We start from the raw sequence: 51,136 nt of genomic DNA, 5'->3' as shown, positions 1-51,136 counted from the left end.
GCAATGGTTTTAAGGAGTTGAAAAATAACCTGGCAAGAGGGCAGACTTTGGGGGGGCGGAAATCACAGTAATTCCAGGAAACTACTGCTCATTCAGAATGAGGCTGAGCAACTGCATAGTCTGATCAACCAAGAGGCACAGCATTTGCCAGAAGCCATGTGTCCCAGGAGTGGGTCAGGTCACCACGGCCACCTCTGGGCTGTGAGAACCCAATCCACGGGGCTGAGAAATCCCATTGGACAAAGATGGGAAACAACAAGAAGTTTCCAGCTTATGCTATGATAAGAATAGATGAAATAGCTGTTGCCCGACACATGCCACATGACCATTCAAAGGAGCGAGAATTCACAAATCCAACAACATCAGCCACTACTCCGTGATAGTCCCCAAAGCATTTTAGGTTTATTATCTATCATTATGCACATCCGTTAGCTCTCCGCAGTGGTTACAAGCCTGGATTCAGGGTGAATGGGCACTTGATCTAGTTCAGTTGGCACCTTTCGCCAGCCTTCATGGCAAGAACGCCACAAGAATTCTGCAGATGTGCCTGCCTTCAGCTAACCACAGAGGTCAGGTCTCAAATGCCCTCAGGGAACAAAAATCTCTTACCTTTCTTAACTATTCTGCTTTGTAATTTAAGAACCCTGATCCATTTTACAAACCAATCGTATTGCAAGTCGATGGAGATCTAAGTTTTTAACAAGGAAGTACCTTGAATAGTCACTCAGAAGAGCGACACCCCACCTCCTTTCAGAAAGGGTAGGGAGGTGTCTTATGATGAAGGACACAAATACTTCAGGAGCATTAAAGCAAGGATTAGGGAACAAGTGTGGGGGTAATGGAGTGCTCCAAGGGCAGGTAATTGTGTCTAAAACCCAGAGGAAGGAGTGCGGCTGCAATTGAGCAAGAAAGCAAATTGGTATCAATTTCCAGGCAATTACGTTGCATCGGTTCTGAGCGATCAATGCACGGTATTGATTTGCACAGCCGCGTGGCTCCCTTCTGATCCATGGCCGAGTCCCGTTGTTGACAGGGGAATCTAGCCAGCTCACGTCTTGCCCCAGAAGCCTATCCACACACACCTGAGAACCTCACCCACCTCCGACAGACACCTGGACATGTCTGTCTGCCTGCCACTTATCCCAGACGACCTCAAAATGGCACCAACCATCAAAAGCATGTTTCAGGGCCCCTAACAAGGGACCTAAATGTACTCACCAGTCCATGGGCAAAGAGAATGGCGGTGGGCCTCTTTGAGTTGGTGTCTCTGAGTTGGTGAGAAGGTCAACTTTCCTGGTCCCATGCAGCCCAGCCCCCAGGGCCATCCCCCTCTCACCTGAGATGTGGCGGAAAGATCTCCCTCTGCTCTGTGGCGCTGCTGCAGTTCCACGGACCTTAGGCTCAGCGTTTGTTCCGGTGGCTGTGTGGCGCTCCCATCATTTATACCTTCATTTTCCTAAGCGTTGTCAGCGTCAGAGAATCAATTACTCACAAGTCAACCAAAGGACCATTTTTAGCATCACACTGACAAGCCCTAATAGGGGAAAGAGGTTTGCCCCGTATAAATTAAGACTTATACTGGACTCTCCCTTTATCTTTGAAGGAGCAGACAGAGTACAAAGTTATAATATGATTCTGAGAGGAACAGAGAGTATGTAATACTGCTACTCTTGTAATTGGAGCACTCATAACAGTGAAACACCAAAGGTTCATTTACTCTCTGAGATAAATGTGCCTTTTAAAAAGTTCATATGATTTCATTTTGTCTATGTACAACTTCATTTCAGTCGAGGGGAGTCAACATTACAGATAAGTGTTTTTCTCTCCTTAGCGAGGAAAGTTGTTCCCCATCTCCCTTGTTGTCCAATTATCAAGAATTTCCTCTATTTGATTTACACCTGCTGCAATCACAGGCTGGTGTAGACAGCGAGCCCGGGGAGCATCCGTCGTCATGTGTCAAGACAGCCAAATTGGTAGTTGCCTCAGAGATGTGTGAAGTGAGAGGAAAGAGATGGAAAACCCCGGGAGAGTTGTCGTGCTTCCAGATTTCTCTAGCTTATAGCTAAAGAATCCTCAAGAAGGACATAAATGTGTGTGAGGCAGAAACACTGCTTTCCCTTTTGGCTGTTACGGAGGTGGTGGAAAGAGCTCAAAGCTTGGAGTCCCGAGGCCTGCCCCGCCTGTGACCTCTGTGACCCTCAGCAAGTTATGTCTCCCCGCAAGCCCTCAGTTTCTATACCTGGAAAGTTGAGAGTTGGCAGAGAACAGCAGCTTTCAAACTTTTTAAAAAAAGTGTCACAGCCTTATCTTCAGAAATATTCTATGGAAGCACAGTATCTAAAACAGATTTAAAATATGGGGCTGCTCTGGTTGAAGAGGGGGGAGTGGAGACTTCCTTTGCCTGCCCTTGAGACACCTCTCTGGGTCACAGTTAGAACCAGTGTCATCGGAAGGAACCTCCTAACAATGATATTTTATAATCTTGCTTCTTAGTCTGCACGGAGCCATGTTCTTAGCATAGAACAAACATGGGATGTTCCCTATAAAAGCAGTGGCATGGCTGAGTGGCGCTGCTGGCCTGGGATGAAGCGGTCAAGGCCAAACCCCAGGGACTAAGAGTGGGCTTATGGGTCACAGCCCTAGGAGACAGATGGAACAATTGGGAGCTCCCAGGCCAATGGGCTCTCATACACTTGGGAGGTGTGGGGTTATCTCAGCAAATGTAAGGTGGGGACCACATAGAGCTGGGTAGCCAGGATAGACATCAGGCCAGAGTGCAGATGTGGGACACACAGAGTGGACTAGAGAAGCCATGGGGGTCAGAATTCAACCCCAGCTGAAGGCCTTACCTTAGTTTCCTCACCTGTAAAATGGGCTGTTGGGTGAGGATTAAATGTGACAGTGCATACGATACAGGCCTAGCATAGAGTCAGTCTCGTACACTAGCTCTTACCATTGCTATTATTGTTGTAACCGAGGAAACAGGCACAGAGAGGTTACCCACTTATCCACAGTCACACAGATAGGCAATGGTAGAACTAGGACTCAAACAAAAGTTTCTCACTTCTAAATTCAGCCTCACACCAAGCTGATAATCTCCTAAGGCCCATCCTTGGGCTGCCAGTTCTTCTCCTACTTTTTTTTTTTGGGGGGGAACAGGACTTTATTGGGGAACAGTGTGTACTTCCAGGACTTTTTTCCAAGTCAAGTTGTTGTCCTTTCAATCTTAATTGTGGAGGGTGCCATTCAGCTTCAAGTTGTTGTCCTTTCAGTCTTAGTTGTGGAGGGCGCAGCTCAGCTCCAGGTTCAGTTGCCGTTGCTAGTTGCAGGGGGCACTGCCCACCATCCCTTGCGGGAGTCGAACCGGCAACCTTGTGGTTGAGAGCCCATTGGTCCATGTGGGAATCGAACCAGCAGCCTTCGGAGTTAGGAGCATGGAGCTCCAACCGCCTGAGCCACCGGGCCGGCCCCTTCTCCTACATTTTTTAAAAAGAACTTCAACAGTTTTATTGAAGTAAAATTCACATACCATAAAAGTCTCCCGTTTGAAGTGTATGGTCCAGTGATTTTTTTTGTAACTATACACAGTTGTGCCACCATCACCACAAGAATACCTATCACCTCCAAAAGTTTCCTTCAGCCCATTTGTCATCAATTACCACTCCTGCCCCCAGCCCCAGGCAACAGCTGATCTGCTTTTTGTCTCTATAGTTTTTCCTTTGCTAGAGAATTCAGAGAAACGCAATCATATAACATGTCATCTTTAGTGTTAGGCTTCTGTCACTCAGCCTAATGTTTTTGAGATTCATCCATGTTGACCTGTGTGTCAGTAGTCAGTTCCTTTTCATCGCCGAGTAATATTCCATTGAGTGGATGTACCACAGATTTTTTGCCCATTCACCTTGCTGGACATTTAGGTTGATCCAGTTTGGGGCTATTATGAATAATGCTGCTATGTGTACTTTGTGTGAGCATATGCTTTCTTTGCTCGTGGGTGGCTATGTAGGAGTAGAATTGCTGGGTCATATGGTAAGTGAAGGTTTAACTTTTTAAGAAACTGCCAAACTACTTTCCAAAGTGGCTGTAGCATTTCCCTTCCTACCAGCAGTAATGGAGGGGTCCCCTACCAGTCCTTAAATAAACACCTATTAAGCACCTAATTAGGCCCACATAAAGCTAGCTGAATTAGCTGTCCATATCTGAAAGGCTGGGTCCCATTTCTGCCCTTATGGGAGTGGGGTGGGCCTTTCCCCCTGCACCATGTTTTCTTGGATGTTAAAAGGAAGGTGGCATGTACTTGTCTTCAGAGAACTGCAGGAGGTGGGCACATGAGGAGCTGAGTAATTACCTCGGGCAGACAGACCCAAAGAGAGACATAAGAATGGAGAAGAGAGAAAAGTCACAGTAAAGCTGGGAGAGCATCAGATGGGAGCAGAGAGAAGCCTAAAATAAGAGCATGAGTTTGGGTGGCAAGTGGATTTGTATTTGCCACCAGCTCTGCCACTTGCAAGGTGTGTAATTCTGGGCAAGGTGTTTAATCTCTCTGAGCCTCGGTTACCACATCTGTACAATGGGCATGACAATACCTGTCTCCCCAGGTTGTTGTGACGATCAAAAACACGCTTGTAAAGTATTTGATAACACTTGGCAAGTGGTAACTGTTACTCTAGTTCTTATGATCAGAGCTGAGCTCTGAAAGCCAAGTGGGGTGGTGACGAGGTCAGCTGGGAGCCCTCTTGGGTGACAAGCTTTATTTGCAGTAAATTCTCAAACCCATTGAGGAAGACGATAGAGGTTGGAAGCCAGAATGAGCCTTGAGAGGGGAGCCCAGCCCCCTCCAATTCCTGCCACCTCGTCCTTATCCTCTGAGAGGTGGTGGGAGCACCTGCTCTAGCTTGCCACACAGCTCTCTTCCCAAGATGGCTTTTAACCCAGCGTTAATTAGTGATAGTGCCTCCATCTAGGGGCTGGGGGTTCGAGCTGTGGAAAGAAAGTGCCCCAGAGAAAGGCAGGCTTTAAAAAGCCCCAAAAGGCTGGGGCTGTGGGGCTCCACCAAGAGACAGACAAGCCAAGCATTTGTGTTGCAAATTTCCAGTGTGTTGGAGCCAGCCATTCAAAAAAAAACGGGGATGCTAAAGGCCGTGGGCATGGGAGTGGGGGTGGGGCAGAAAAAGTCGACAAAGGGGGCCTGTCTGAGGGCTCAGACCCAGCTTTATAAAAGCTGCTTTCTTCGCCCTCCCTGGGTGATGGCAGCAGTCCCAGCCCAAAGCTACTGTGCAGGGAAGGGGAGGCCTGGACCCCAGACTCCCAGATTCCCTGGACCCCTACCCCCCACTCCTGCCTTCTAGGCCTGTTTTTTGTGGCAGCAGCAGCAGCAGATGTCACATGAATGCTCATGAGTACTATGTCACAGTGAGGGACCAGGGTTTGAGTGGTTGGCCTTGTTGGGGAGCCTTAGCCAAAGTCACTTAACTTCCCTGAACTTCACTTTCCTCTTCTGTAAAATGGATCTGATGGGGTCCTTTCTCGTACGTCACGTCCTATCCAAGCACTGTGATTGGATGGTGATTCAGAAGTTTGTCTCTTTCTGGAAAAGTCTGCATTGGGGAAGGTCGTTAGAGAAGCTCTTTTTAAGGGGTGAAGTGGATTGTACTTAGCAAATCAATTAAGTGACTCTGGGTTGCTCAGAAATGTTACTCCTGTGAGTATTTTAAAGTCACCTTGCTTGGAATCATTGGGGCTGCCCCAAGTCAGTCATTATGAATGTTAACCAAGTTGTTTTTCTGGGTTGGTGGCTGCAGTGTAGGTGCCAGGCACGCTGGCACAGGAAGGCTGTCCCCAGCTGATCGTTCAGGCAAGCTCTCCCTTTGGGGTCCCACCGCTCCGAGAAGCATCCCTATACCCTGCTGCTACCTCCTGGCTTTGCCTGTGGTTGACCGGTTTTATATGTGGAAACGTGTCTCCTTTCCTGGACCTGTGGGATATCTGGGGCCAGATCTGATTTATCTCAGAGCCCTCTAAAGCTTTCTCCTTTTTCCCTCCTGCTTTATTGAGACATAATTGACGTGTATAACGCTTTCTAATCAAGGTATGATCCCTAGACTAGCAGTATCAGTATCACCTGGAAGCCTATTAAAAATGCAGAATCTGGGGCTCCACCCAGACCCACTGAATCAGAAGCTAAACCCTCTTTGTTCCAGGCTTCTAAAGGCCTCAGGCACCTAAGAAAATAGTCTCTTGATTGCCCTGTGATTCTCTGACCAGGGAGGAGGGCCATGGCGGCAAGCAGCCAGGAGATGTCGCTGTTCCCCAGACATTGGCGAAATCAGGCTTTGCTACAAATGCGAGGCCCCACCTGCCAGGCTTTGTTCCTTGTGAAATCCCAGGAGCACTGAGGGGTCCAGGTAGTTAGGTGTGTCAAGCCATCCCCTCCTCAGCCCCCAGCGCCCCCATCTTTCTCTGCCCAGTTCCTTCTTTGGGTTCTCAGCTATGTTTCCAGTTAGGGGAGGCTGTGACCCCAAACTCAGCCCCTGCCCAGGATTCCCAGGAGAAAACCCAGAGTATGGAGCCTCTCTCACGCCTGACTCATTAGTCAAGAACATGGCCTGGTGAGGAGGGGGAATCCCTGCTTGGAGGATCTCAGTGACAACAGGACCTGCAGAGAGAGGAACAGGGAGAGGAAGTCGCCATTATATGAATGTCTTACAGGAAAAACCCAAGGCCCACCTCAGACTCCAGTTTCCAACTTCCCATCAGAAATGGGAGCCCATTTTCAAGGGCTGGGTTACGGCTTTCCTTCCCCTCTGTGATTACCATGCAGTTAAGGCTGCTCCATTACACATGGATGCAGTAAACCTGGGCTCCACAGTTAGGCCCAAAGAGCCCTCACTCCGGACTGGAAGCGGTCGCTGCAAGGCTCAGGCTCCTGGTCTAGCCACATCCTCCTGGCTGCATCATTTGGTCCTGGAACACCCAGGCCACAGAACAGAATAAAGATCAGCTTCCACGCTCAGCCCCACCCTGGGAGCTGGAACTCTCCCCTAAACCCCAGAATCTGTCCCTAATCCATGGCTGAGACGTGGCTTCCTGCCTAACTCCTGTCTCCAGCCCCCGGGTCAGCGTCACTCAGCACCAGCCCATCGCTTCCAGGATTCCAGTTGTCCAAGCACAGCAATAAAGCAGTACCATCTCTGGATGATTACCACGGTATGTGCTGGTCACATAACATACACGATCTCCTTCAATAGCCACAAGGCTGAGGGGCACAAAGTGATCTTGTTCTCTGGGGGAAGAAGCTGAGTCTTGGAGCCATTGGGTTAACTTGTCTAATCTCACACGGACAGTAAATGGGAAAGCCAGGGCTGGAACGGGCACATGTCTGCCTCCCGACAAGCCCTCCTGCTCTGGAGCTGGGCCTGCCCCAGCCTCAGCGTCTACGGCTGATTTCTGCCAGCTCCTCGCAACAAATACCAGATTTCTCTTTGAGCCCTATCAGGAGGGTCTTTGTGGATCCTGTGGGGTGGAATCTTAGATGTAATGAGTGAGGGATTCCTCTGGTTGATGACAGGGAAGCTGTGAGGGAAAAAGGGACACTCATTATGGTAACAGTGACATTTCTAATTACCATCAGAACTTTGGTGGTTTCACCAGGGAATCTGGAACCAAAAGTCCCAGGCTCACCTTTGATCCAATTCACACATCCTTCAGGTTAGAGATGGTCCCAGGCACACACAAGCATTCCAGAATATTAACCAATGATAAAAATGCATTATCACTTTATCTGCATATTTCATCCTTCGTTCAGGCTTTCACCCATCTTATGATGGGTGAAATTCGTCCGTCAGACATCAATGTAATAACACCCGTGGAGTATTAAGCAATATGTTTAGTATCCAGGAGCCAAGAAATCGTAAGCTACAGTTCAAATTAATTGATATTTATCAAGTGCCTGCTGTGTGCCATTCAGTGTGCTGGGGGCTCCAGGCATTCTGTGGACTTGCTTTGGTGGCGATGTCACTTTAGCTAGGAAGGCAGGCAGGCAGGCAAACAGATAATTATATGCAGTGTGATACACACAGTCTATAATGGAGGTGTGTGCCAGGTGCTGCAGGAGCAGAGTGGGTGGGGAATTCGCTCCGCTGGGGAACAGGAAAGGCTTTGCAGATGAGATGACATTTAAGCTGGGTATTGAAGAAAAGGGAAAGATTAATACAACATGAGTGGGGGCCTGGAGGCGTAGTCAGCGAATGGCAAAGTGTTTGGGGTGGCTAGACTGAGGGTCCTGGGCCTTTGTGTCCATTGGGCCTGGACCCCCCCAGATGCAGATGTCTGGGAGTAGAGCCCAGGGTTCTGCATGTTTAACCAAGACCCCAGGGAGTTCTGATGCAGGTGAGAGACCACAGTCTAAGAAACCCAGGCCTGAGGCTTCATTGGCAGAAAATGCAGAAAATAATTCTGGAACAATGCGTGAAGGCCAAGCCAGGCAGGGTGTCAAATGCTGTGCTGAGGAATTTGGGCCTTTTCTCTTCTCCATGGAGAGAACGCATGGGAGACCTTCGAGCCCCAGAGTGACAGGTGTGAGAGGAGACTTTTGCCAGCAGCCTGGAGGGGAACTGGAAAGTGGAGTGGCCTGTTAGGAGGCTTTTACAGCTGTCCAGGCTTTTGGTCCTGAGGGCCTGAGCCAAGGTCAACCAAGGAAGTGGCAGTCAACCTGGTGGTGCTTTGAGAGAGCTCTGGAAGATGGCTCCACGGGCCTGGGATAGACAGGATAAGGTGGGTGGAGACTGAGCGGACATTTCCCCACTGGGGGCGTTGAGGGGTGATCAATGCTTTGGTGGGGGACAGGTTGGCAAGAGGAACAGTAAGTTCTGATTTACATGCGGTGGGTTTTTAGGACTCATGGGACCTCCCGGAGGAGGTGGGGTAGCAGGCAGTTGGGTCCAGTCTGGGGCTGCACAGAGAAGGTGGTTGAAGCTGTGGGAAGAGACTTTGAAGAGCAAAGGGGCACGGGTGGGAGCTTGGAGAGTGTACACATTTTCAGGGCAGGTGGAGGCAGGTTGAGAAAAAAAGTGGGCAAGAAGAACAAATTAGGAATGCAATTTACTGTTGTCCATTTGTGATCCCTACTTTGCAGATGGGAAAAATAGGACTAAGCCACGTAAATGGCTTGTCCTGGGTCACTGTGCTCCTCAGGGTGGAACTGGAATTTTGGACCTAAGCCCCTTTGGCTCTAGCACCCATACTGTCATTTCTGCGGAGACCTCAGGAGGCAAATCCCAGCCCCAGACACAAAATCAACAGATTCCTAGATTGGAGGTGGGAGGGTGGGGCTGGGGAGGACGCAGCAAAAATAACTTGCGGGAGAAAAGCAGTGGAGAACGTGTGTTAAGGGAGCACGTTTTCTTTATCTCTCCCCAGTGGAATATTTTGAAGCAAATCCCAAACTCATATCATTTCATCCACAAATATTTCAGTTTGTATCTCCAAAAGATAAGGACTCTTTAACATAGTCACAATACCATTATAACACTTTTAAAAAAAGTCCAACAATCATTCCTATTGAGTCAACCTATTGAGGGCAATTTGACAAGACCTAAGAATGGAAGGCTGGCTTACTTATCTTGAGCTGGTATTGTCACAAGGCCATGATAAGGAATTTAAATTTCCCCAAGATAATTACAGTGAAGGTGAACAGGGGATTGAAAATGCAGGAGATTTGAGAAACTTGTCAGGGGCCCTGGAAAGGAAATGTTATGAAGAAAAGAAAAAGTCAGGAAAGGTTTGCAGAGTACAAAAGAAAAGAATCTTCCCCACTTCCCTTTTCCTCACCCAAGGGCCTTTAGTCATAAATGTAAAATAGGAACCAGGTCTAAAGAGAAACTGAAGGGATAAAAATAACACAATGAGTAGTTGCTAAATGCGACAAGACAGATTCATGGGAATGGTCTCCCACCAAGGTTCTCTAGAGTGCTTGCTTCACAGGTAAGGGCTGGTAGGCTGCTGCTGTTCAGAATATTAGTTTTCTGGGGGGTCCTGCATATTGTTACCGTGTTTCCCCAAAAATAAGACCAAAATAAGAGCAAAAATTAACATAAGACCCGGTATTATATTATATTATATTATATTATATTATATTATATTATATTATATTATATTATATAAGACCGGGTCTTATAGTAAAATAAGACCAAGTCTTATATTAATTTTTGCTCCAAAAGATGCATTAGAGATGATGGTCCGGCTAGGTCTTATTTTCAGGGAAACATGGTATTAACGGGACTCTGCCCTTCCTCTGGGCATCAGGAAACCTGGTTCCTCGGTTCGGTTCCTCTATGCACTTATTCTGTGACCTTGGACAAGTTACTTCCCCACACTGAGCTAATCTGCCACGTGAGGGTATTAGACCACGAGATCTCAAAGTTCCCTTTAAGTTCTGAATTCTCTGATTCAATGAACACCTAATGAAATGGTACTCACCCTCTGGGGTTTTGAAAGTGTTACCAGGATTTGGTTCGATGTTACCCTGTATCTATACCGTGCTTGGATAACATAGATGAAGGATGTCATGGAGAATCCACAAGTCTATTATGCAGGTTTGTGCTTCTAAATCACCCAAGGTTGCCCTTGGCTGAACCCCAGGAGGAAATCCAAAGGCCGCTTCATGTGAGCTCATGGGAAATCAGTGTTGAATGGAGAGCAGATGGAAACTGCACAGAACCATCCACAGACGGAGCCGGTTACCCGAGGCCCAGGAAGCAAATTGTAGAAATAAGTTTAAATGACAGCCCCCCCCTTTTTTTTTTAAAGATTTTATTGAGGAAGGGGAACAGGACTTTATTGGGGAACAGTGTGTTCTTCCAGGACTTTTTTCCAAGTCAAGTTGTCCTTTCAATCTTAGTTGTGGAGGGCACAGCTCAGCTCCAGGTCCAGTTGCTGTTGCTAGTTGCAGGGGGCACAGCCCACCATCCCTTGCGGTAGTCGAACTGGCAACCTTGTGGTTGAGAGGATGCACTCCAACCAACTGAGCCATCCAGGAGCTCAGCAGCAACTCAGCTCAAGGTGCCGTGTTCAATCTTAGTTGCAGGGGGCAAAGCCCACCATCCCTTGTGGGACTAGAGGAGTTGAACCGGTAACCTTGTGGTTGAGAGCCCACTGACCCATGTGGGAATCGAACCGGCAGCCTTCGGAGTTAGGAGCATGGAGCTCCAACCTCCTGAGCCACCGGGCCGACCCTTTTATTTTTTTATTATTATTATTTTTTTTTAATGGCAGGTAAAGGGGTTGATGGATGGCAACCAAGGCTTTGGGGCTGAAATGGAGCTAAAGGGAAGGGGGCTGTGAAAAGCTGTCAGATCACGTTGCCTTATGTTGCTGGGATTCTGGGCCTTGGCCTGGGGAGCTGCATTTGAGTAGAGTCTTAATAATGGAGGTTGGAGGGGAGCCAGAGGAAGACATACAAGAACATGAACCAGGAAGGGTAAGGGAGAAACAAAACAGACTCCAGCCTGGGCGAGAAGAGCAGCCCTTCCCAGAAACCCTGTGCCCTGACCCAGCTCCTCATTGTCAGGCCTGGAAGGAAAGGATGTGATGGCTCTCAGCTCTAGCTGCCCTGATTTCTTTTTTTCGGTTCCTCCAATGTGATCTACTCTTTCCCACAACAGCTTTTGCTGGAGCTTTGTCCTTTTCTTCTTCTGGCCAACTTCCGCTCAGTCCTTAGCTCAAACTTGCCACATCTAGAAGACCTCTTTGGCCTCCCTCTCTAAGACAAACCACTCCATTTTTAGGTCATTACATATGAGGTCTGACAATTAAGTTCGCGAACTCATCCTAGAAAAAGTGCTGCATACCTCATTGCTGAATATCACTATGGTCACCTTCGAAGTACTCCCCTTGGGAAGCTATGCACTGATGCCAGCACCTAGTTCACCCTTCAAAGCAATTTTGGAACTCTTTTTCTGGAACGGCCATCAGAGCTGTCATCGTATTACCCTTGATGTCCTGAATGTCATCAAAATGTCTTCCTTTCAATATTTCCTTTATCTTCAGGCAAAGAAATAAGTCATTGGGGGCCAGCTCAGGTGAGTAGGGAGGGTGTTCCAACACAGTTATTTGTTTACTGGCTAAAAACTCTCTCACAGACAGTGCTGTGTGAACTGGTGCATTGTCGTGATGCAAGAGTCATGAATTGGCGTAAAGTTCAGATCTTCTAACTTTTCCCCACAGCCTTTGCAGCACTTCCAAATAGTAAACTTGGTTAACTGTTTGTCCAATTGGTACAAATTCATAATGAATAATCCCTCTGATATCAAAAAAGTTTAGCAACATTGTTGCAACAAATTCACGAACTTAATTGTCAGACCTCATGCATATTTTTGAAATAGCAACCCTCACTGTTATAATTTTTAATGTATTTATGTGATTCTTTTCTAATTTGTAATTTTGAAACAACTTTTAAGCTTTCAGAAAAATTGCAAGACTAATATAAAGAACTCCCATATACTCTTTGCCCAGATTCAACAGTTGTTAACATGTTGTCACATTCTCTTTCTCTATATATGTATATATAATAAGGTTATATATAATCCTACATATCTAGGTAATATATATGATTATTTTTTAACTAGTTGAAAATAAGTTGCAGACATCTTGCCCTTTCACCCCTAAATACTTAAGCATTATTTCCTAAGAACATCATTCACTTACGTAACTGCAGCACAATTAAATTGTATGATGCTTTGAGTAACATCTGTCTCCTTTTACTTAAACATAGGCTTCATGAGGTCAGGCAGGGGCCACTCTTTCTCACCACCCATGTGTGCATCACCTGGTATAGTGTCTGTCACAGCTTAGGGTCTCTATCATATTTGTTGAATGTACACGAAATCCTGAATTCAGAGGGACTTGTCACTAACGTTGCCTTCCACCCCAGCTATGAGCTTTCTCACTCAGCCTGCAGTGTGTGTTGCATGGCGTTGGGTGTTCGGATGTGCCTGCCTGTTTCCATTTCAGTGGGGAATCAGGATCCCATTGCAGGAAATCATAGCGCCCAAAGACTTGGCTTCTGTTATTCTCAAGTCCTCGTTAGCCAGCTCGGCCAGTTTTGATTGGCAGCTGCCTTTCCTCTGGCCCAGTGGCACCTGTTGGCCATCACACCCAGTTAATCGGCCCCATGAGAGAGTTCTGGCAAAGACAGCTGGAATGCTGGCATCTTCCCATGCAATTGCTTATAGGAGGCTCTGGTCTTTGCCCTGGAAATTGCCCTCTAAGCTCTTGGCCCACTAGGTGCTTTGGGCTACTTGTGGTGGGCCTTCTGTCAGGACACTGTAGCTGCTCAGTTAACAGAGGGGTTGATGGAGGGGATGGATGTGCTCAGGGCAAGTCGGAGCTAGAGCCCACAGCTCACAGAATCCTGACTTGGAGAGGCCTTTAGAAATCATTTGATGATTTCTAAACCATGATGATGGTTTCCCAACATGGTCCCCAAGCCACAGTATCCGCACATCCTGGGAACTGTTACGAAATGCCCCACCCCAGACCTACTGAATCAGCACCTCTGGGGATGGGCACAGTCACCTATGTTTTAACTAGCCCTCCAGGTGATTCAGATACATGCTTGGGTTTTTGACCCTCTGCTCTAGGCTGATCCCACCAGTTTTCAAGGGGGCACCTCAAGCCCCGAGAAGGTCACCCTGCTGCCTGCTCTCACACCAGCACTTCCTCTGCTCATCGCTGCCTATCAGCAGCTTGGTTTTTTAAATTTATTTTTTATTAATGTTTTCAGGATCATAAATAAGCTTATCACGGACAATTTCATTACCATGGCAACCTGGCAGCTGGCTAGAAAGAAGCAGGTAGCACAACTGCCTTGGGGTCTCAGAGGCACTAAAGTAACTGTGGATTTTCTTTCTGCCGTTCATTCTATTTATGCACAGCCTCTTTGTTTCTCTCCTCTTTTCCTCCTCCTTTCTCCTCTTTTCTTCTCTGTTTGGCCCTTATTCCTCCCTCGTCTCATTAGGAGCAACACGTGTTCTAATTGTTTTAGATTTTCCAAGGGCTGCCAAATCTGACCTCTCCTTTGAATCTAACAATAACACCACAAGGTGAGAGGATGTGAGCAGGGTTATTTGACTCCATTTTTATCCCCATCAAAATGTCGTATAAAAATTTTCTTGAATTGATTACTTTCTCTTTCAAGAAGGTACATGCACAGAGTACAAAATTCAAAAGGTAAAAAATGGCCCACATTAAGTGTAAGTCTCCCTATGACCCTTGGTGTTCAGGCCCCCTCCCTGGGGGGGGTCTCATTACCTGTTTCTTGTGCCTCTTTGCTGAGATGGCCCGTGCATATATAAGCACATTCCCTTTATCTGCTTTCTGCTGTTTTATTTTCACAGTTGGTAGCATTCCACACCTACTGCTCTGTACCTCGTTCTTTCACTCAATACGTCTTAGCAACTCTTCTACAGCATTTCAAGTTGCCTAATGTTTTTTCATAGCTGCATATTCCATGGTGTTGATGTGCCATTATTTATTTAAGCGGTTCCCTGTTGATGGATATTTGGGTTGCTTCCAGTCTTTTGCTATTTTCATTCCCATTTCACAGCTGGAAAAACTATGATTGAGGGTCCGCCAGTTAGCTCAGTTTGTTAGAGCACGGTGCTCTTCACAACAAGGTTGCCAGTTCGATCCCCACAGGGGTCACTGTGAGCTGCGCCCTCCACAACTACATTGAGACAAGTTTTTGACTTGGAGTTGATGGGCTGTGGAAAAACACACTTAAAATAAATAAAAAGTTAAAAAATAAAAAGCATTTTAAAAAAACAAAAAAACAAAAATCTATGATTGAGAAAGGAAAAGGATGTGTAGGAATTCCCAAAGCAATGTTGGCGTCTATTGGCATTGCTCAGCTACAGAATCTAAGGAAAAAGGAAGAGTTGACTGGACCCTAAATTACAGAAAAGAAAGGGCCAACTGGAGACCTCATTTCATTTCTTGCCCTACTAGTGTCTTATTTAGTTCAGTTAAAACCTGCTAACATGCCTGGTGCTTGATAATGTAATTAAATAATTGTGGGAATATTTTAAATCTGTCTTCCCTGCTAGATGATAACCTTTGTTAGGTCAGGGGTCACGTTTTCATCCCTAGCTAATATTATACTTCTAGCAAGTACTGGGTATACAGTAGGTGCTCAATAAATACTTGTTGAATGAATGAGCCAGGATTGTGTGTGGTTAAGGCAATGGGCTTGGAGGCCTGGACTCTAATACTTATTAGTTGTGTAATGTAAGACCCATCATTCAACTTCTCTATGCCTCAGTTTCCTCAGCTGTGAAATGGTTTTATTCTTTTATTTTTTATTTTTTTGATGACATAGCTTACAGTGACCCATGCGGGGATCGAACTGGCAACCCTGGTGCTACCAGCACACACTCCAACCAAGTGAGCTAACTGGCCACCCCCATCCTCAGCTGTGAAACGGAAACACTCCCTCAAGGTTGCTGGGAGGATGAAGTGAGTGATTGCAGGTCAAGTATCCATCACAGGGCCCTGTGCATAGTGAGGGCTCAGTCACGTCTCTGAGCTTCTTTCATTGTCATGTAGTGCCAGGAAATTCTGATGAGGAAACTGAAAAATCTTCAAAGAGGAGGTAATTTGATCTGGGCCCTGAAACAGGAGTGAAATTCTGGTTAATGTGGTTAGAGCCACATTTCTTTACTGAGTTCATCCAACTACAAAACGGAGATGATGACACCCAGTTTCTGTCTCCCTCTGGGGAGATGGTCTAGCTTAAAGTCCCTCAACAGGAACATACTACACGATTAAAAGACACCATTATTATCAGCTGGAAAAGTGCCTTCCCAGGATAGGTGAACTAATCCATGCCAAATATGATTACTGGGTGTAATTGAATATTTAGTGTGGATTTAACCCAGGGAGCCAACCAACTGTGCTGTCGCTTAGAGTCAAATTTAATGGGGCACTTAATAAAATTGGAGGTAATTAACACCATCCAGATGCTAGATGTGTGTAAAGTTTGTGTTGCTTCCATGACTGAGGCATTTCAGAGATGTGATGTTCTGGACTCTCTGCTCAGAAGGAACTGGAAGTGTGAGCCCTGGGCCTGGGCCTTTGCTTCTGCTGTAATCTCTTCCTGAAGGTTTAATGTCACCTACTCGGGGAAGCCTTCCATGATTGCCAAAGGCAGAGTCTGATGCTTCTCCTGGGTTCTTATGTCGTTCTGCACACATTTCTTCAGTAGAACTCAAAATATCGTGTTATTTTAGTTTGTTTTTATGTCTCCCTCTCCCACCAGAGGCTAAGCTCTGGTCCCCAGTGTTTACATGACATACAGTTGACACTCAGTGAACGTCTGCTGAATAAAGCTTTTTTTTCAGAACTGTGGGAAATCTTGGGTCTCAGGAACAAGTTATTAAGATATTTGAATTCTCCTGGGAAGGGCAGACCTTCTGACCTTCTCTGGTGTTGACATGTAATCTTTTTTTTTTTTTAATTTTATTGGGGAATATTGGGGAACAGGGCCCATCAGCTCCAAGTCATTGTCCTTCAATCTAGTTGTGGAGGGTGCAGCTCAGCTCCAAGTTCAGGCACCGTTTTCAACCTTTAGTTGCAGGTGGCGCAGTCCACCATCCCATGCGGGAATTGAACCGGCCACCCTGTTGTTCAGAGCTCGCGCTCTAACCAACGAGCCATCTGGCCGCCCTATTTTCTGATGGAAATTCTGTTTGATGACATCTCTAATGAGTCCAGCGTTGAAATGTGAACCTCTCCCCCTTCACAGCAGACCTGCTCCTGAAAGATCAAGATCCTAGAGCAAAGGAATGGACCTGGGCACCGTGTGTTTATAGATACCTGAGCATGGAATCCAGCCCCGAGTCCACATCGTGTAGAAAGCAAGAGAAGAACAGGCCTTGAACAAAGTTGGTTATTTGCTATGAGGCCCCTGGAGGCCCAAAGAGTCCAGAATGTGATGGTACTCACTGCTGTTTGAGCCCTGCTGCCTCCAGGAGAAAGATGTCCCTAGCCTTTCTGGCACATAGAAGGTGTCCCTATTGCCCTATTGTCCCTAAAACAGCCCCTTACTTCTGTCCTGTATCCCGGATTCATCAGGATATGCCACAGCCAGCATTCTTGGTTTCACACTGCAGCTGAACCTAAGGCAGAGAAGGAGGTGGTGAAACACTGCAGAACTGGGCTCAGGCAGGAACCTCCTAAGGCCAGGTGTGGCCAAGATCCTGTCCCAAGAACCACCTGCTCTGAACAAGGCCCCTTCTCCTCATGTACCTCATAGTTAGGCTCAGCATCCACGCTGTAGCAGGGATCGAGGGGAGGGTGTGTCCACCCCATCCATCTGCCATAGTGGGAGAGGGGGCCGCTTCTTCCTGCTCCTTAGGAGTCCCACGAATGGGGGCTCAGATGTTGGGCAGCCCAAGTGACAAAAAACCAGCTTTCCCCCCGCTCTATGAACTCCATATTCTCTTCCTTTACTCTTCAGAAGGGTTCCATCTCCTGGTCCCAGTCTGTCAACAATCAGTCACTTGTACCGACATGTACCAGGCAGTGGGCTAGGTGCTGGGAGACGGGCATTCACAAAGTAAATGGAGATTATGTTCTAGCGGGGAAGAGACTGCTGCTAAGTAAGCAAACAAGGTAATTATGAATATGGAAATGCTGTAAAAGAAATGGGCAGGGAGTTGTGATAGAAAGGAAAGGAGGTCTACTTAGAGAGTTTCTGTGGCTAAAATATAGCGGCTTACAATACTCATTTATTGAGCTCATGATTTTGTGGGTCAAGGATTTGGGAAAGGCTGGGCTGGGCGGCTCCATGTGGTGTCAGCTGAGATGTCTGGGGCTGGAGACTCCACTTTCAAGATGGTTTCTTTTTGCCCAAAGTTGCCCAAAGGGAAAAATTTCAAAAAAAAAAAAAAAAGTAGATAGACTTGCACAGCAAACACCAAACCTACCGCCTAGATTTTACACTTAACATTCTATCATCTTTGCTTATCACATATCTGTGCATCGCTCTACCTCTCCAAGGTGGCTTCTTCACTCTTGGTTATGCTATCTGATGCTTCTTCAATTCTCTTCCTCCCATATGACTTGGGCTTCTCCTAGCATGTGGTCCCAAGCTAGTTGCACTTCTTACGTGGTGGCTTACTTCTAGGCCAGTTAATTGCCATGCCTGAAGGTGACACAGTGTCTCTTCCACAGTATGCTATTGGTCAAAGCAGGCATGGGGCCATCTTTAGGAAAAATAATCAGCTAGACACGGCGATCAGGGAAACCCTTTCTGAAGCGGTAGTATCTGGGCTGAGTCCTGAGGGATGAGGATGAACCTGTCTTGTGACGATCCAGGAGAGAAGAGCATTCCAGGCAAAGAAACAAACGAAGCAAAAGGCTCAGAGGTGGAAAAGCGAGTCTTAATCCTCTACTTTACTTTTCCCATATCCAAATCGAATCCGTCATCTGGGACTCACAATGAGCCACTGCCCTCATGAAGCCTTCCTAGATACTTCAGTCCTTGCTGATCTTCCCCTCTTCCTGGAGAGCGCTCCTACCTGGAATGCTTATCTGGCTAGCACAGGTTACGCATGCAGACTTTGGGAGGCCTTCGGGAAGTTGCTTAACTTTTCCAGCCCTAGGATTCTTCACCTGTAGATGGGAGTAATACCTACCATATAGGATGGCTGGGGAGAGACTACTGACATATGTAAAGTGCTTGACACCTAGTGAATATTCAATAAATGGCAGCTATCATTAATAATTACAAACCAGTTCACCCTGTCATATGTTAATCTAGTTTAGAATTTTCTTTTTTCAGAGCAGAGACTATGCCTTTTCAACTTCTTCTCTATCATAGGGCAAGCAGTATGCCTCGCATACATATGATGGATGGGAACAAGCATGCCACGGAGCTCTCCACCATGCGGCGGTGCGAATGGAGCCATGCGGGGCACAGAGATGAGCAAGACTCAGCGGGTGCCCGTCAGAAGCTTCCAGAGAATGAGAAAGTAGTTGTGCCTGCAGCAGCCACACTGAGGATCTTTTACGTTTGGATACAGAGAGTAACAGATTTCAAAGCACATCTGTATTAGTTTGCTAGGGCTGGGGTAACAAAGTACCACAAACTAGTGGCTTACACAACAGATATTTCTTTTCTCACAGTTGTGGAAGCTAGGGAGTCTGAAAGCAAGGTGTCTGTCAGCACCTTCTGAGGCAGTGAGGAAGAATCTGTTCCAGGGTTCTCCCAGAGCTTCTGGCAGCTCACTGGCAATCTTTGGTGTTCCTTGGTTTGTAGAACTATCACCCTGATCTCTGTCTTCATCTTCATATGACATTTTCCCTACGTGCCCATCTGTCCAAATTTCCTTCTTTAATAAGGACACCAGTCATATTGGATTAGGATCCACCTTACTGACCTCATTTTAACTTCATGACTTCTGTCAAGACCCTCTCTCCATATATGATCCCATTCTAAGGTACTGGGGGTTGGGACTCCAACATATCCTTTGTGGGGGACACAATTTAACAATAAAATATCTCTGTCTCCTATGACCCCCTTTATCTACACCCCACAGTGAGCCCCTTCAGGGCAAGTACCAAATCTTGTCCTAAAAACCTGTACCCTTTAGGCCTCAGTTTCTCCCTTCTTCTTGTGCTCCAAGCCTTTCCCACAGCCTTTCCACTTCCCGCCATGCTCTTTCTTGTTCTCTTTGCCTGGCAAATTCCTACTCTTTCTTCATTTCTTAGCTTAAATGTTACCTCCCCAGAGAGCCCTTCCCTGACTACCCTCTCTTGATTGTATCTCCCGTGTTATTTATTCTCTCATGGTTTCTCTTTTCTTCCCAACACATCTCATGGTTCCTTAGGATACATTTCACTATGTGATTGATTAATGGAGCTGTCAGACCTTAACCCCTAGTCTGTAAGTACAGTGAAGGGAGGGACCCACTTACCACTGTCTTTCCAGTTCCATAGCAGATGATACAGAGTAGAAACTCCATAAATATTTGTTGAATGAATGATACATCTTTGGATCCTCCAAACAACCTCACATAATTTGGGATTAGTGGATGCTAAGTGAATGAGAATTATTTTTGTCTCTGTCCTCCAAGAGAGAGTGAGCTCTTTGAGGGTAAGATTAGGTCTCAATCTTTTTTGACTATCCAGCATCCAACCCCTCCTCCTTGATCTTCTATGTATTATTAGTTATCTATGCTTAACAACAAATTACCTTGAAATTTAGGAGCCTAAAATAGTAGCATTAATGATTTCACAATTTCTGTGGGTCAGGAATTCAAGAGTGACTTTGCTAAGAGTTTCTGGCTCAAGGTCTCTCATGAGCATATATAGTCATGATTTTGGCCAGAGCTGCAGTCATCTGAGGGCTGGACTGCGGCTGGAGGACCCTCTCCGAGGACCCACACAGATGTCAAGTTGGAGTGGGTTGTTGGCAGGAGGCTTCAGTTATTACCCACACCAGCCTCTCCCTAGAGCTGCTTGACTGTGCTCATGTGGATTCCCCAGGAGTGATCAAGAGAGAGCAAAAAGGAAGTGCAATGTCTTTTATGTTTAATCTCAGAACTCATGCTCCACTATTTCCACAGTATCCTGTTGGTTATACTGGTCAGCTCTATTCAGTGTGGAAGGGGATGCACAGGAAAGAATCATGACTGGGAGCCATGAATCATCCCAGTCGATGGTGGAAGCTGGTTACCACACTCCTTCTAAAGTAGATTTCCTTTCCCTCTACTTACCCGCCCAAACTCAGTCATGGGACCCTGTTCTTTGCCTTCCAAATACTTATCACATTATATGTTTGCATGTTCACTTAATTATTTTAGTCTGTCTCCCTCCACCAAACTGTCAGCTCCATGCGGGCAGAGACCGCACCTGTCTGGTTCAGCCGTGCAGTCCCAGTAACCACCACGAGGCACAAAGTAGGTGCTCGGTGAACGATTTTTAATGAATTCTAATCATGGCCTTTGTCTGAATTGTAAGAATGTGCTCATCTCCCTTCTGCATTGCAGGTTCCTAGCTCAGGGCCTGGCATAGCATTAAGGCTTCTTCTACAAACGTTTGCTGAAAGGGGCTGAGTGCTAGACTCGGACAAGCGAGGGGGCCAGGATCTCGCTTCCCCAGGCCTGTCCCTCGGGCTCAAACCCACCAAGTAGGGACAAAAGTCGACCAAACCACCAACCCTAGCAACGCAGGCGGAGCTGAGCCCGCTGGTTGCTCAGGCACGTCACTTCCGGGATCCGGGTTCACGGGGAACCACTTCCGGGGGAGCGGCGCGCGGCGGTGCGGGAGGTGAGTGCGGCGGCTCTGGCGGCCGGGCCGGGATTCCCAGGCGGGGCGGAGCCGCGGTGGCGGCGGGAACGGAGAGGGGGCTGGGCTCGGGCGCCGCGGCCCGGCTGTCCCCGGCGGCCTAGTTCCGCCGACGCCGTCTCTGTCTGGGCGCGGCCTGAATAACTTCCCAGCGGCTCGTTTGGAAGTTATTTGAAGAGGGGCGTTTGAGTCCCCGGGAGCCGGAGGGCCTCGTCCTGCCCAGCGTTTTCCCAGCGCTTTAGTTCAGAGACCGGGCCAGAACCCAGCGCTCCTCACGGCCAGGTCGTGGCCTTGACTCCAACAGGTGGAGCTTTAGGAGGAGTCAGAGCTCCGTAGTCCGTGTGGCCGGGGTTCGACGTGGCTCGTCTCTGGTTGCCTTTCTGGTTCTCAGTTTCCTCCTGTAGCTTGAGCACCTCGGCTTGACCTGAGGATTCAATGAGATGGTGAACGCAAAGCACTTTGGTGCAAAGTGCATGTGTATTGGGGCAAATTAATTCTTATCAAGAGAAGTGGGAAATGACTATGTGAAACCTCACGCTTTTTAAGTGGTGGCAACAAATTCGGATTTAATAGTTACGTTTTGCAAGGCATGTGCGCACCAGTTTCTGCTCGGGGAAATTGCTTAGCGTTCATGCACAAAATTTTAACCCCGTTTTGAGCGGTCCTTGGGAATGTGTTGTAATGGGACGGGTTTGGGCAAACATAGCCCAGTCCTAATAGACAGTGAGAAACCCCTAACACTGATTTTCTGTCCCCTAATCTGTTTCAGTTGAATTCTCGACAGTATTTTAAAATCGCTTCATTGGAAACCAGGAATCCTCTACCAACATTCTTGGAATCTGAGATTTTTGGTCTTAGAGAAGATTTTGTTTCTGTTTGCTAAGTCTGGAGAGCTAGCTATACATGTCTCGGATTATTAATTTAGAAATGTTGACGTTTTAATCAATAGCATTTTAATTTTAGAACAATTTTAGATTTACAGAATTATTGCCAAGATACTGCAGTGAGTTCCTATATGCCTGACCTCCAATTTCCACTATTAACGTCTTAATATAGTACATTTGTCACAATTCACGAACCAATATTGTTAAGTTATTACTAACTAAAGTCTGTGCTTTATTAAGGTTTGCTCAGTTTTCCCCTAATGTCCTTTTTTCTGTTGCAGGATCCCATCCAGGATACCACATTACATTTAGTAGAAATGTCTCCTTAGATTACGCTTAACTAATAGTTTCCCAGACTTTCCTTGTTTTAGATAAACTTGACAGTTTTGAGTACTACTGGTGGGATATTTTGTAAAATGACCCCCAATTAGGATTTGTCTGGTTATTTTTTCGTGATTAGATTGCAGTTATGAGTTCTGGGGAGGAAGACCACAGAGGAAAAGTGCCATTCTCACCATATCACATCGAGGGCACTTACTACCAATATAAGTTATCACTGTTGACGTTTACCTGGATTACTAGCTTGAGGTAGTCAGGTTTTTCCACTGTCAAGTTAGTTACTCCCTTTCGGTTTGCTCCTGTATCTCCAACACAATGAATGTATCTTTGTTTTTGTTTTTGTAAATACTTCCTTTCTGCTCCAGGCTCATCTTGTATATTTCCTGCCTCAGTCCTAGTATTAACTATTTCTCAGAAGAGTCCTGGTTCCTTTTATTGGAGAGAGCAAGAGATGTGTGTGTCTACTCACCTGTATATATACATTTACCTAATGTTTTTATATGTAGCAACCTGTGTCTATATTAAGCTAGATATGAACTCAGACTGATGTCTGCAACTCTCATCCATTTCACGTGGATTATTCTAGCCTCCTTTTCTTTCTGGCTTATCTGTAACCTCCCACTCCAACTGTGACAGACGTAGCTCCCACCATTGTCCATTCATTTACTGAATTCACTTCCAGTATACATATATAGTGGTTTCAGAATTATTAACCTATATCCCCTGGGGAAGTAACTTTATCACCTAGAGTTCAGTGCACACACATAGTTCCTTTGCCTTTAGTCTTACAAACTCTACTCATTTGCCAAGTTACTGAGGTCAGCACCTGATTCTCCCGTGTCACATTCTGCATACCATCCGGGATACCCTGACCTCCTAAGTGATTTTTAAAAAACATTTGTGTATGTTAAAGTTTACCCTTTGTGCTATAAAGTTCTGGGCTTTGACAAATGCTTAATGTCTTGTATTCACCATTACAGTGTCAGACAGAATAGTTTCACCTTCAAGGATTATTTTTAACTTCTGTCTTTCAGATTTCACCTCAGCAATCTTATTGACTCTCTCTTCAAAATACCAGGGGTGTCCCCAAAAATGTATACACATGACTTGTATTCATCTTTTGTTATCGGTATATATTGAGTAATACAATTTTAATACAGTTTTTTCCTTTCTTAAAATGTGTATACATTTTTTTGGCACCTGCTGTATATTCACAACCTGAGAATTTACCACCTCCACTGCTACCGTGACTTTTGGACTATTAAAGTAGCCTCCTAACTGGTCTCCCTGTCCCCTACACCCCTACAGTCTCCTATTCTCAACACAACAGCCAGAGTGACCATTTTAAAATGAGTCACACCATGTCTTTTTTTTTTTTTTTTTTTTGCTAAGAACCTTCCAGTGGCGCCCCTTTCGTTCAGAAGAAAAGCCAAAGTCCTTATGATGGCCTGTTGGCCCTACACAGTTGGCTGACTCTATTCCTGATCATAAAGTTCATTCCTGCCTCAGGACCTTGTCCCTTGCTGTTCCTTCATCCTGGGGTACTCTAACATATTTTAATGACGTGTTCCTTCACTTTTCTTCTTGCCTCTGCTGAAGTGTCACCTTCTCAGAGAGTCCCTTCCCTGACCGTCCCATAGACGTATAAATAGCACCCCTTTCCTTCCTCTTTATGTTTTCTCATAATACCCCTGCCGTTGTATTATATGTGTGTATGTATGTTTGGGAGCCAAAATTGGATGAAAACTCTATGGTAGGAACTAGAATAATGCCCAGCACAGAGTAGGTACAAAATAAATTTGTGGAAGGAATGAATATCTCTGACCACTGTTGTCTGCCCTTCATGGATGATCCTCAAGGGGTCTGGTAACCTTATGAAATTATTTGCCATGTTTGGTAATAAACGGGTGTATACTTTTTATTAAATTCTGGTAGGGATATGAGATTTCCCCAATGTATAAAAACCTTTATTTTTAAGCATGTCTGGGCTAGAGACATCGCAGGATATTTAGCTCTGCCCTGAGCGTAAGCAAGCTCCATGCCTCTCAGCTACTCCTCCTTGTTAAATGAGGCAGTTGGTTGAGGCATCTGCTCTTGCTTTAAAGGTGGGAAACAGGAGTGGGCTCCATCATTTACCAAATATTTGTCAGGCCCTGGAACAAACGCAAGCTGGATCCAGAGTCCCTATTATCCAGGAGCTTAAAGTGAAACGAGTGAAAAACAGACTCAGTTTAGTATTTCTCAAACAACAAGGAATACATTTTGAATTTTGACCCAGAACATCCGGATTTGGATGTACATGAATATAAGTGAAATAAAGCTTCAGGATACAATACTCAGCCTTGCTAATGTGATGTTTTCTATTGTCATTTATGTAATTAAAGTGCTGGCTAATAAAAAACAAGTGCTGGTTAAAGCCTCAGAAACGGTTTCCATGGCTCACTAATGGGCCACAGCTTGCTATTGAAAACCATGGACCAAGTAGGTAGAGCTCTGGCTCTGGAGGAGCCAGCCAGTTTGAATCTTGACTTTGCCACTTCTCAGCCAAGTAATCCCTGGGTGAGCCATCTCCAAGCCTGGGATTCTTCATCCTCATTAGTAATACCTGCCTCCCAGGGTGGTTGTGAAGTGAATGAGATGCTGACAGTAAAGTGTGTGCACATCTGGCAAATGATTTGTTCACTGCTACTGTGACAATGGCGGCGTGGGGGTGGGGAGAAGGGTAGTGGGGAGACAGCCTTCGCAGGACGCCTGAGGGGTAAGCACCTCCTAGTTAGTTGAGAGCTGAAGTTGTGACTTCAGCAGGCCAGCTGGGAAGTAAAGCACAAAGGTGCACAGAAAATTAGGAGTTGTAAAGCATACACAGTGTGTGTAGAGCATTTTATGTTTTTCAGAACTTTTTACAACCACTCTCCTGTTATCCCTGCGCTGGCCAATATGGGCATCCTCTAGCCACATGTGACTATATTTAAATTAAAATTAAAATTAAAATTCAGTTCCTTAGTAGCCAAATTTAAGTGCTCAAAAGCCACGTGTTGCTGATGGTTGCCATATTGGAGAGCACAAATACAGAACATCATCATTGCAGAAAGTTCTATTGGACATGGCTTCATCAAACCCTATAAAAGTCTTGTGAAGGAAGTAGATAGAGCATGGGTTTTTCTTTTAAATTGTATTCATTGTTTCAATACTATTCCAAAATTTTAAAATTCATGACCCCTTCACTTGAATAGCAACTATTTTAACATTTTCCTATGGTCTCTTTTGATCTTTAGGCAATGAAAGCAGTTTTATACATGGTTGCAATCATAGTGATTATGTAATTATTTTCTTTTTTTCTGTTAGTGTCTTGCAAAGCTTTCCCAGCTGACCTGATATGCAACATTTATATTTGCCATTTTAGTGAAGGGAATATGCCATGATGTACGGTAATTGGGTTAACTGCTTCTTTGTTATTGGACACTTTAGTTGCTTCCTGTTTTTCGGTATTATGAGTAGCACTGCCATGAACTTTTTTATACCTGAAGCCTTTTCGCCTTTTGAATTGCTTCCTCACTATAAATTCTAGGAAGTGAGTTATTCAGTCAAAGGATATGATCACTTTTATGGCTCTTATTATATATTGCTTAATTGCCATTAAAAAAAAAAGGCCTAAATACGTTATAGCTTTGAATAGATATTATTGTTGTTTGGCTCATGAGAACATCCAGTCTCCAGGAGGTCAAGAGATTGGCCCAAAGTGTAGCGAATTGCATGATTCCTGACTCCTGGCCCCATGTTTTTTTCGGACTACAAATATTCGTAACAGTGTTGCTGTTTGTAACGCTAGTAAATCCAAGTATTGATAAGACCAGTAGGCTTGTTACAGCCTTAAGCATACAACTTGGGGCCAAAGGCATTTTTTTAAATGTGTATTTGTGAGGGGCAACTGAAGAAATGAGAGCTTTCTTGCACCTTGGTATTCACATGTCATAGGATACAGAGCCCTGTCGGGGCTGTTCTCCAGTGAAGCTGTTCTCACAGGCGCCTTGGAATTCACTTCAGAGCCAGTTTATGAGCTACCCCAAACAAATCTGCCTGGTGTCTGAGCCGCATACCTTGTATTTGACCAAAAATGGTATTCCTGAACTTGCAGTCCCACCTGATTCACCACACTTGGAACCAGATGATGTTGGGTGCTTTCCAGAAGTTAAATCTTTCCTGGGAGGATGAAGATCTGCCAGCTCGGAGGATTTGGGGGAAAAAAAAAATGGGCCTGCAGCTTTGAAGGCCATACCCAAAGAAAACAGACATGGTGCAAAAAAGTGGCCAGCCTGTTGGCACAGGCACATGACCTACCTAAGTGACCAGATTGAAAGTGAGACAATACACATTGGCATAAATCCCAGTCTATTTACCGAGAACAGGGGTGTCCAAACTTTTTTCAACGGTTTTTACCCAGGGCCATCTGCGGTAAAACACACAAACAGCCGGGCCACTCACTCGAGGTGAAGTACGTATTGCCTCACCTGGTTTATTTAAGTAAACTAAATATATTTTTGGAATTTGCTGCGGGCCAATTAACAATGGATCGTGGGCCGCAGTTGGCCCGCGGGCCGCAGTTTGGACACCCCTGACCTAGGAGGTCATTTTTCTTATCCTTTTATCCCTCTTCCTTCATGTTGGGGAAATGATGCTAAGCAGTGAAACGGCAGAACCAAAGTTGAGGAAGGTCTTAGGACAGTCTCTCTAGCCCAGGGCTATGCCATAGGAATACGTCGCAGGCCACAGGTGTAATTTTCTTTTTCCTTTTTTAAAAAAATTTATTTTAATTATATTAGTTTCAAGTGTAAAAAACAGCAATGATGAGATATTCACACCCCTCACAAAGTGTAACCCCCTCCAAGTCTGCTACCCCTCTGATATATAGAACTGTTACAATACACAGGTATAATTTTAAATTTTCTAGTAGCCACATTTAAAAAGTAACAAGCAGGTAAAATTTTTTATTGTGGTAAAATATACATAACATAAAATTTACCATTTTAACCATTTTAGGTGTTTAGTTCAATGGCATTCACAGTGTTACTTGGTTGGTGCAAAAGTAAGTGCGGTTTTTTTCCAAATTATTTTTAACCTTTGAAACCGCAATTACTTTTGCACCACCCTGATATATAACCATCACCATCATCTATTTCCAGAACTTCTTCATCATGCCAAAACTGAAACTGTACCCTTCTAACAATAACTGCTGATTCCTCCCTCCTCCAGGCCACTGGAAGGCTATATTCTAGTTTCTGTCTCTTTGAATTTGACTGTTCTGTGTACTTCATATAAGTGGAATCAGATAATATTGTCCTTTTATGACTGGCTTACTGCATGTAACATGTTTTCAGGGTTCATCCATGTTGTAGCATGTGTCAGAATTTCGTTCCTTTTAATAGCTGAATAATATTCCTTTGTATATATAGACCACGTTTTGTTTATCCATTCGTATGTTCGTAGACTCTGGGTTGTTTCCATCTTTTGGATATTGTGAGTATGCAGCAGTGACCATGGGTGTACAAGTATCTGTTTGAGTCCCTGCTTTCTATTCTTTGGGTTATAGAGGAGTGCAATTGCTGGATCATATGGTAATTCTGTGTTTAGCTTTTTGTGACACCGCCAAACTTTTCCAGTTCGTCTTTTCATTCTTGATAGTGTCCTTCAAAGCACAAAAGTTTTATTTCTTAAGTCCATTTTATTTTTCTTTAGTTACCTGTACTTTTGGTGTCACATCCAAGAAATCATCGTAAATCTAATGTCATGAAGAGTTTCTCCTATGTTCTATAAGGTTTTATAATTTTAGCTCTTAAGTTTTGATCTTTGATCCATCTTGAGTTAAAGTTTGTATATGGTGTAAGGAAAGGATCCGGTTTCATTCCTTGTATGTGGATATCCAGTTTTCCCAGCACTATTTGTTGAAAAAACTGTCCTTCCCCATTGAATGGTCTTGTAACCCTTGTTTGGAAATCAATTGACTATATATGTGAGGATTTATTTCTGGGCTTTCTATTCTGTTCCATTGGCCTAGATCCTATGCCAGTGTCACACTATTTTGATTATTGTAGCTTTGTAGTTTAGTTTTAACATCAGAAAGAGAATGCTCCGGCTTTGTACTTTTTCTTTTCAAAGATCAGGTGAAATTAATAATGTGATTTATTTAACTCAGTACATTATTTCAACATGTGATCAATATAAAACATTATTAATGAGATATTTTACATTCTTATGTTCATACTATCTTCTGAATTGTATATTTAACTTGGCAGCCATTCTCAGTTTGGACTAGCTGTGTTTCAACTCTCAGCAGCCAACTGGGGCTCATGGCCACCATATTGGACAGCTCAGATTTAGCAGAAAATTGCCCTGGGGCACGGCTCTCTGAAAGCACAAAGGTCTTTGGAACCAGGGGGGCCTGGTTCCACCCTAAGTCTGCCCCTTTGTTGCTGAGGTGGACAGAAGAAGGCGCCTTGGGGGGGCTGTGGGAAATAAAGGGGAGCAGTTCAGTCATCCCAGGGTAAGAGGAAGCAATAAGAAAGGCATACTGGGGAGGCGACACGAGCGCAGGCGTGGAGCAGAGGGGAGGGCTTCGCTGAGCAGTCCACGTCGGAAAGGGCATCCTTGGCAGAGCGTACAGCTTGGGTAGAGGCCAGGATTGTGAAAGAGCCCAGTGCTCTGAAGAATTACAGGCAGTTCTTTCAGCTCAACTAGGGTATTAGGAGTGGCGGGCCCTGGGGAAAGCAGAGGCTGCAGAGGTGAGCTGGACCTCCCACCGCTGGACGCCACTGCCCCTGTCGTCTGTGTCCCCAGCATCTCTTATTTCAGGTGCTGGCAGTAGCCTCCTCACCCATCTCCCTGTGTCCACCCTGTACCCCACATCCCCTCGTTTAATGTAAGTCAGATCATGTCACTTCCCTGCTCAGAACCCTTCTGTGGCTTTACATTTTACTCAGTTAAATTGGAAGTGTCAGCATCCTACACGGGCAGCCCCCGCTCCTCTCTGATCTTACCTTCTTCCACTTTCCCTCCTGAGCCCCCCTTTCTGGCCATTTTGGACTCATATCCCTACCTCAGAGCCTCTACACTTGCTTTTTTCTCTGCCTGGAATATGCTTCCCTGAAGCGTTCAGTAGCTCACTCTCACACTTCACATCTCTGCCACTTGATGCCTGTTTCTTGTTCTGAGAGCACTTCCTGTCACCCTATACAAAATAAAATGATGCCCTCCATAAGTTTGTTTTCAAAACAGTTGTAATTAGTTGGCATATCACATCTGGACGTGTTCTTTGTCTTCCTCTGCCCTGAGATATAGGCCACAAGAGAACAGGGATATGTCTGTTTTGCTCTCTCTTCATTGCTTGGTGTTCAATAAGTATTTGAATGAATGGCTGGATGAATAAATGAACGAATAAGCAAAACGTGAAACAGCAGGCCTTCAGTAAATGTATGTTGATTTGAGATTTTTGTTGAAGTATTTGCATTTACATATTTATTTTCCCTAACTTTATATTTGGAAAAATTTCAAACATACAAAAAAGTTGAAAAGAATCGTCTATGACTATCCATATAAGTATATCCTCCCCTTAGATTCAGGAATTGCTAACATTTCACCACAATCGCTTTATGTATTCGTGTGTGTGTGTGTGTGTATGTGTGTGTCCATTTAAAAGTCAGTTGAAGAAACATGACATTTACCCTTTGCATTTAGAAGTTGACTCTGGAGAGTGGTGAGTCAGAGGAGACCTCAGACAGCAGGCAGCTGAGGCCATGGCCTCCGACCTGGACTTCTCACCTCCCGAGGTGCCCGAGCCCACCTTCCTGGAGAACCTGCTACGGTACGGACTCTTCCTGGGGGCCATCTTCCAGCTCATCTGTGTGCTAGCCATCATCGTGCCCATTCCCAAGTCCCACGAGGCGGTGAGTCCTTCCCTAAAAGCCTCAGCTCCTCAGGCTGGGTGCTGGGTACCAGAAATGGACCACAGAAATGGAGATCAGGGCCTGCTGGGCTTTACTGATGTAGTGTGTCCCCAGATTCCCACTGGGGTGGTTAATACTCTGTTTGGTCTCACATGCATTAAGCAGGTTTTTATTAGGTGCCTTCTACATGTCAGACCCTGCTGAAAGATGTGCTGTCTGCCCTCCAGGAGCTTCTAGTCCTTGGGGGAAGGACAGAGACGAATCAAATTCTCACACAGGCTTCCTGAGAGTACAGGGTACTGTGAGGGTATATGATGGGGAGGACCTGACCTTACCCTGGGGCAGGGGCCTGGCTATTACCCCTCCCCCAGGGGGCGGAAACAGTTGCAAGGACCTGAGGAATAAAGAAAAGGGCTAGTTCAAGGAACTGAAAGATGGTGACTGTGGCCAGAGCACAGAGGGGACGTGATGAGAGGGGCAGCCAGAGGAGTGGGCAGGGCCCAGAGGGTTTTAAGTAGGAGAGTGACATGATCAGAGGGGCTTTTTTGTTGTTTTGACTCTTACTCTATAGCTATGCACCCTTGTCCCGCCATCACCACCCCATTGTCCGACGACATTGATTGGTTGTAGAAGGCAGGTCATTATCATGTACGATGCCCACATGCAGCATTTGGCTGATTGCTTCTCTGTGGTGTCGTTTACCATGTTTCTCTGTTCCCCATATTTCCCATCAACAGGAAATTCGATCTAGAGGCTCGATTCAACTCAGATCAAGTGATTTGGTGCTGTGTATTTCCTGTTGTATGTCATCAACAGGCACGTGGTGTCTGGTTGTCACCCATTTAGAGATTGTAGGATTGACCCGTGGGTTTCGGTGGTGTCAGCTGATCCCTCTGTTGTAAAATCCCCAACAGTCTTTTTTACCTAAATGATTTTACCATCCATTGATGACCATTGTTTAGGCCCATGATTTCCTTCTGCATTTATTAGCTGGACTTCTTCAATAAAGAAGACCTTTCCTCATCACCTGTCTGGTTACTCTGAAATGCTGTTCACACTAAAAGGCAGGATAAACGCTTGGTTCTTGCCCTTTATTTATTAATTTTCAGAGTAGTGAGTTTGGGCTCTAGCTACCTGTAAACTTAACCCATGAAGCTTTGATTTTCATATCATTTTGAATATGTGTTTTTGTTTATTTGCTATGTCTTAATTAATTTTAGTTTTTTTTAGCTTAAATGGTCTCTGTGGGATCTTCCTCAAGTTGTATGAAATATTGTCTACCAGGGAAGCCCATTTAGAGACTCATTGCCTAGGGTTTTTGCTGGGTACAGGTCACATAAGCACCCTCTGCCTAGCACAGACTAAAAGTTCAGACTTCCAGAAGGAAAGCAGTGTTCAGCGTAAACCTTATTGTTTGCACAACCAGTCTAAGTACTTCCCAGTCCTGGGAATGGTGGGAACACCCAGAGTCCACTTCCCAGATGCCAGCCGAGGGCCAGCATTGCAAGCTGACTTTTCTAAGGACAGCAGTTGTTGTTTTTTTAATGTTAACTCTATTCTGCACACCTATAATATACTTATTATATCACTTTCAAGTAGTTCTAAAATAGCTGTATTGTTTTTCACAACCAAGACTCAGAATGAATTTAAGATTTCTTTGTGGTTCTTTTCTGGCCCACAGATAGGTCCCAGTAGGGATGTCTGGTCAGACCTACTGTGTTTAGAAATTCTTTTCTTCATATGGGTGTCTTCCCACCATGACATACTGTTAGGTTCATTGGCTTTTAATGTTTAGGGATTATTTTCTTTTTGACTTAACTAAACCATTGTATAAAACATTTATATACAATAACATTTCCCTAAGTCAAAACTATGTAACAAGATGCAATCACACCCAATTAAAAAAAAAAAAAGAACTAATATTCTGTAGAGTTTTGATGTAAGGAGGACTCATTAAAGTGGTTTTATTCTGAGCAAAAAAAAAAAAAAGATGCAATCACAGAAATTTCCTTTATTCTCAGTATTCTTCACCCTTTTCCCTTCTTCCCTCCATGTAGGTAACCATTTTTATGATTTTGATTTACCCTTCCTTGTTTCTTTTTGAAAACATACCAAATGCGTATGTGAGATACATACACTTATTTGTTTGTTTATTTATTGTCCCCCTTTGATACACGAAACATAGCATACTATGGAATGCAGCTGCGCATCTCTCTTTTTCCACTTAGCAATATACAGCGTATCTGGAGATCCATTTATCTGGGAGATGACTGGGCCCAGAGATCCTGCTTGTGTCGGGAGGATGATGGAGATGGACCGATGCAGTGGGGGACCCTCCTGAACGGGCAGGCTTGGGTGGGAGTGGGGAAGGAGCATGCCGGGTTCCATTTTAAGTGTCTTGAATCTGTCCAGGGGGTTGTGTCCAGTAAGCTGTTGGGTCTACAGGTCTATATCAGGAGAAGGGTCTGGGCTGAGTGTTGGTCAGCATGTGGGAGTTGATGTAATGGAAGCCGTGGGAGAGGATGAGGTCTCCTAAGGAGTGTGGCCCGAGATGAGAAGAGGGCCTACGTCTGAGCCTTGAGGCGGGGCAGCCACAGAGGGCGGGGAAAGCTGGGTGAGCATAGACAGGTTCGTGGCCTCCGGGCTGTTCTGTCCGTCTCCGGTTCTTCTGGGAGCTTGAGAAGGAGGTCGTGATTGGAGTTTTCCCCCCACAGTTGTATCACACTCTGAACACGAAGTCCCTGCACTCTGCGGCTCTGTCCTCACAGACACTGACACGCTATTGGGTATTATAAATGACAAACATTTTTATTGTCACTGGCCGCTGATGAAGCCTGCTAAGAGTCCCGAGGGAGGAGGTGATGAGCATTCTTGTCTTATAGGCAGAGAGTGGAGTCAGGTGTGTCAGGCCTTTTGGAGGGCCACCGCTCACCTCCTGTTGTGTTCTTAACCTTTCGAGGCTGGCCCAGAGGCCTGGGCCAGTCTAGCAACCTGGAGAAAAAGGGGTGCTCTTTACTGATCTCTGAGGTTTTCAGTGGTGCAGTGGGTTGAGGTCTTTGGAGGCAGGGAATTGACAGAGGGGCCCCAGTATGCCTCCATGCCTCCTCCCTTCCCCTACTCTGCCATGTACAGGTTAATTTGTGACAAAACCCTCATTTTTAAAACATAAATACAGTACATAAGTTCTCATAATTTATCTTGCAGTTTAGGGGAATAAGGCTTATACAAGTGAACTGTCTTCATAACTGAAGCTTACTGTTTTAGGTGTTTTTTTTTTTTTAATTTTTCAATGGATCAGTAGTAGCAAAAAATACAGTAGCATTAATTTAATTTTTTACGAGTGCATCAAACCAGCAAATGGCCACCAATTATACAGAGATTCTAGTGCCAGATTTCCTGTGTGTCCCCATAAGGCAGCCTTTGCTCACTCCCTAAACTCCTCTAGAAATGGAGAGGAAACACTGTATTCTGTGCAAAAACAATCTTACAAAGAGAGGGCGAATGCTAAACTGTACGTAGAGGCCATGCCTAGCAGCTAGCTGGGGTTTGGAAGTTGGATTGGAGGGGAAAAGAAAGGGGTTTTAACTTGGGGCTAGGGACCTCTTAGGAAAAAGGGAGCCTGTGGGAATGGGGACAGCTTGTGGGACTCCAGGCAGCCCTAGGGCAGGCTGGAGATACCTGGAAGTGGGGGTGGCCGGAGGGGGGAGAGGGCAAAAGTGGGGTGGCAGGACCCAGGGAACAATCTTGCTCTCTTTGCGGTGTTGCTTAGAGCAAAATCATCCCTCTTGCTTGGCCTGTAGAAACAAGGTTTATTAGTGGCTTTTTGGGTCAGAAGATAATATTTTTGGCTCCAGATGATGGGAAAGCCTTTGAAAAGCGAAAGAATGTCTTTCCTGTTGTTCCAGTAAGCCGATTTTTGCAACTAGTTTATGACTTCAGTACTTCAATACTTAGAAGATTATTTGAAAGCTCTTTTGGGGGTAATCAGGGAAGGAGAAAGGAACACATACAAATGCTTCCCACCCCACCCCCTTTCTTTTTATAGTAGAAGCAAGAACCAATTGGTAAAATCAAAACTAAAGTCCCTAGAACCTAAGCCAAATGAGAATATTTTCTCATTGACACCTCGTTAAACTAAGACCCCAGAAAACAAACATTTGTTTGAGCCCGATTGAAGCCTGGGCTGTACTTAATCCAAGCATTTTCTTGTAGGCTGGATTGTAAACTATAAGAGGGTAGATTGTTACACCGTTTCTGTCTAATCCAGGATGCAGATACATTTCATCTCTCATGCCATTGATTATATGGTGGCCGTGGTAAAAAGGATTCTGGGGCTGCTTGTAGGCTCCAGATTAATGAAATGAATCAGTGATGTCTCCCATGAGCAAGGGGCTGGGGCGTTGGTAGTTTGAATTGCTCATCCTTGGGCTGGTCCATGATTCTCCATTCGTTTGCACCCACTTGGGGAATTTTCAAAGGCCTAGGCTGCACCTGTAGAGATTCTGAGTCAGTTATTCTCTGAAGCCTTGGGTTAGTAGTTTCTTAAAGTGCCCAGGTGATTCTGTTTGCAGAAATGGTCTAATCCTTAGACCATTTTCCTGAAGCGCAGACCAATTTTGGGAGGACAGGAGGTGTCCAGGTCTACATGTGTTAAGTGTGAAATAATAGCAAGATATCCGAAGGGAGAGCCAGTGAGAAGTTGGGAGTAGAGACCTGGGAATTATTTTGTCTACAGTATTATTTCTTGAAACCCTAAGAATGAGTTACTGAGCTTTTCAAGGGAAATTGAAATTCAGGAGAGGCCTGAACTTGAGGCATTGCTCGAACTACTTGAAGTAGCTTGTATGCAGTGCAGATCCACTGAAAAGAGGGGGGTGTTGTCCAGAGTGGGGATGCAGCTGGGTCTCGGAGGGGGTGGTATCCAAGGACCCCATCACTCCCCGTCTGCATCCCCTCTTCCTCTGCTCCCTGTCTGTCTCATGTCTTTTCACCTCTCCCACCGGGGCCCTGCTTCCTCTGCTTGCTGTCCCTGCGGTAAGATGAACCATGGCCACGGACAGCTCCCCAAGTTGATGTCTTTCAGCTGCAGCATCTGGAAGCTGCCTTCCTGCTTGGCCCAAGTTCCAAAGTCCCCAGGGAAGGAACTGTAGCTGACCCAGCTTGGGACAGCTAGGCCAGTGTAGGGGGAGGCGAGGGTCCTATGGAGTGACCTCTAGGGGTAGAGGGGAAGGTCAGTTCCCAAAGGGACAACAGTGCTGTGCAGACAAAGCCGAGGTCTCTATTCCTCTCGCTCTCTCAGGATACAGGGCAGAGCAGGGGGCAGAGGCCCAGGGGACTGCGGTCTCCCTGCAAACCCGAGTGGTTCAAAAAGAGCACATGGAAAACCCAGTCCCCACAGAGACTAGGCAGTGAGAACAATCAAGTGATTGAGGAAAAGCTGCTCAACATGACGACGATTCCATGTTCACGCTGCTGCCTTTCAGAGCTTGGTTTCAATAGAACAGAGTTCTTAACAGGGAGTTCTGAGTCCCTCGGGGGTCCCTACATGGGCTTCAGAAGTCTATAAGCTCCCTGAAATCGTTTACAAAAATGTGATGTTTTCATTTCAGGCACGTCCTGGAAGGTAGAGTGCAGTAGGTTAGTGAGGTGGGCGCCCAGTCCTGGGACTTTCAGGAGTGGGTAATAAGGCAGTGAAGTGGGGGAGCCCGTCTCCACTGCCTTACGGACAGCCTGCCTGAGCGACTCCCAAGCCTCTGTCGGACCAGCTTCTGCACAGAATGTTGATCCGCTCAACACTAAGCGAGTGGGCGTTGACTTTTAGCTAGTTCAGCAACTCAGGCAGCAGATACTAATAGTTCATCTGGCAATTCATCACAAACTCTCCTAGTAGTTTAAGTGCTGCCTGTTCTAACCTCTTCATATGTTTAGGTCACATCTCCCCGGCCAGCTGCCAGCCCCTAGGCAGGTACCTTCACTTCCGCTCTGCTGTCTTTGTGGATTGCCACAGTCTCCTCTGGTATTAATGAGGACCCTCTCTGTGGAAAGTTCACAACCTCAGCTCTAGCTCCAGTTTCCCCAGAAAGAAACTGTATTGCTCTTAGAACTGGGAATTTCAAGGCACAGGTGGGTTCAGGCTCAAACGGTCTTCAGATTCTGTCTCCATCTCTGGAGATTTTCCTGCAAGGGTTGACTTCATTCGGAGGCTCTTGCCACGTGTCAAAACGATGGCTGCCGCAGCCGCAGTCCGCATCCTAATTGCTAGTGATTTACAAGCAAGAGAAGCCATTTCTCTACCTGTGCCCACTTTGCAGACTCATGGAAGGCCTCTGTTTGGCCACATGTTCAAACCTTGCCCCATAGGTGGGAAGGGGTAATGGGCACCATTGCTGCCAGGCCCTGTTTAACTGGCCCCTCCTAGGGAACGGGGGTGCTGGCCAGACAAAGACAACTGATGCCCACCATTGTGATCCAGGGGAGAATGCACCAGAATTGACGGCAAGAGTGATGGCTTTCAGTGTGAAGCCCACAAAGACTTCACTGTCAGCGAGGAAGCCCTGCAGTGTTTGGAGCCCTGACGAGGATGGAGCCTTCCTGGGGGCGGAGGGGCAGTGGCCTAGAAGTTCAGACCCCGCTGGAAAATTCTGCACGAGGGTCTGGATTTTAAACTAGGCCCCTGCTTGCCAGTGAAGCCTGCCCTAGGGAATAATTAACTTGGGCAAGTGTCTACCCATTCTCAACACCTCAGGAGACAAGCCCACAGAACCAACTTTGCAGTGCTGCCCTGTATGGTTTTTAAGCTTGAGAAGAGTTTGCAGTTGAATTGGGTGGCAGGGTGTGTTTTACTTAACGAGCCGTCGCTGAGATACTGCTGTGTGGTGGGTAAGGTGAAGGTATAAACATGGTCTCGAGATGTGAACTGGCTCGTGGGGAGCCAGCTGGATATACAAGGAGCCACAGACCAGCCAGTGGGAAGGGCCTGCGTCATGCTGAATCGTGTCTGGAATGAGCTTCCAAGGCTGTTCTCTCTAATCACAGTTTCCTCGCTGCCAAGTGCGTCCTGGACTCTGTGTCTCTGTTCGCCTTGTGGAGCCCACATGGACAGTCTCCCCCGCTGCCCGTTTCAGCTAGTCCTATCCTCCTGTCAAGGCCAGTGCTACTAGTTCCATCTTAGCACCCGCCTGCCCCAGGCCTCAGGCAGGAGTGCAGAGCAGGACAACAGGAGCTTTAGCCCTCGGCACACCTGGTCTAGGTGCTGGCCCCCCTGTAGGTCCCTGAGCGTGTGTCCTGAGCTGTAACAGGAGGGCATTCCTGCCCGACCCACCGAGTTCTTAAGGATCCAGTGAGATTGGGTGCGTGGGGCTGCCTGAGCCGAGCTCAGTGCTTTTCTTTCCCTGGACTACTTGAGAGGAAAGAATAGTTTCAGTCTGTTGGAGAGTTACATTCTGTCCTGATTTATAGGACTAACTCCACACTGAACTGTATAGTGGAAATCGTAAAATTCTGTGCTGTCCGTGCTAGAGCGATTTGATGCCTTGTGGCACAGATTCGATTATTTGAATCTGATGAATAGCAGCAATTTTCTGGCCTCATAAGCGGTTGTGGAGCTGCTTCCTTCTTGAAGCCTGTGCCCGCAGAGGACCTCTCTGCAGACTCGGGCACCTCTTGGCCGGCCAGGTTTTCTTCTACCCCCGACAGTGTGATTGTCGAGGAAATTTGAAACTTCCTTCAGAGGAGGCACGGTGTTTCCAGATTTAAAGGTGGGACTGTAGCGCTGGGAGCCTGCCGTCCACCTGGCTTGTACCAGCAGTGTGCATTTGAAGAGAAATTAGAAGCCAGCCGTTCGTTCAGTCATTCCCTCCAGCCAAGCATTTGGAGCTCCAGTTCTGTGTGATTAGGACTCCCGCATCCGGGCCGTGTATGACAGTTGCCTTTGTTTCCCTGCAGGTTCGGGGAAGATGACCGTGCTCCATTGGGCCAGTCACTGAGTCTCAGTGGGCCTCAGTTTCCCCGCCTGTAAAATGGGGCTCACAGTGGCTGGCATGCCAGGGTGATGGGAGGCTGGTGTTTGTAAAGCACCTCCTTGGTGCACATCACTAAGTGCGTTCTCTTTGTCATTACCCCGTAGCGCCCGATGCAGTCCCTCAGACACTGGACTCAGTAGGTAGGTGATGACTGCTGAGCACCTATGCAGAGCATGAATGGGAACAGAGTACTTGGGAGATGCTGGCTTGACCAGTAGCCCTGAGTGACAGACAGTGGGCTGCATGAGGGGGCGTGCAGAGAGACGGGTCAAGGCTGGAGCAGAATGACCCTGGCGGCTACTCGGAGGCTTTTGGAACTTGTCTGATATGAAGAGGGAACCAGCAACACTTTGACAGATATGGTCTCCTAAAGCTGTTGTCTTAGGAGAACAGACTCTGAAAGCAGTGTGGCGGGTGGTGAGGAAAAGCTGTGGGAGGCTGATGCAGAGAAAGAGGCAGGCAGGAGACCATGGGGTCTGAACCGGCGCAGGAGTGTGTGCCCGGAGGGGACGAGGCCGGGCCAAGAGCCCGCGGGAAAGTAGAGTGGATGTGGCAGATTGGATGTGGACCACGAGGGAATGGCGAGAACTCAGAAGTGACCGGAGCTTTCTAGCTTGGGTAACTGGTGGGTGACAAGGCCAGAAGCTGAGCTAGGGAAGAGAAGAGGAGGTCTGGGTGAGGAGGAGACATAATCCATTCAGATGACTCAATGGCTGGAATATGTACACACACCCACAGAGAGCTGATTTCAACTGTAAAAAAACAAAGCATGACTCGAGGAGCACTAACCCACTTTCCTGACTCCTGTGGGAACTTGAGTCCCAAACGAGGGGCTTCCGATTACCTATCGACAGATAGAATCTAGAAAACAAGCTGTTCTTTTCCTTCCGTGGTCACCTGTGGTCCCAAGGGCTGCTCCACAGAGAGAAGGTCGATTGCATGGTTAACTCAGGTTCTCCATCTCTGTTAACCTTCAGGTCCCTTGGAAACCCGGGAGAGGCTATACTGTATAACCACTAAGAGCTTAGGTTCGAATCCTGGCTCTGCCACTCACCAGCGGAGGCTTTAGGCAGGTCACAACTTCCCTGAGTGTCACTTCTCTCATCTATAAAATGGGGGCTTGTTAGGGTACTTTGCGAGGCTAAGATATGTCCAGACCAGGTAACACAGGGCCTGGCATATTGTAGATAATATTAGCAGCTGCTGTGGCTGTTGTTGTTCCTGTTCGTATTGTTGGTTGTGACGTCTCGCCATAATTAGGGTATGTATACTGGGTTTAAAACCTGCTGTGTCGTCTGTGGCCATGGAGGAAGGGAGGCCTCGTCTTCAGTTGTGTTTCCATGGAGATAAACAAGAGTGAAGTTCCCAGGATTATGGGATCTCTTGCCTGTTCTTTCATTTCATTCATTCATCCTTTCATTGATTTATTCATTCAGCAATGATGAAAGCTGTCCCAAGGAGTTCACAGGCTAACGCGGGAGACCAACATGAGAACACGTAACTGTGGTAAATTAATCGTGGCGTTCTAAGGTTCCTGGGGAGTGGGGGAGGGGTGGAGGAGGGACGTACCCTGCTGGAGGTAGAGGAGCAGAGAGGGAAGGCTAGATAGTGAGGGGAGTGTGTTCCTGGCCGTGGCCAAACCGTGGGGGGCAAGGGGGGTTTACTGGAAGGCCGAGGAAAGAAGGGTGCTCCTCTCGTTAGGGAGACCCGTGGAAGCCCTGGGGCCGGACCCAGTGGGGTGGGAAGGAGCACAGATAGGCTGGAGAGGTGGCCTCCTTAGACGGCGTCCCAGGGTTGGACATGAGGCTGTGGGTGACGGAAAGCCACTGGAAGGCGTCAGGTAGGGGGTCTGCACTTTAGAAACGTTCCTTTGGCAGGTGCACAAGGAATGGCATAGAGAAAGCAGGACGATGGGTTAGCAGTGGGGGAACTGAGGTAGGGATTGTGATCCTAAAGAGAGAGGCTGAGTGGAGAGGTAGACGAGGTCAGATCAGAACTTGGTGACCGATTGGCCGCTGGGGAGGAGGAGAGGTTTGGTCACTGGGCCTCTGGTGGTTCTGCCCACAGGTGGGAAGGAGGTCCTGGCCTGCTGGAGCAGGGGCCATGCTTTGGTCTGGGCCGGCTGAGCTGGAGGTGCCTGGCAGACTCCAGCCTCAGTCATCTGACAGACGGCTGGGTCAGGGGAGAGGTCTGGGAGGTGCCAGAAGAGATGAGGCACCTGAGAGAGGGTCTGTGGAGTCAGGTGTCACCCTGTAGGGCTTCTGACCCGGCCCCACTGAACCTGAGGAGGCGCCCAGCTCTAAGGTCAAGTGGGCTCTGTCCCTGGAGGTCCTGTCCGGCCTTGGCAAGTTCCCGTGTATAAACCGTTCACCTAATCCGGGCCTGTTTGCCCAGGCTGGCTGCTAGGGGCCCACTGGTTTTCAGGGACTGACGGGTACTGCACTGGGGATGGTTTCCAGTTCCCAAGGTCTCCTGACATGGGACCCTGTGGCGTTGCCTTACACAGTAGCCTTCCCATGGAGCTCTGCAGCCCATGCACTTGACACTGGCTCCTCTGAGGTTCTGCTTCATTTTGTTTGTTTGTTTTTCTAATAGGCTTTTTTATTTTCTTTATTTTTTGCCAAGTTCCATAGATAGCACAGAGGGACAGGCTGGGGGAGTCCAGAGCTGCAGTGAGATACCTGGCTGGGGGGGGACGGGAGGCTTGGCCCCTCATTATCTTGGGAAGGTCACCCATGGGTGCCTGGTGGGCGGCCTTTACTTCTGGTGTCTGCGCTGGCAGGGTGGAGAGGAGACAATGCTGGCCCCTGAGAGGGAGCTGACAGACCCCTGGACTAGGCTTTGGGTAGGATTGGCCCCTCCCCAGCCAAGGTCCTGCCTCTTCTGTAGGGCAGAGGCTGATGGGTGAGCTGGGACAGGCAGAGCCTAAAGCAAGTTGGAAGCTAGGAGTTGGCCAGTTTAAACAGGGAGAATATTTTTCTCTTCCAGAAAACGTGTGATCCCTCCTAATGTTCTTATCTGCTTTTTGTTGTCCCATTTTTAATAAAAGAACACAGGTTCTGAGAAATGATTTCTTACCATAGTTGTCGGGGGCACCAGGGCCTTGGGGGTGGCGTAGACACTTAAATAAAGGGGCAGTTACTACTCCACCCCGTTTCTTCGGGCGCTAGTGTCACAGGATGTTTAAAGTTTTCAAGAAAGCTAAGAATCCAGATTTGAATGGGAACTCTCCCAACTGGCTCAAATTCTTAAAAATAAACTGCAGGCCAAGTGAAGCCTGCCTGTGGGCCGGACGGGCCTGGGAACTGTGGTTACTGTTCTCAGAGCGAGATGGCCGTCGCTTGTGTGTCGCCTGGCTGTGGCACACTGTGATTTATCACCCAGGGGAGGGGGGAATGCTCAGCAGGACTGAGCCCTCTCCAGATTCTTCCGGTTTGTGCCTGAGTGGCTAGTGCAGGCCAAGGCCCTTCCCCAGAGTTCACGTTCTTTATCAGCACAACGAAGGCCAGGGCTGCATCCGCAGTTTTGAACCTTTTTGAAGCAGCAAAACCTTTGTTTAAACCAAACCTCACAGGGAAGAAATCACGACATACGTGACACAAAACCCAGAACTCCTCCAGTCCTAGGGAGAGTGTGAGTTCTGCCCTGGCTGCCCTCCCCCATGAAGCACCTCTGCCAGGCCCCACAGAACAGTGCAGCGACTGCCCACCTGCTGGCTGGAGCTCTCCACTCCTCCTGGCGCTGGCATTCAGTGGGTCGAATGGGAGGAGAACAGCAGGGTCAGAAGGAGAGTAAGCCACAGTGGGGCTGCCCCACGGCGGACTCCTCACCCAATTCTGACCAGACCCTGCCCAGGGTGACCAGCCAGCCAGTGGTCCAGCCACACTTGCTGGTGCTCTGTGTGCATTTTTGTCTCCTCACATCAGCCCTCCAGGGTGTGCATTGCTATTGCCATTTCACGGTGGGGTAAACCAAGGCACAGAAAGGTCACTTGGCTAGAACGTGGAGGAGCCTAGGTTCCACCCAGGCCTGTGAGACCCCAAAGGCTGCCTCCTCCCCTTGGGGGCTCCCTTTTTCTTCCCTGAGAACTGCCCTGCTCCTGGGGGCCGTCCCGCAGACATGGCCATCCTGGGTCCCAGCATGATGGTTTCAATCCCTTGCTTTCTGTGGCATGCTTTCATTTGCATAGTCCCTTCAGACATGGTCTCATTTTTACTGGTGTCAGGCTTGATTCCTCTAAGCAGAACTCTTTGTTTGTTTATTACCACGCAGGAGGCAGAACCATCTGAGCCCAGAAGTGGGGAGGTGACAAGGAAACCCAAGGCTGCTGCTCCTTCCACGAACAAGAGGCCCAAGAAGGAGGCTAAGAAGAAACGCTAGAAGACCGGCCTGGCGAGCGGGCGGGTGAGGGGCACGGGCCGTAGGGGTGCCCTCCTGGGCCTCAGCGTCCTGTTCTCTCGCTCTGTCCCCGGCTCGCTCTGAGGCTCTGGGACACCCTCTGACCACAGAGACAGGCCCAGCTGGGCAGACCACACTTCCTCCTCTTCTGCTTCCGTGATGGTTTTTAGGGCCAAGGGGACGGAAACACCCTGTGAGCGGAGACCGTCTTAGAGGTGTTTGTTCAGACATCAGGTCAGCTCAGAGTTACGTTTTACTAAATCATGGAGTCCAGCCTGTAGTCCCACCATGGATTCACACTACATTTTAGAGTCATGATCTAACGCTGACAGGCGCCACCCTCTCCCACGATTTGTGCACCATAGATTTCCTGCTAATCAGTCCCCTTATCTCTGCTCGTGCAGATGAAGCTAGGCTACGCCTCACCTGTTTGTTTGGCTCGGGACGCATGGCCACTGTGACGTTCATGGTCCCACAAGTGCAGCAACCAGGTCTGAAAGATGCCTTGTGTGAGAGCCAGAGAAGACCTGGGCCGGGGTAATGCCTGGTTCTCCTCCAGCAGATGGAAGTAGGGTTTCCGGGCGGGAGTTCCCACCCATTCTCAGGATTTCCCCCCCACCCCCCACTTTCCCATTCCCGAATCCCGAGAAAAGTTGGTCAGGAAATCGGGAAAATTGTCTCCTTGAACCCAGGTGGTTGGTATTATCAGCCGTCACTTTGTGGAAACAATTCATTGTGAAGAACAGAAAGCAATTTGTATCTTGGGATTTGGGAACGGGAAAGTGAGAAAAATTCCTGAGAATGGGTGGGAATTCCCACCCGGGGAACCCTAGATGGAAGGGATTTGGTTGAATGAGTGCATGTTTCTTAGGCTGAACTTTCTGAGCCTCTCAAAAGGGGGTCTTGTCACTCTCAGACCAACCTCTTTTCAACCCAGCAGCACATTCAAGATGAGCCTTTTGGCTTCCAGCTCTGCGATCTCCCACATCGCTCATCCTCCCCCACCATTCTTTCATCCCTTGACCAGTGAGGTAAAGTTGTTTTGGCAAGTAAGTGTCAATAAACTGCCCTGCTTGCTGAAGCCCCTGTGTGTTGCCTGCTGCTGAGGGAAAGGGGGAGCCTGGTCGCTGCCCTGGGGGTGAAGGAAGGGCTCACCCCACAGAAGTGGGACATTGTGGCTCAGGATGACCAGCAGTGGGGGGCGGCTCTGGTCAGAGCGGCTGTGCAGCCATTCTGGGACAAGTTGTCAGAAAGGGCCCAGCCGGCTGCTTCGTGTAGCCCTTAGTCACTGGAAACACTTGTGACCGTCCATGCGTGTGTGAGAGTTTCCACTGGGACCAGGCCCCACTCATCCCCCAGTTCCTGTCACCTGAGTAAGACGCTGCTTGTCCTCAGACTTGGTTTGAGAAGAACCAAGTCAAAGGTCTCCCCTGGCATGGGGTGGGTCACACAGGTCCAGCCACGTGCCCGGAGTCAGGTGCCTAGGAAAAGTCTTGACCTGTGGTAACTCTGATTTGCCCAGCTCGTTTACACTTTGCCAGACACTCTCCCAGGTGTCATGACTGCTGAGGAGGAACTTAAGGGATGAGCGTGTAATCATCTCCACCTTAGGGGAAACTGAAGTCCCAACCACTGGAGAGTAGTGCCAGAACTTGGACTTGGACCCAAGTCCACAGCCCTTTCCTTGGTGTTTAACAAATATTCAGTATGTGTCACCAGGCTTGGTGCTGTGAGGGTCCCTGACCTGCTGCTGGGGGCCGGGCAAGATCTCAGTGGGTCCGACTGCCTTCAGTTGTCTCCCATGGAGGCTGTTTGCCAGAGAACAGGCCTAGGAAAGCAAGGGTGGTCATCCTCCGCCCCACCCACCCCTCCTCATTCCGTACTTAGTATGGGCAGAGTTTGTAGCCATTGGCTCTCTCGGCTTCCAGGACCCCACCTTCCCTGGTTTTTCTCTAATACCCCTAGTTTCTTCTCTTTAGAGCGTCCCAGGTTTTATTCCTTGGTCCTCTTATCTCAGCACGTACTCCCTCGGAGATCTTATCCAGGCTCATGGTTTTAGATACCGCCTATATGCAGCCCCCCCCCCAATCCTTCCAGACCCCTCTAATATCTGACTTCCTACTCGGTATCTCCATTTGGATGCTCAACATACATCTCTAAGCAAATCCCTGATCTCTCACCAGCAGTCCCAAGTCTGATCTTTCTGTGGTCTTTCCCATCTTAAAGAGCATCTTAATTCTTTGAATTGCTTGGGCCAGAAGCCTTGGAGTCAGAACCCTTGACTCCCCTCTTTCTGTGACACTCCATTTCTTAAGTGGTTCCTTACGGCTTGACCTTCCAAATCCAGAATGAGACCCATCTCACCACTTCCTTCTACTACTGTGGTCCAGCCAACACCATCTCACCCAGATACTGCAGGCCCCTCCTCATAGTCTGCTCTCTACGTAGCAGCCAGAGGGATCCTGTTAAAACCCGTAAGATCACGTCCCTTACCTGCTCCCATCTCACTCAGGTAAAGGCCAAAGTCCTCCCAGGGACCCTTCAGGGCTTGCAAGAGCCACTCTGCCTCCATCACCTCTCTGACCTTGTGAGAGCTCACTCCCTCTTTACCCACCCTGCTGCATCCCCTCGTCTTCCTCAAACATTCCAGGCAACCCCTGCCTCTGTGCTTTGCACTTGCTGTTCCCATTTCCTCAAGTGGTAGACGGAATAATGGCCCCAAAAGTGTTCCTGTCCTAACGCCCAGGACCTGTGTCTCTGTCACCTTGTGTGGCAAAAAGGATTTTGCAGGTGTGATGAAATTAAGGATCTTGAGATGGGGAGATTATTCAGATGGGCCCAGTATAATCAGAAGGGACCTTCTAAGGAAAAGAGGGAGGCAGGAAAGTCAGAGAGAAGGAGATGTGATGATGGAGCAGAAGTTGGACTGATGTTGGGCTATGAGCCAAGGAACGTGGGCAGCCTCTCGAGCCTGGAAAAGGCCAGGGGATGGTGTCTCCCCCAGAGCCTCCCGAAGGAACAGCTCTGCCAAGTACCTTGGTTTTAGCCCAGTGAGATCCAGTTTGGAGTCCTGACCTCAAGAACTAGTGTTGTTTTACATTTGTGGTGTTTTAAGCCACTAAGTTTGTGGTAACTTGTTACAGCAACAGTAGGAAATGAATACACCTCCCTTCCCTAAGAAGCCTTCTTAAACCCAATTTAAAATTGTAACCTTTCCCCAAAATGTCCTATCTCTCATCTCTCACTTGTTTTTTCCTTCTGTGCATATACCACCATCTAACATACTGTACATTTTCCTTACTTTGTTGTCTTATACCTCAGTTGCAATGTGAGCTCCAAGAAGAAAGGAATTTTATTGTTCTTGCTTATAGATAAATCCCCAAGGCCCTAGAGGAGTGCCTGGCATATAGTAGATGCTCAATAAATATTTGTGACATGGGTGATGTTAGGAGATGGTGGCTTGCCCTAACAAGACAACTTAGTGAATAAACATTACATGTGCTGAGACTCTACATGCATGATTCCATTCCGTCCTCACAGCAACCCTATGAGGTTGGTACCATTGTCATCCCATTTTATAGATGAGGACATGGAGGTACCTGGAATTGAACTCAGGCAGCCTGTCTCCAGTACCCACTCTGAGTCATGCCGCTGTTTCCTTCCTTTCTGCCCTGGAATTCTCAAGGGTGGGGGTGGGGGTGTGGTTCTCTGGGGTGTAAAGACTGGGCCTACCCAAAGGACTAAATTACTAATGGTAAAATTATGCTCATCAATGAAAAAGAGACTGTAGGGTGGAGTTTCGGGTTTTTTTAATCTTACTGAGATGAAATTCACATAACAAAATTAACTCTTTTAAAGTGTACAGTGGCATTTAATACATTCACAATGTTATGTAACCACCACCCTCATCTAGTTCCAAATCATTTTTGTCATCCCAAAAGAAAACCCTGTACCCACTAAGCAGTTTCTCCCTATCCCCTCTTCCCCCAGCCCCTGGTATGCTGTCTGTAGGTATAGATTTATCCATTCTGGATATTTTGTATAAATAGAATATGTGACTGTGGGGACAGAGCCAGGAGTGCAGTTTCCAGGTTCTCGCCCTCACGTGGAAAGGTGCTCACTTGGGTAGTAAATGGCCATCAACTGTGATTGGACGGTCATCAGCTGTGGCTAGTTGGCCGTCAGCTGTTATCAGTGAGCCATTGGGCACTAATATAACTGCCGTGGCTACGCTAGCAGAAAAATGGGGGCTAGCAAGGGCGGAGTGTGGATTGCGGGTTGCAGAGAGGAAAATTGCTGTTAGCAAGTGAGGTCGGTTGGCAGAGAAGCGGACGGCGGATTGCGGATAGTGTGGCTCCTGCTTCCTGTGTCTCCACCCCGGCCACCAGCGAGAGTATAGTGGTATGACTCTCCTATCTGTGGCTCCGTGGGTGTTCCTTTTTGGCCTCACCATGTCCTGTGTTCTTATGTGGGGAGCAGGACCAGAGACTCCGCATGACACCCTGCATGATAGTGACCTTTTATAACAGGCTTCTTCACTTAGCATGATATTTCTGAGGTTCATCCATGTTGTAGCATGTATCTCATCAGTACTTCATTCCTTTTTATAGCTGAATGTGTGTGTGTGTGTGTGTGTGTGTGTGTGTGTGTGTGTGTCTGTGTTTGAAGGCAACTTGGTGAATACGATTTTGGAGCCAGTCACATTTTGAATCTGGATCCCATGGAGACATAGCTGTGGAGTTAGGCAAAGGAATTCATATCTCTGGTTTTCAGAGTCCACCAAATGGAGATAATACAACAACCTTGCAGGACTGTTGTAAAAATTAGACATACTGTGTGTATGTAAGGTACCTGGAGCATAGTAGGTAGTTTATAAATGGTAGCAGTGAAAAGGATTATTCAGTCTAGGCCAGATTTATCATTAAAACATTCAGATCAAGTCAGCCATGATCTTGGCTTCCTTGGAAGACACACATATCCTCAGCAGCCCCCCAGTCCTGGGAAACCAAAGTTAAGGGAAGGGTTCCAAGGCTGAGCTCATGCCTGCTTTTGTATTTGCAGAGCTCTTTAGATTTCTAGTAGATTTTTGCCATCAGTTTTTCCCTTCCTCATTTTATTCAACAGTCCTTTAAATCATGGAGGTTGAAAGCTACATGGCAGCAAAAGGGAGAGGAACTGTCTTTTAAAAAATTCTAAATAAGCTCAGGAAGGAGTTCACTAGTCATCAGGGATATGCAAATTAAAACCACACTGTGAAACCAGAATGACAAAAATCAAGAAGACTGACCACAGCAAATGTTGGGGAGTGTGTGGAATGACTGAAACTCAGAGATTGCTGGTGGAAGTGTATTACGGTGCAACCACTTTACAAGACCATTTGGGAGTTTCTTTACTAAATTCAGCATATATCTACCCTATGACCCACCATTCTACTCCTAGGTATTTACCTGAGAGAAATGAAAGTATTTATCCAGGAAAGTCTTGTACTAAATTCTAGCTAAAATGTTCATAGCAGCTTTCATCATAATAGGCAAAACCTGAAAATAGCTCAGATGCTAATCAACAGAATGGATAAACTGTAGTGTATTTATACAATAAAATACTACATAACTATAAAGCAATGATGTACTCATACACCCAATAATATGAATGAATCTCAAGACAATTATATTGAGGGAAAAAAGCCAAACATACCCATAAACACACCAAATGCAATGAATGCTGTCGAGTTCTCGTCATATGGGATTCTAAAATAGACAGAACTAACCTGGGCTGATAGAAATCAGATCAGGGCTTGTGCCTGGGAGGGTTGACGAGGAAGGGCCATGAGAAAACTTTCTGGGCTAATTGAAATGTTGTCTCTCTTGATGTGCAGTCATCAAAATTGAATGTTTAAGATCTGAGCGTTTCGTGTGTAAATTACACCTTAAAAAAAATTCCTCTGGGCCAGGCACTAAGCTATGTGTTTTGTGCACATTAGGTCATTTAACTTGTCAGCAGATCCCTTGAGGTAGGTATTATGGTCTCTGCTTTACAGATGAGAGAACTCAGAAAGATTAAGCAATTTGCCTCCGGACATACAGCTAGAAAAATGAGATTAAAACCCAGGCATATGACTCCAAAGGCCATGCATACCTCAAGGGTCCCTCTTCCTCAACCCATTCTCGTCTCTAAGATTTTAAAGATGGGGAAACTGAGTCCTAGAGAGGGCTGGAGACATGTTCAATGCCACTTAGCTCTTTGGAATCAGAATTGAACTAAAGCTTTCTGGAGCTTTCCTATATCACATATCCTCCCTTGGGCAAAGAGGTCAAGCTCACTCCTACTTCTGACCGCCTGGGGATGGGGAGCCACAGGTACAATTTTTAGAGTTGAGTATAACATTCATGTTCTAGGAGACCCAAACTTGGGGCATGGATATCCTGTGACTTCAAAATGAGAGACTGAGTACTCCATCTGTCTTTGCATAGCTAGTTAGCATCGTTCCAGGTTGGTTTTCTGTGAATCATGGAAGCTTACCGTTCACTCTCCCTGTAATTAAAACCATGCTACCTGCATGAGCCCACCAGACTCACCTGTTACCACTCTCCATGCCTTCTTGGGTTGCAAGATGTCGAAAGCTTCCCTTTGCTTAATTTAAGAGGCACAAGCATGAGTTTCACATCCTCTCCCTGACAGTCGGAGTGCTGATATGGATCAGCATCAAAAACGACAAAAACAGCCAATCTAATTTGCCTTTAACTCCCATCCAGTCAGCCAGAGTGGTGGTTGTCAGGTTCAGCCCATCCAGTTGTTTAAAAAGCAATGCTGTCTTTTTTAGTGTTCTTGGAACCTTCTTATGTTCTGGGAGAATTTGACTCAAACCATGATCATTTGCTTAGTGCCTGATGCAGGGCATGTTGAACCTAAAAAGCTTGGCTCTCTGATAGGAAAAATACCATGTTTCTCCAAAAATAAGACCTAGCCGGGCCATCAGCTCTAATGCGTCTTTTGGAGCAAAAATTAATATAAGACCCGATCTTATATAAGACCTGGTATTATATTTATTATATTATAGACCCGGTCTTATTTTACTATAAGACCGGGTCTTACATTAATTTTTGCTCCAAAAGACGCGTTAGAGCTGATTGTCCAGCTAGGTCTCATTTTCGGGGAAACACAGTATGTACCGGGTATGTCCCAGCTTTCTCGGCCTCCATCCACTAAAAGGAAACTTCGTCTTGAAATCTGTCTCCTCTTTAAAAGTCACAGAATGTATTTCATGATCTGCCTTTTCTCTGGAACTGGCAAACGGTGCTGTGAATGAATCACCCTGCTTCTGGGAATGTTTTGCTCCAAGAGCCCAAGGGGGGTAAAACAAGATGATAAACAGCCTCTGGAGTGATCTCTCCTCCCACTACCGCGGCCTGGGGGCCTGTGAGTTCATAGAATTGGACTGTGGCTGAGCTTTCTGAGACTGCTGAGTTCAACCCGGTTTTGCAGATGAGGAAACCCAGGCTTCAGCATTTAAGGAAGGAGAGCCATGGGGCAGGGTCAAGGCCATGTGAGTGTGATTCATCCCCACTGATCGGGGCCGTGGATTGTGCCTTCATGGCTCTGAGCTTCAGCTTCCTCCTCTGGAAAAAGGATGGGAAGCCTGAGGTTCCTGTTGGTTTGCAAACATTTAGGGGCTCCATGCATCTATACGGTGACCTGGTAGAAGTGCTGAATCTGGGATGTGGCTCTCTGCCTCCCAAACCAGGGGAAGATCAAGACGTGTGGCCCTTTACAAGGCACCCAGCGGTTTCCAGTTGAGGTTGGTTCAACAAACACGTCAAAGTCTTCTGCTCTGTCCAGACCTCGAGCTGGGTACTGCAGACAGCAAGGTGGGTCAGACACGGCCCCTTCCTTCAATCTGTGGGGCCAGGTGGACACAGATAGTTACAAGAGACTGTGACCAGCCTGGTGATACTATGCCTGAGGAGCTTTGGGAATGCAGGGAGAACCCTAACCCAGCCTGAAGAAGACTCAGAAGGCTTCTTGTGGGAAATGAGGGCTGGCATCCCGTGGATCCAGGAGGGGGTGGCTCAGTAGAATGTAACCTTGGGCCCTCTTCTGGGCCCAGAATACACTGGTGGGTGATGCCAATTCATGATGGCTCTGGTGTCCCCACTCTGGACCTCTGAGGTAGGGAAAGTGTTGATGTAAGTGTTTGAGCTCAGAGGCTGCTGGC

The 51,136-nt window shown here is 47.0% G+C and overlaps 1 protein-coding gene across 2 annotated transcripts; it reads left to right on the top strand.

Moving 5' to 3' along the window:
• Positions 1 to 21,234: 21,234 nt before the first annotated feature.
• On the top strand, positions 21,235 to 44,005 carry MANBAL (mannosidase beta like). Of its 2 annotated transcripts, none has more exons than XM_033094715.1 (3): positions 21,235 to 21,327; positions 30,297 to 30,505; positions 42,799 to 44,005. In XM_033094715.1, the coding sequence occupies exons 2-3, from the start codon at positions 30,356 to 30,358 to the stop codon at positions 42,904 to 42,906; spliced, it is 258 nt and encodes an 85-aa protein (XP_032950606.1). In that variant the 5' UTR covers positions 21,235 to 21,327; positions 30,297 to 30,355; the 3' UTR covers positions 42,907 to 44,005. The 2 variants fall into 2 exon arrangements, with proteins under 2 accessions (XP_032950606.1, XP_032950607.1); XM_033094716.1 differs by lacking the exon at positions 21,235 to 21,327 and adding an exon at positions 21,380 to 21,649.
• Positions 44,006 to 51,136: the final 7,131 nt, after the last annotated feature.

The sequence above is a fragment of the Rhinolophus ferrumequinum genome, chromosome 23, assembly GCF_004115265.2.
Source record: "Rhinolophus ferrumequinum isolate MPI-CBG mRhiFer1 chromosome 23, mRhiFer1_v1.p, whole genome shotgun sequence".
Taxonomy (NCBI): Eukaryota; Metazoa; Chordata; class Mammalia; order Chiroptera; family Rhinolophidae; genus Rhinolophus; species Rhinolophus ferrumequinum.
The sequence above is the reverse complement of the archived record's forward strand: the minus strand, read 5'-3'. Positions and strand labels throughout refer to the sequence as shown.

Excerpts from the sequence above, each read along its gene's own strand:
- MANBAL (XM_033094715.1), top strand. The coding sequence starts at position 30,356 with ATGGCCTCCGACCTGGACTTCTCACCTCCCGAGGTGCCCGAGCCCACC. Across the intron at positions 30,506-42,798 it reads TTCCCAAGTCCCACGAGGCG|GAGGCAGAACCATCTGAGCC; the intron begins GTGAGTCCTTCC and ends ATTACCACGCAG.